A 72,089-nucleotide genomic window follows, 5' to 3' on the forward strand; every position below is an offset into this window, starting at 1 on the left:
GGGGATTCGATACCGCGCAACGCACGGGCACCCACGTGGCTCGCGATGGGCTGTTTTGGTTTTGGTGCATTGCTGACCGTTGATCACCGTTGATGAGATCAATGGTCACGATTCGATCGGGTATGATCAAGAGGCACAATTCAAAGTTAACAGTCACTAACTGTTGACTACTTCTTAAACAGTCACAACGTTTGGAATTGTGACTGTTCAAGGTGCATTTTCTAAACCAGCACCTAACTTTTCTTCATACATCTTCACAAATTATTTAAGCAGCATGAATTACACTCCAAAACACACAATTTCGAAATTCTCTCTCTCTCTCTCTCTCTCTCAGTCCGCTCTGCTACAGGCTCACAGAAGGTTTCTTTGGAGACTCTTCAACTTTGCTGGTTGCGGATTCTCGCCCAATGCTCTGTTGTATCCTAAGAACGAATTTGCATGTAACCCAATAGTAAACTCAGTAAAACTGAGTGGGGGCAAAAAACGTTCCAAAGACAATGTCTTCAGACACGCCTCAGAGCTTCTCCTCAAAAGTTATAATGACCCCATTTTCTCCAACAATTTTAGAACGTTATTCTGCAATGGAGGTGGAAGCAAGCATGACTTCGATCAAGATGATGAACCAAGATCTTGTTCAACTAGACCAGTTCGATGGAGCAAATTTCAGCCGATGGCAAGACAAGATGATCTTCTTTCTGACCACACTGAAGCTATACTATCTGCTAGACCCGAATTTGCAATCACTTCCTGAACCCACTGACAAAGACTCAAAAAACTAAAGAAGGAAAGAGCAAAATGAGAAAAGGACTCACTTTTATGCCAAGGACACATACCGAATGCCTTAAAAGACCGGCTCTACCACTTTTACAAGGAACTTACATCTCCAAAAGAAATCTAGAAGGCCCTGGAATTCAAATACAAGGTGCAAGAAGCAGGTACGAATAAGTATCTTATTCCAGAATACTTTGATTGGTCAATTACATGAGAAATTGCACCTGCACACTTGATTGAAAATTCGATTTTTCTCTTACAAAACCGAATTTTGAATTTGTCCCACATTGGAAAATTATAAGTTTTGTTTTCAGTATTTCAATAGGAGCTGATTTACACTCCTTAGAATTAGTAGAGGAGAGTATGGGGATTCGATACCGCGCAACGCACGGGCACCAACGTGGCTCGCGATGGGCTGTTTTGGTTTTGGTGCATTGCTGACCGTTGATCACCGTTGATGAGATCAATGGTCACGATTCGATCGGGTGTGATCAAGAGGCACAATTCAAAGTTAACAGTCACTAACTGTTGACTACTTCTTAAACAGTCACAAGGTTTGAAATTGTGACTGTTCAAGGTGCATTCTCTAAACCAGCACCTACCTTTTCTTCATACATCATCACAAATTATTTAAGGAGCATGAATTACACTCCTAAACACACAATTTCGAAATTCACTCTCTCTCTCTCTCTCTCAGTCCGGTCTGCTATAGGATCACAGAAGGTTTCTTTGGAGACTCTTCAACTTTGCTGGTTGCGGATTCTCGCCCAATGCATTGTTGTATCGTGAGAACGAATTTGCTTGTAACCCAATAGTAAACTCAGTAAAACTGAGTGGGGGCAAATAACGTTCCAAAGACAATGTCTTCAGACACGCCTCAGAGCTTCTCCTCAAAGTTATAATGACCCCATTTTCTCCAACAATTTGAGAACGTTATTCTGCTATCGAGGTGGAAGCAAGCATGACTTCGATCAAGATGATGAACCAAGATCTTGTTCAACTACACCAGTTCGATGGAGCAAATTTCAGCCGATGGCAAGACAAGATGATCTTCTTTCTGACCACACTGAAGCTATACTATCTGCTAGACCTGAATTTGGAAACACTTCTTGAACCCACTAACAAAGACTCAAAAAACTAAAGAAGGAAAGAGCAAAATGAGAAAATGACTCACTTTTTTGCCGAGGACACATACCGAATGCCTTATCAGACTGGCTCTACCACTTCTACAAGGAACTTACATCTCCAAAAGAAATCTATAAGGCCCTGGAATTCAAATACAAGGTGCAAGAAACAGGTACGAATAAGTATCTTATTCCAGAATACTTTGATTGGTCAATTACATGAGAAATTGCACCTGCACACTTGATTGAAAAATCGATTTTTCTCTTACAAAACCGAATTTTGAGCTTGTCCCACATTGGAAAATTATAAGTTTTGTTTTCAGTATTTCAATAGGAGCTGATTTACACTCCTTAGAATTAGTAGAGGAGAGTATGGGGATTCGATACCGCGCAACGCACGGGCACCCACGTGGCTCGCGATGGGCTATTTTGGTTTTGGTGCATTGCTGACCGTTGATCACCGTTGATGAGATCAATGGTCACGATTCGATCGGGTATGATCAAGAGGAACAATTCAAAGTTAACAGTCACTAACTGTTGACTACTTCTTAAACAGTCACAACGTTTGGAATTGTGACTGTTCAAGGTGCATTTTCTAAACCAGCACCTAACTTTTCTTCTTACATCTTCACAAATTATTTAAGGAGCATGAATTACACTCCAAAACACACAATTTCGAAATTCACTCTCTCTCTCTCTCTCTCAGTCCGGTCTGCTACAGGCTCACAGAAGGTTTCTTTGGAGACTCATCAACTTTGCTGGTTGCGGATTCTCGCCCAATGCTCTGTTGTATCCTGAGAACGAATTTGCATGTAACCCAATAGTAAACTCAGAAAAACTGAGTGGGGGCAAATAACGTTCCAAAGACAATGTCTTCAGACACGCCTCAGAGCTTCTCCTCAAAGTTATAATGACCCCATTTTCTCCAACAATTTGAGAACGTTATTCTGCTATGGAGGTGGAAGCAAGCATGACTTCGATCAAGATGATGAACCAAGATCTTGTTCAACTACACCAGTTCGATGGAGCAAATTTCAGCCGATGGCAAGACAAGATGATCTTCTTTCTGACCACACTGAAGCTATACTATCTGCTAGACCTGAATTTGGAAACACTTCTTGAACCCACTAACAAAGACTCAAAAAACTAAAGAAGGAAAGAGCAAAATGAGAAAATGACTCACTTTTTTGCCGAGGACACATACCGAATGCCTTATCAGACCGGCTCTACCACTTCTACAAGGAACTTACATCTCCAAAAGAAATCTAGAAGGCCCTGGAATTCAAATACAAGGTGCAAGAAACAGGTACGAATAAGTATCTTATTCCAGAATACTTTGATTGGTCAATTACATGAGAAATTGCACCAGCACACTTGATTGAAAATTCGATTTTTCTCTTACAAAACCGAATTTTGAGCTTGTCCCACATTGGAAAATTATAAGTTTTGTTTTCAGTATTTCAATAGGAGCTGATTTACACTCCTTAGAATTAGTAGAGGAGAGTATGGGGATTCGATACCGCGCAACGCACGGGCACCCACGTGGCTCGCGATGGGCTATTTTGGTTTCGGTGCATTGCTGACCGTTGATCACCGTTGATGAGATCAATGGTCACGATTCGATCGGGTATGATCAAGAGGCACAATTCAAAGTTAACAGTCACTAACTGTTGACTACTTCTTAAACAGTCACAACGTTTGGAATTGTGACTGTTCAAGGTGCATTTTCTAAACCAGCACCTAACTTTCCTTCATACATCTTCACAAATTATTTAAGGAGCATGAATTACACTCCAAAACACACAATTTCGAAATTCACTCTCTCTCTCTCTCTCTCAGTCCGGTCTGCTACAGGCTCACAGAAGGTTTCTTTGGAGACTCATCAACTTTGCTGGTTGCGGATTCTCGCCCAATGCTCTGTCGTATCCTGAGAACGAATTTGCATGTAACCCAATAGTAAACTCAGTAAAACTGAGTGGGGGCAAATAACGTTCCAAATATAATGTTTTCAGACACGCCTCAGAGCTTCTCCTCAAAAGTTATAATGACCCCATTTTCTCCAACAATTTTAGAACGTTATTCTGCAATGGAGGTGGAAGCAAGCATGACTTCGATCAAGATGATGAACCAAGATCTTGTCCAACTAGACCAGTTCGATGGAGAAAATTTCAGCCGATGGCAAGACAAGATGATCTTCTTTCTGACCACACTAAAGCTATACTATCTGCTAGACCCAAATTTGCACTCACTTCCTGAACCCACTGACAAAGACTCAAAAAACTAAAGAAGGAAAGAGCAAAATTAGAAAAGGACTCACTTTTGTGCCGAGGACACATACCGAATGCCTTATCAGACCGGCTCTACCACTTCTACAAGGAACTTACATCTCCAAAAGAAATCTAGAAGGCCTTGGAATTCAAATACAAGGTGCAAGAAGCAGGTACGAGTAAGTATCTTATTCAAGAATACTTTGATTGGTCAATTACATGAGAAATTGCACCTGCACACTTGATTGAAAATTCGATTTTTCTCTTACAAAACCGAATTTTGAACTTGTCCCACATTGGAAAATTATAAGTTTTGTTTTCAGTATTTCAATAGGAGCTGATTTACACTCCTTAGAATTAGTAGAGGAGAGTATGGGGATTCGATACCGCGCAACGCACGGGAATCAACGTGGCTCGCGATGGGCTGTTTTGGTTTTGGTGCATTGTTGACCGTTGATCACCGTTGATGAGATCAATGGTCACGATTCGATCGGGTGTGATCAAGAGACACAATTCAAATTTAACAGTCACTAACTGTTGACTACTTCTTAAACAGTCACAAGGTTTGAAATTGTGACTGTTCAAGGTGCATTCTCTAAACCAGCACCTACCTTTTCTTCATACATCTTCACAAATTATTTAAGGAGCATGAATTACACTCCAAAACACACAATTTCGAAATTCTCTCTCTCTCTCTCTCTCTCTCAGTCCGCTCTGCTACAGGCTCACAGAAGGTTTCTTTGGAGACTCTTCAACTTTGCTGGTTGTGGATTCTCGCCCAATGCTCTGTTGTATCCTAAGAACGAATTTGCATGTAACCCAATAGTAAACTCAGTAAAACTGAGTGGGGGCAAATAACGTTCCAAAGACAATGTCTTCAGACACGCCTCAGAGCTTCTCCTCAAAAGTTATAATGACTCCATTTTCTCCAACAATTTTAGAACGTTATTCTGTAATGGAGGTGGAAGCAAGCATGACTTTGATCAAGATGATGAACCAAGATCTTGTTCAACTAGACCAGTTCGATGGAGCAAATTTCAGCCGATGGCAAGACAAGATGAGCTTCTTTCTGACCACACTGAAGCTATACTATCTGCTAGACCCGAATTTGCAATCACTTCCTGAACCCACTGACAAAGACTCAAAAAACTAAAGAAGGAAAGAGCAAAATGAGAAACGGACTCACTTTTATGCCAAGGACACATACCGAATGCCTTATCAGACCGGCTCTACCACTTCTACAAGGAACTTACATCTCCAAAAAAAATCTAGAAGGCCCTGGAATTCAAATACAATGTGCAAGAAGCAGGTACGAATAAGTATCTTATTCCAGAATACTTTGATTGGTCAATTACTTGAGAAATTGCACCTGCACACTTGATTGAAAATTCGATTTTTCTCTTACAAAACCGAATTTTGAACTTGTCCCACATTGTAAAATTATAAGTTTTGTATTCAGTATTTCAATAGGAGCTGCTTTACACTCTTTAGAATTAGTAGAGGAGAGTATGGGGATTCGATACCGCGCAATGCACGGGCACCCACGTGGCTCGCGATGGGCTGTTTTGGTTTTGGTGCATTGCTGATCGTTGATCACCGTTGATGAGATCAATGGTCACGATTCGATCGGGTATGATCAAGAGGCACAATTCAAAGTTAACAGTCACTAACTGTTGACTACTTCTTAAACAGTCACAAGGTTTGAAATTGTGACTGTTCAAGGTGCATTTTCTAAACCAGCACCTAACTTTTCTTCATACATCTTCACAAATTATTTAAGGAGCATGAATTACACTCCAAAACACACAATTTCGAAATTCACTCTCTCTCTCTCTCTCTCAGTCCGGTCTGCTACAGGCTCACAGAAGGTTTCTTTGGAGACTCTTCAACTTTGCTGGTTGCGGATTCTCGCCCAATGCTCTGTTTTATCCTGAGAACGAATTTGCATGTAACCCAATAGTAAACTCAGTAGAACAGAGTGGGGGCAAATAATATTCCAATGACAATGTCTTCAGACATGCCTCAGAGCTTCTCCTCAAAAGTTATAATGACCCCATTTTCTCCAACAATTTTAGAACGTTATTCTGCAATGGAGGTGGAAGCAAGCATGACTTCGATCAAGATGATGAACCAAGATCTTGTTCAACTAGACCAGTTCGATGGAGAAAATTTCAGCCGATGACAAGACAAGATGATCTTCTTTCTGACCACACTGAAGCTATACTATCTGCTAGACCCGAATTTTGAAACACTTCCTGAACCCACTGACAAACACTCAAAAAACTAAAGAAGGAAAGAGCAAAATGAGAAAAGGACTCACTTTTGTGCCGAGGACACAAACCGAATGCCTTATCAGACCGGCTCTACCACTTCTACAAGGAACTTACATCTCCAAAAGAAATCTAGAAGGCCCTGGAATTCAAATACAAGGTGCAAGAAGCAGGTACGAATAAGTATCTTATTCCAGAATACTTTGATTGGTCAATTACATGAGAAATTGCACCTGCACACTTGATTGAAAATTCGATTTTTCTCTTACAAAACTGAATTTTGAACTTGTCCCACATTGTAAAATTAAATGTTGTGTTTTCAGTATTTCAATAGGAGCTGCTATACACTCTTTAGAATTAGTAGAGGAGAGTATGGGGATTCGATACTGCGCAATGCACGGGCACCCACGTGGCTCGCGATGGGCTGTTTTGGTTTTGGTGCATTGCTGATCGTTGATCACCGTTGATGAGATCAATGGTCACGATTCGATCGGGTATGATCAAGAGGCACAATTCAAAGTTAACAGTCACTAACTGTTGACTACTTCTTAAACAGTCACAAGGTTTGAAATTGTGACTGTTCAAGGTGCATTTTCTAAACCAGCACCTACCTTTTCTTCATACATCTTCACAAATTATTTAAGGAGCATGAATTACACTCCAAAACACACAATTTCGAAATTCACTCTCTCTCTCTCTCTCTCTCAGTCCGGTCTGCTACAGGCTCATAGAAGGTTTCTTTGGAGACTCTTCAACTTTGCTGGTTGCGGATTCACGCCCAATGCTCTGTTGTATCCTGAGAACGAATTTGCATGTAACCCAATAGTAAACTCAGTAAAACTGAGTGGGGGCAAATAACGTTCCAAAGACAATGTCTTCAGACACGCCTCAGAGCTTCTCCTCAAAAGTTATAATGACTCCATTTTCTACAACAATTTTAGAACGTTATTCTGTAATGGAGGTGGAAGCAAGCATGACTTTGATCAAGATGATGAACCAAGATCTTGTTCAACTAGACCTGTTCGATGGAGCAAATTTCAGCCGATGGCAAGACAAGATGAGCTTCTTTCTGACCACACTGAAGCTATACTATCTGCTAGACCCAAATTTGCAATCACTTCCTGAACCCACTGACAAAGACTCAAAAAACTAAAGAAGGAAAGAGCAAAATTAGAAAAGGACTCACTTTTGTGCCGAGTACACATACCGAATGCCTTATCAGACCGGCTCTACCACTTCTACAAGGAACTTACATCTCCAAAAGAAATCTAGAAGGCCTTGGAATTCAAATACAAGGTGCAAGAAACAGGTACAAATAAGTATCTTATTCCAGAATACTTTGATTGGTCAATTACATGAGAAATTGCACCTGCACACTTGATTGAAAATTCGATTTTTCTCTTACAAAACCGAATTTTGAACTTGTCCCACATTGGAAAATTATAAGTTTTGTTTTCAGTATTTCAATAGGAGCTGATTTACACTCCTTAGAATTAGTAGAGGAGAGTATGGGGATTCGATACCGCGCAACGCACGGGAATCAACGTGGCTCGCGATGGGCTGTTTTGGTTTTGGTGCATTGTTGACCGTTGATCACCGTTGATGAGATCAATGGTCACGATTCGATCGGGTGTGATCAAGAGACACAATTCAAATTTAACAGTCACTAACTGTTGACTACTTCTTAAACAGTCACAAGGTTTGAAATTGTGACTGTTCAAGGTGCATTCTCTAAACCAGCACCTACCTTTTCTTCATACATCTTCACAAATTATTTAAGGAGCATGAATTACACTCCAAAACACACAATTTCGAAATTCTCTCTCTCTCTCTCTCTCTCTCAGTCCGCTCTGCTACAGGCTCACAGAAGGTTTCTTTGGAGACTCTTCAACTTTGCTGGTTGTGGATTCTCGCCCAATGCTCTGTTGTATCCTAAGAACGAATTTGCATGTAACCCAATAGTAAACTCAGTAAAACTGAGTGGGGGCAAATAACGTTCCAAAGACAATGTCTTCAGACACGCCTCAGAGCTTCTCCTCAAAAGTTATAATGACTCCATTTTCTCCAACAATTTTAGAACGTTATTCTGTAATGGAGGTGGAAGCAAGCATGACTTCGATCAAGATGATGAACCAAGATCTTGTTCAACTAGACCAGTTCGATGGAGCAAATTTCAGCCGATGGCAAGACAAGATGATCTTCTTTCTGACCACACTGAAGCTATACTATCTGCTAGACCCAAATTTGCAATCACTTCCTGAACCCACTGACAAAGACTCAAAAAACTAAAGAAGGAAAGAGCAAAATTAGAAAAGGACTCACTTTTGTGCCGAGTACACATACCGAATGCCTTATCAGACCGGCTCTACCACTTCTACAAGGAACTTACATCTCCAAAAGAAATCTAGAAGGCCTTGGAATTCAAATACAAGGTGCAAGAAACAGGTACAAATAAGTATCTTATTCCAGAATACTTTGATTGGTCAATTACATGAGAAATTGCACCTGCACACTTGATTGAAAATTCGATTTTTCTCTTACAAAACCGAATTTTGAACTTGTCCCATATTGGAAAATTATAAGTTTTGTTTTCAGTATTTCAATAGGAGCTGATTTACACTCCTTAGAATTAGTAGAGGAGAGTATGTGGATTCGATACCGCGCAACGCACGGGCACCAACGTGGCTCGCGATGGGCTGTTTTGGTTTTGGTGCATTGCTGACCGATGATCACCATTGATGAGATCAATGGTCACGATTCGATCGGGTGTGATCAAGAGGCACAATTCAAAGTTAACAGTCACTAACTGTTGACTACTTCTTAAACAGTCACAAGGTTTGAAATTGTGACTGTTCAAGGTGCATTCTCTAAACCAGCACCTACCTTTTCTTCATACATCTTCACAAATTATTTAAGGAGCATGAATTACACTCCAAAACACACCATTTCGAAATTCACTCTCTCTCTCTCTCTCTCAGTCCGGTCTGGTATAGGCTCACAGAAGGTTTCTTTGGGGACTCTTCAACTTTGCTGGTTGCGGATTCTCGCCCAATGCTCTGTTTTATCCTGAGAACGAATTTGCATGTAACCCAATAGTAAACTCAGTAGAACAGAGTGGGGGCAAATAATATTCCAATGACAATGTCTTCAGACATGCCTCAGAGCTTCTCCTCAAAAGTTATAATGACCCCATTTTCTCCAACAATTTTAGAACGTTATTCTGCAATGGAGGTGGAAGCAAGCATGACTTCGATCAAGATGATGAACCAAGATCTTGTTCAACTAGACCAGTTCGATGGAGAAAATTTCAGCCGATGACAAGACAAGATGATCTTCTTTCTGACCACACTGAAGCTATACTATCTGCTAGACCCGAATTTTGAAACACTTCCTGAACCCACTGACAAACACTCAAAAAACTAAAGAAGGAAAGAGCAAAATGAGAAAAGGACTCACTTTTGTGCCGAGGACACAAACCGAATGCCTTATCAGACCGGCTCTACCACTTCTACAAGGAACTTACATCTCCAAAAGAAATCTAGAAGGCCCTGGAATTCAAATACAAGGTGCAAGAAGCAGGTACGAATAAGTATCTTATTCCAGAATACTTTGATTGGTCAATTACATGAGAAATTGCACCTGCACACTTGATTGAAAATTCGATTTTTCTCTTACAAAACTGAATTTTGAACTTGTCCCACATTGTAAAATTAAATGTTGTGTTTTCAGTATTTCAATAGGAGCTGCTATACACTCTTTAGAATTAGTAGAGGAGAGTATGGGGATTCGATACTGCGCAATGCACGGGCACCCACGTGGCTCGCGATGGGCTGTTTTGGTTTTGGTGCATTGCTGATCGTTGATCACCGTTGATGAGATCAATGGTCACGATTCGATCGGGTATGATCAAGAGGCACAATTCAAAGTTAACAGTCACTAACTGTTGACTACTTCTTAAACAGTCACAAGGTTTGAAATTGTGACTGTTCAAGGTGCATTTTCTAAACCAGCACCTACCTTTTCTTCATACATCTTCACAAATTATTTAAGGAGCATGAATTACACTCCAAAACACACAATTTCGAAATTCACTCTCTCTCTCTCTCTCTCTCAGTCCGGTCTGCTACAGGCTCATAGAAGGTTTCTTTGGAGACTCTTCAACTTTGCTGGTTGCGGATTCACGCCCAATGCTCTGTTGTATCCTGAGAACGAATTTGCATGTAACCCAATAGTAAACTCAGTAAAACTGAGTGGGGGCAAATAACGTTCCAAAGACAATGTCTTCAGACACGCCTCAGAGCTTCTCCTCAAAAGTTATAATGACCCCATTTTCTCCAACAATTTTAGAACGTTATTCTGCAATGGAGGTGGAAGCAAGCATGACTTCGATCAAGATGATGAACCAAGATCTTGTTCAACTAGACCAGTTCGATGGAGCAAATTTCAGCCGATGGCAAGACAAGATGATCTTCTTTCTGACCACACTGAAGCTATACTATCTGCTAGACCCGAATTTGGAAACGCTTCCTGAACCAACTGACAAAGACTCAAAAAACTAAAGAAGGAAAGAGCAAAATGACAAAATGAATCACTTTTGTGCCGAGGACACATACCGAATGCCTTATCAGACCGGCTCTACCACTTCTACAAGAAACTTACATCTCCAAAAGAAATCTAGAAGGCCCTGTAATTCAAATACAAGGTGCAAGAAGCAGGTACGAGTAAGTATCTTATTCAAGAATACTTTGATTGGTCAATTACATGAGAAATTGCACCTGCACACTTGATTGAAAATTCGATTTTTCTCTTACAAAACCGAATTTTGAACTTGTCCCACATTGGAAAATTATAAGTTTTGTTTTCAGTATTTCAATAGGAGCTGATTTACACTCCTTAGAATTAGTAGAGGAGAGTATGGGGATTCGATACCGCGCAACGCACGGGAACCAACGTGGCTCGCGATGGGCTGTTTTGGTTTTGGTGCATTGTTGACCGTTGATCACCGTTGATGAGATCAATGGTCACGATTCGATCGGGTGTGATCAAGAGACACAATTCAAATTTAACAGTCACTAACTGTTGACTACTTCTTAAACAGTCACAAGGTTTGAAATTGTGACTGTTCAAGGTGCATTCTCTAAACCAGCACCTACCTTTTCTTCATACATCTTCACAAATTATTTAAGGAGCATGAATTACACTCCAAAACACACAATTTCGAAATTCTCTCTCTCTCTCTCTCTCTCTCAGTCCGCTCTGCTACAGGCTCACAGAAGGTTTCTTTGGAGACTCTTCAACTTTGCTGGTTGTGGATTCTCGCCCAATGCTCTGTTGTATCCTAAGAACGAATTTGCATGTAACCCAATAGTAAACTCAGTAAAACTGAGTGGGGGCAAATAACGTTCCAAAGACAATGTCTTCAGACACGCCTCAGAGCTTCTCCTCAAAAGTTATAATGACTCCATTTTCTACAACAATTTTAGAACGTTATTCTGTAATGGAGGTGGAAGCAAGCATGACTTTGATCAAGATGATGAACCAAGATCTTGTTCAACTAGACCTGTTCGATGGAGCAAATTTCAGCCGATGGCAAGACAAGATGAGCTTCTTTCTGACCACACTGAAGCTATACTATCTGCTAGACCCGAATTTGCAATCACTTCCTGAACCCACTGACAAAGACTCAAAAAACTAAAGAAGGAAAGAGCAAAATGAGAAATGGACTCACTATTATGCCAAGGACACATACCGAATGCCTTATCAGACTGGCTCTACCACTTCTACAAGGAACTTACATCTCCAAAAAAAATCTAGAAGGCCCTGGAATTCAAATACAAGGTGCAAGAAGCAGGTACGAATAAGTATCTTATTCCAGAATACTTTGATTGGTCAATTACATGAGAAATTGCACCTGCACACTTGATTGAAAATTCGATTTTTCTCTTACAAAACCGAATTTTGAACTTGTCCCACATTGTAAAATTATAAGTTTTGTTTTCAGTATTTCAATAGGAGCTGCTTTACACTCTTTAGAATTAGTAGAGGAGAGTATGGGGATTCGATACCGCGCAATGCATGGGCACCCACGTGGCTCGCGATGGGCTGTTTTGGTTTTGGTGCATTGCTGATCGTTGATCACCGTTGATGAGATCAATGGTCACGATTCGATCAGGTATGATCAAGAGGCACAATTCAAAGTAAACAGTCACTAACTGTTGACTACTTCTTAAACAGTCACAAGGTTTGAAATTGTGACTGTTCAAGGTGCATTTTCTAAACCAGCACCTACCTTTTCTTCATACATCTTCACAAATTATTTAAGGAGCATGAATTACACTCCAAAACAAACAATTTCGAAATTCAATCTCTCTCTCTCTCTCTCAGTCCGGTCTGCTACAGGCTCATAGAAGGTTTCTTTGGAGACTCTTCAACTTTGCTGGTTGCGGATTCACGCCCAATGCTCTGTTGTATCCTAAGAACGAATTTGCATGTAACCCAATAGTAAACTCAGTAAAACTGAGTGGGGGCAAATAACGTTCCAAAGACAATGTCTTCAGACACGCCTCAGAGCTTCTCCTCAAAAGTTATAATGACCCCATTTTCTCCAACAATTTTAGAACGTTATTCTGCAATGGAGGTGGGAGCAAGCATGACTTCGATCAAGATGATGAACCAAGATCTTGTTCAACTAGACCAGTTCGATGGAGCAAATTTCAGCCGATGGCAAGACAAGATGATCTTCTTTCTGACCACACTGAAGCTATACTATCTGCTAGACCCGAATTTGGAAACGCTTCCTGAACCCACTGACAAAGACTCAAAAAACTAAAGAAGGAAAGAGCAAAATGACAAAATGAATCACTTTTCTGCCGAGGACACATACCGAATGCCTTATCAGACCGGCTCTACCACTTCTACAAGAAACTTACATCTCCAAAAGAAATCTAGAAGGCCCTGTAATTCAAATACAAGGTGCAAGAAGCAGGTACGAATAAGTATCTTATTCCAGAATACTTTGATTGGTCAATTACATGAGAAATTGCACCTGCACACTTGATTGAAAATTCGATTTTTCTCTTACAAAACCGAATTTTGAACTTGTCCCACATTGGAAAATTATAAGTTTTGTTTTCAGTATTTCAATAGGAGCTGATTTACACTCCTTAGAATTAGTAGGGGAGAGTATGGGGATTCGATACCGCGCAACGCACGGGCACCAACGTGGCTCGCGATGGGCTGTTTTGGTTTTGGTGCATTGCTGACCATTGATCACCGTTGATGAGATCAATGGTCACGATTCGATCGGGTGTGATCAAGAGGCACAATTCAAAGTTAACAGTCACTAACTGTTGACTACTTCTTAAACAGTCACAAGGTTTGAAATTGTGACTGTTCAAGGTGCATTCTCTAAACCAGCACCTACCTTTTCTTCATACATCTTTACAAATTATTTAAGGAGCATGAATTACACTCCAAAACACACAATTTCGAAATTCACTCTCTCTCTCTCTCTCAGTCCGGTCTGCTATAGGCTCACAGAAGGTTTCTTTGGAGACTCTTCAACTTTGCTGGTTGCGGATTCTCGCCCAATGCTCTGTTGTATCCTGAAAATGAATTTGCATGTAACCCAATAGTAAACTCAGTAAAACTGAGTGGGGGCAAATAACGTTCCAAAGACAATGTCTTCAGACACGCCTCAGAGATTCTCCTCAAAAGTTATAATGACCCCATTTTCTCCAACAATTTTAGAACGTTATTCTGCAATGGAGGTGGAAGCAAGCATGACTTCGATCAAGATGATGAACCAAGATCTTGTTCAACTAGACCAGTTCGATGGAGCAAATTTCAGCCAATGGCAAGACAAGATGATCTTCTTTCTGACCACACTGACGCTATACTATCGGCTAGACCTGAATTTGGAAACACTTCCTGAACCCACTGACAAAGTCTAAAAAAACTAAAGAAGGAAAGAGCAAAATGAGAAAAGGACTCACTTTTGTTCCGAGGACACATACCGAATGCCTTATCAGACCGGCACTACCACTACTACAAGGAACATACATCTCCAAAAGAAATCTAGAAGGCCCTGGAATTCAAATACAAGGTGCAAGAAGCAGGTACGAATAAGTATCTTATTCCAGAATACTTTGATTGGTCAATTACATCAGAAATTGCACCTGCACACTTGATTGAAAATTCGATTTTTCTCTTACAAAACCGAATTTTGAACTTGTCCCACATTGGAAAATTATAAGTTTTGTTTTCAGTATTTCAATAGGAGCTGATTTACACTCCTTAGAATTAGTAGAGGAGAGTATGGGGATTCGATACCGCGCAACGCACGGGCACCAACGTGGCTCGCGATGGGCTGTTTTGGTTTTGGTGCATTGCTGACCGTTGATCACCATTGATGAGATCAATGGTCACGATTCGATCGGGTGTGATCAAGAGGCACAATTCAAAGTTAACAGTCACTAACTGTTGACTACTTCTTAAATAGTCACAAGGTTTGAAATTGTGACTGTTCAAGGTGCATTCTCTAAACCAGCACCTACCTTTTCTTCATACATCTTCACAAATTATTTAAGGAGCATGAATTACACTCCAAAACACACAATTTCGAAATTCACTCTCTCTCTCTCTCTCAGTCCGGTCTGCTATAGGCTCACAGAAGGTTTCTTTGGAGACTCTTCAACTTTGCTGGTTGCGGATTCTCGCCCAATGCTCTGTTGTATCCTGAGAATGAATTTGCATGTAACCCAATAGTAAACTCAGTAAAACTGAGTGGGGGCAAATAACGTTCCAAAGACAATGTCTTCAGACACGCCTCAAAGATTCTCCTCAAAAGTTATAATGACCCCATTTTCTCCAACAATTTTAGAACTTTATTCTGCAATGGAGGTGGAAGCAAGCATGACTTCGATCAAGATGATGAACCAAGATCTTGTTCAACTAGACCAGTTCGATGGAGCAAATTTCAGCCAATGGCAAGACAAGATGATCTTCTTTCTGACCACACTGACGCTATACTATCTGCTAGACCTGAATTTGGAAACACTTCCTGAACCCACTGAGAAAGTCTAAAAAAACTAAAGAAGGAAAGAGCAAAATGAGAAAAGGACTCACTTTTGTTCCGAGGACACATACCGAATGCCTTATCAGACCGGCACTACCACTACTACAAGGAACATACATCTCCAAAAGAAATCTAGAAGGCCCTGGAATTCAAATACAAGGTGCAAGAAGCAGGTACGAATAAGTATCTTATTCCAGAATACTTTGAGTGGTCAATTACATGAGAAATTGCACCTGCACACTTGATTGAAAATTTGATTTTTCTCTTACAAAACCGAATTTTGAACTTGTCCCACATTGGAAAATTATAAGTTTTGTTTTCAGTATTTCAATAGGAGCTGATTTACACTCCTTAGAATTAGTAGAGGAGAGTATGGGGATTCGATACCGCGCAACGCACGGGCACCAACGTGGCTCGCGATGGGCTGTTTTGGTTTTGGTGCATTGCTGACCGTTGATCACCATTGATGAGATCAATGGTCACGATTCGATCGGGTGTGATCAAGAGGCACAATTCAAAGTTAACAGTCACTAACTGTTGACTACTTCTTAAACAGTCACAAGGTTTGAAATTGTGACTGTTCAAGGTGCATTCTCTAAACCAGCACCTACCTTTTCTTCATACATCTTCACAAATTATTTAAGGAGCATGAATTACACTCCAAAACACACAATTTCGAAATTCACCCTCCCTCTCTCTCTCAGTCCGGTCTGCTATAGGCTCACAGAAGGTTTCTTTGGAGACTCTTCAACTTTGCTGGTTGCGGATTCTCGCCCAATGCTCTGTTGTATCCTGAGAAGGAATTTGCATGTAACCCAATAGTAAACTCAGTAAAACTGAGTGGGGGCAAATAACGTTCCAAAGACAATGTCTTCAGACACGCCTCAGAGATTCTCCTCAAAAGTTATAATGACCCCATTTTCTCCAACAATTTTAGAACGTTATTCTGCAATGGAGGTGGAAGCAAGCATGACTTCGATCAAGATGATGAACCAAGATCTTGTTCAACTAGACCAGTTCGATGGAGCAAATTTCAGCCATTGGCAAGACAAGATGATCTTCTTTCTGACCACACTGACGCTATACTATCTGCTAGACCTGAATTTGGAAACACTTCCTGAACCCACTGACAAAGACTAAAAAAACTAAAGAAGGAAAGAGCAAAATGAGAAAAGGACTCACTTTTGTTCCGAGGACACATACCGAATGCCTTATCAGACCGGCACTACCACAACTACAAGGAACATACATCTCCAAAAGAAATCTAGAAGGCCCTGGAATTCAAATACAAGGTGCAAGAAGCAGGTACGAATAAGTATCTTATTCCAGAATACTTTGATTGGTCAATTACATGAGAAATTGCACCTGCACACTTGATTGAAAATTCGATTTTTCTCTTACAAAATCAAATTTTGAACTTGTCCCACATTGGAAAATTATAAGTTTTGTTTTCAGTATTTCAATAGGGGCAGATTTACACTCCTTAGAATTAGTAGAGGAGAGTATGGGGATTCGATACCGCACAACGCACGGGCACCCACGTGGCTCGCGATGGGCTATTTTGGTTTTGGTGCATTGCTGATCGTTGATCACCGTTGATGAGATCAATGGTCACGATTCGTTCGGGTATGATCAAGAGGAACAATTCAAAGTTAACAGTCACTAACTGTTGACTACTTCTTAAACAGTCACAAGGTTTGAAATTGTGACTGTTCAAGGTGCATTCTCTAAACCAGCACCTACCTTTTCTTCATACATCTTCACAAATTATTTAAGGAGCATGAATTACACTCCAAAACACACAATTTCGAAATTCACTCTCTCTCTCTCTCTCTCAGTCCGGTCTGCTACAGGCTCATAGAAGGTTTCTTTGGAGACTCTTCAACTTTGCTGGTTGCGGATTCACGCCCAATGCTCTGTTGTATCCTGAGAAAGAATTTGCATGTAACCCAATAGTAAACTCAGTAAAACTGAGTGGGGGCAAATAACGTTCCAAAGACAATGTCTTCAGACACGCCTCAGAGCTTCTCCTCAAAAGTTATAATGACCCCATTTTCTCCAACAATTTTAGAACGTTATTCTGCAATGGAGGTGGAAGCAAGCATGACTTCGATCAAGATGATGAACCAAGATCTTGTTCAACTAGACCAGTTCGATGGAGCAAATTTCAGCCGATGGCAAGACAAGATGATCTTCTTTCTGACCACATTGAAGCTATACTATCTGCTAGACCCGAATTTGGAAACACTTCCTGAACCCACTGACAATGACTCAAAAAACTAAAGAAGGAAAGAGCAAAATGAGAAAAGGACTCACTTTTGTGCCGAGGACACATACCGAATGCCTTATCAGACCGGCTCTAACACTTCTACAAGGACCTTACATCTCCAAAAGATATCTAGAAGGCCCTGGAATTCAAATAGAAGGTGCAAGAAGCAGGTACCAATAAGTATCTTATTCCAGAATACTTTGATTGGTCAATTACAAGAGAAATTGCACCTGCACACTTGATTGAAAATTCGATTTTTCTCTTACAAAACCGAATTTTGAACTTGTCCCACATTGGAAAATTATAAGTTTTGTTTTCAGTATTTCAATAGGAGCTGATTTACACTCCTTAGAATTAGTAGGGGAGAGTATGGGGATTCGATACCGCGCAACGCACGGGCACCAACGTGGCTCGCGATGGGCTGTTTTGGTTTTGGTGCATTGCTGACCGTTGATCACCGTTGATGAGATCAATGGTCACGATTCGATCGGGTGTGATCAAGAGGCACAATTCAAAGTTAACAGTCACTAACTGTTGACTACTTCTTAAACAATCACAAGGTTTGAAATTGTGACTGTTCAAGGTGCATTCTCTAAACCAGCACCTACCTTTTCTTCATACATCTTTACAAATTATTTAAGGAGCATGAATTACACTCCAAAACACACAATTTCGAAATTCACTCTCTCTCTCTCTCTCAATCCGGTCTACTATAGGCTCACAGAAGGTTTCTTTGGAGACTCTTCAACTTTGCTGGTTGCGGATTCTCGCCCAATTCTCTGTTGTATCCTGAGAATGAATTTGCATGTAACCCAATAGTAAACTCAGTAAAACTGAGTGGGGGCAAATAACGTTCCAAAGACAATGTCTTCAGACATGCCTCAGAGATTCTCCTCAAAAGTTATAATGACCCCATTTTCTCCAACAATTTTAGAACGTTATTCTGCAATGGAGGTGGAAGCAAGCATGACTTCGATCAAGATGATGAACCAAGATCTTGTTCAACTAGACCAGTTCGATGGAGCAAATTTCAGACAATGGCAAGACAAGATGATCTTCTTTCTGACCACACTGACGCTATACTATCTGCTAGACCTGAATTTGGAAACACTTCCTGAACCCACTGACAAAGACTAAAAAAACTAAAGAAGGAAAGAGCAAAATGAGAAAAGGACTCACTTTTGTTCCGAGGACACATACCGAATGCCTTATCAGACCGGCACTACCACTACTACAAGGAACATACATCTCCAAAAGAAATCTAGAAGGCCCTGGAATTCAAATACAAGGTGCAAGAAGCAGGTACGAATAAGTATCTTATTCCAGAATACTTTGATTGCTCAATTACATGAGAAATTGCACCTGCACACTTGATTGAAAATTCGATTTTTCTCTTACAAAACCGAATTTTGAACTTGTCCCACATTGGAAAATTATAAGTTTTGTTTTCAGTATTTCAATAGGAGCTGATTTACACTCCTTAGAATTAGTAGAGGAGAGTATGGGGATTCGATACCGCGCAACGCACGGGCACCAACGTGGCTCGCGATGGGCTGTTTTGGTTTTGGTGCATTGCTGACCGATGATCACCATTGATGAGATCAATGGTCACGATTCGATCGGGTGTGATCAAGAGGCACAATTCAAAGTTAACAGTCACTAACTGTTGACTACTTCTAAAACAGTCACAAGGTTTGAAATTGTGACTGTTCAAGGTGCATTCTCTAAACCAGCACCTACCTTTTCTTCATACATCTTCACAAATTATTTAAGGAGCATGAATTACACTCCAAAACACACAATTTGGAAATTCACTCTCTCTCTCTCTCTCTCAGTCCGGTCTGCTACAGGCTCATAGAAGGTTTCTTTGGAGACTCTTCAACTTTGCTGGTTGCGGATTCACGCCCAATGCTCTGTTGTATCCTGAGAACGAATTTGCATGTAACCCAATAGTAAACTCAGTAAAACTGAGTGGGGGCAAATAACGTTCCAAAGACAATGTCTTCAGACACGCCTCAGAGCTTCTCCTCAAAAGTTATAATGACCCCATTTTCTCCAACAATTTTAGAACGTTATTCTGCAATGGAGGTGGAAGCAAGCATGACTTCGATCAAGATGATGAACCAAGATCTTGTTCAACTAGACCAGTTCGATGGAGCAAATTTCAGCCGATGGCAAGACAAGATGATCTTCTTTCTGACCACATTGAAGCTATACTATCTGCTAGACCCGAATTTGGAAACACTTCCTGAACCCACTGACAATGACTCAAAAAACTAAAGAAGGAAAGAGCAAAATGAGAAAAGGACTCACTTTTGTGCCGAGGACACATACCGAATGCCTTATCAGACCGGCTCTACCACTTCTACAAGGACCTTACATCTCCAAAAGATATCTAGAAGGCCCTGGAATTCAAATAGAAGGTGCAATAAGCAGGTACCAATAAGTATCTTATTCCAGAATACTTTGATTGGTCAATTACAAGAGAAATTGCACCTGCACACTTGATTGAAAATTCGATTTTTCTCTTACAAAACCGAATTTTGAACTTGTCCCACATTGGAAAATTATAAGTTTTGTTTTCAGTATTTCAATAGGAGCTGATTTACACTCCCTAGAATTAGTAGAGGAGAGTATGGAGATTCGATAGCGCGCAACGCACGGGCACCCACGTGGCTCGCGATGGGCTGTTTTGGTTTTGGTGCATTGCTGACCGTTGATCACCGTTGATGAGATCAATGGTCACGATTCGATCGGGTGTGATCAAGAGACACAATTCAAAGTTAACAGTTACTAACTGTTGACTACTTCTTAAACAGTCACAAGGTTTGAAATTGTGACTGTTCAAGGTGCATTCTCTAAACCAGCACCTACCTTTTCTTCATACATCTTCACAAATTATTTAAGGAGCATGAATTAGACTCCAAATCACACAATTTCGAATTTCACTCTCTCTCTCTCTCTCTCAGTCCGGTCTGCTATAGGCTCACAGAAGGTTTCTTTGGAGACTCTTCAACTTTGCTGGTTGCGGATTCTCGCCCAATGCTCTGTTGTATCCTGAGAACGAATTTGCATGTAACCCAATAGTAAACTCAGTAAAACAGAGTGGGGGCAAATAACGTTCCAAAGACAATGTCTTCAGACACGCCTCAGAGCTTCTCCTCAAAAGTTATAATGACCCCATTTTCTCCAACAATTTTAGAACGTTATTCTGCAATGGAGGATGAAGCAAGCATGACTTCGATCAAGATTATGAACCAAGATCTTGTTCAACTAGACCAGTTCGATTGAGCAAATTTCAGCCGATGACAAGACAAGATGATCTTCTTTCTGACCACACTGAAGCTATACTATCTGCTAGACCCGAATTTGGAAACACTTCCTGAACCCACTGACAAAGACTCAAAAAACTAAAGAAGGAAAGAGCAAAATGACAAAATGAATCACTTTTGTTCCGAGGACACATACCGAATGCCTTATCAGACCGGCTCTACCACTTCTACAAGAAACTTACATCTCCAAAAGAAATCTAGAAGGCCCTGTAATTCAAATACAAGGTGCAAGAAACAGGTACGAGTAAGTATCTTATTCTAAAATACTTTGATTGGTCAATTACATGAGAAATTGCACCTGCACACTTGATTGAAAATTCGATTTTTCTCTTACAAAACCGAATTTTGAACTTGTCCCACATTGGAAAATTATAAGTTTTGTTTTTAGTATTTCAATAGAAGCTGATTTACACTCCTTAGAATTAGTAGAGGAGAGTATGGGGATTTGATACCGCGCAACGCACGGGAACCCACGTGGCTCGCGATGGGCTGTTTTGGTTTTGGTGCATTGCTGACCGTTGATCACCGTTGATGAGATCTATGGTCACGCTTCGATCGGGTGTGATCAAGAGGGACAATTCAAAGTTAACAGTCACTAACTGTTGACTACTTCTTAAACAGTCACAAGGTTTGAAATTATGACTGTTCAAGGTGCATTCTCTAAACCAGCACCTACCTTTTCTTCATACATCTTCACAAATTATTTAAGGAGCATGAACTACACTCCAAAACACACAATTTCGAAATTCACTCTCTCTCTCTCTCCCTCAGTCCGGTCTGCTACAGGGTCACAGAAGGTTTCTTTGGAGACTCTTCAACTTTGCTGGTTGCGGATTCTCGCCCAATGCTCTGTTGTATCGTGAGAACGAATTTGCTTGTAACCCAATAGTAAACTCAGTAAAACTGAGTGGGGGCAAATAACGTTCCAAAGACAATGTCTTCAGACACGCCTCAGAGCTTCTCCTCAAAAGTTATAATGACCCCATTTTCTCCAACAATTTTAGAACGTTATGCTGCAATGGAGGTGGAAGCAAGCATGACTTCGATCAAGATGATGAACCAAGATCTTGTTCAACTAGACCAGTTCGATGGAGCAAATTTCTGCCGATGGGAAGACAAGATGATCTTCTTTCTGACCACACTGAAGCTATACTATCTGCTAGACCCGAATTTGCAATCACTTCCTGAACCCACTGACAAAGACTCAAAAAACTAAAGAAGGAAAGAGCAAAATGAGAAAAGGACTCACTTTTGTGCCGAGGACACATACCGAATGCTTTATCAGACCGGCTCTACCACTTCTACAAGGAACTTACATCTCCAAAAGAAATCTAGAAGGCCCTGGAATTCAAATACAAGGTGCAAGAAGCAGGTACGAATAAGTATCTTATTCCAGAATACTTTGATTGGTTAATTACATGAGAAATTGCACCTGCACACTTGATTGAAAATTCGATTTTTCTCTTACAAAACCGAATTTTGAACTTGTCCCACATTGGAAAATTATAAGTTGTGTTTTCAGTATTTCAATAGGAGCTGATTTACACTCCTTAGAATTAGTAGAGGAGAGTATGGGGATTCGATACCGCGCAACGCACGGGCACCAACGTGGCTCGCAATGGGCTGTTTTGGTTTTGGTGCATTGCTGACCGTTGATCACCGTTGATTAGATCAATGGTCACGATTCGATCGGGTGTGATCAAGAGACACAATTCAAATTTAACAGTCACAAACTGTTGACTACTTCTTAAACAGTCACAAGATTTGAAATTGTGACTGTTCAAGGTGCATTCTCTAAACCAGCACCTACCTTTTCTTCATACATCTTCACAAATTATTTAAGGAGCATGAATTGCACTCCAAAACACACAATTTCGAAATTCACTCTCTCTCTCTCTCTCTCTGTCCGGTCTGCTACAGGCTCACAGAAGGTTTCTTTGGAGACTCTTCAACTTTGCTGGTTGCGGATTCTCGCCCAATGCTCTGTTGTATCCTGAGAACGAATTTGCATGTAACCCAATAGTAAACTCAGTAAAACTGAGTGGGCGCAAATAACGTCCAAAGACAATGTCTTCAGACACGCCTCAGAGCTTCTCCTCAAAAGTTATAATGACCCCATTTTCTCCAACAATTTTAGAACGTTATTCTGCAATGGAGGTGGAAGCAAGCATGACTTCGATCAAGATGATGAACCAAGATCTTGTTCAACTAGACCAGTTCGATGGAGCAAATTTCAGCCGATGGCAAGACAAGATGATCTTCTTTCTGACCACACTGAAGCTATACTATCTGCTAGACCCAAATTTGCAATCACTTCCTGAACCCACTGACAATGACTCAAAAAACTAAAGAAGGAAAGAGCAAAATTAGAAAAGGACTCACTTTTGTGCCGAGGACACATACCGAATGCCTTATCAGACCGGCACTACCACTTCTATAAGGAACTTACATCTCCAAAAGAAATCTAGAAGGCCCTGGATTTCAAATACAAGGTGCAAGAAACAGGTACAAATAAGTATCTTATTCCAGAATACTTTGATTGGTCAATTACATGAGAAATTGCACCTGCACACATGATTGAAAATTCGATTTTTCTCTTACAAAACCGAATTTTGAACTTGTCCCACATTGGAAAATTATAAGTTTTGTTTTCAGTATTTCAATAGGAGCTGATTTACACTCCTTAGAATTAGTAGAGGAGAGTATGGGGATTCGATACCATGCAACGCACGGGCACCAACGTGGCTCGCGATGGGATGTTTTGGTTTTGGTGCATTGCTGACCGTTGATCACCGTTGATGAGATCAACGGTCACGATTCGATCGGGTGTGATCAAGAGGCACAATTCAAAGTTAACAGTCACTAACTGTTGACTACTTCTTAAACAGTCACAAGGTTTGAAATTGTGACTGTTCAAGGTGCATTCTCTAAACCAGCACCTACCTTTTCTCCATACATCTTCACAAATTATTTAAGGAGCATGAATTACACTCCAAAACACACAATTTCGAAATTCACTCTCTCTCTCTCTCTCTCAGTCCGGTCTGCTACAGGCTCACAGAAGGTTTCTTTGGAGACTCTTCAACTTTGCTGGTTGCGGATTCTCGCCCAATGCTCTATTGTATGCTGAGAACGAATTTGCATGTAACCCAATAGTAAACTCAGTAAAACTGAGTGGGGGCAAATAACGTTCCAAAGACAATGTCTTCAGACACGCCTCAGAGCTTCTCCTCAAAAGTTATAATGACCCCATTTTCTCCAACAATTTTAGAATGTTATTCTGCAATGGAGGTGGAAGCAAGCATGACTTCGATCAAGATGATGAACCAAGATCTTGTTCAACTAGACCAGTTCGATGGAGCAAATTTCAGCCGATGGCAAGACAAGATGATCTTCTTTCTGACCACACTGAAGCTATACTATCTGATAGACCCGAATTTGCAATCTCTTCCTGAACCCACTGACAAAGACTCAAAAAACTAAAGAAGGAAAGAGCAAAATGAGAAAAGGACTCACTTTTGTGCCGAGGACACATACCGAATGCCTTATCAGACCGGCTCTACCACATCTACAAGGAACTTACATCTCCAAAAGAAATCTAGAAGGCCCTGGAATTCAAATACAAGGTGCAAGAAACAGGTACAAATAAGTATCTTATTCCAGAATACTTTGATTGGTCAATTACATGAGAAATTGCACCTGCACACTTGATTGAAAATTCGATTTTTCTCTTACAAAACCGAATTTTGAACTTGTCCCACATTGGAAAATTATAAGTTGTGTTTTCAGTATTTCAATTGGAGCTGATTTACACTCCTTAGAATTAGTAGAGGAGAGTATGGGGATTCGATACCGCACAACGCACGGGCACCAACGTGGCTCGCAATGGGCTGTTTTGGTTTTGGTGCATTGCTGACCGTTGATCACCGTTGATGAGATCAATGGTCACGATTCGATCGGGTGTGATCAAGAGACACAATTCAAATTTAACAGTCACTAACTGTTGACTAGTTCTTAAACAGTCACAAGTTTTGAAATTGTGACTGTTCAAGGTGCTTTCTCTAAACCAGCACCTACCTTTTCTTCATACATCTTCACAAATTATTTAAGGAGCATGAATTACACTCCAAAACACACAATTTCGAAATTCACTCTCTCTCTCTCTCTCTCTGTCCGGTCTGCTACAGGCTCACAGAAGGTTTCTTTGGAGACTCTTCAACTTTGCTGGTTGCGGATTCTCGCCCAATGCTCTGTTGTATCCTGAGAACAAATTTAAATGTAACCCAATAGTAAACTGAGTAAAACTGAGTGGGGGCAAATAACGTTCCAAAGACAATGTCTTCAGACACGCCTCAGAGCTTCTCCTCAAAAGTTATAATGACCCCATTTTCTCCAACAATTTTAGAACGTTATTCTGCAATGGAGGTGGAAGCAAGCATGACTTCGATCAAGATGATGAACCAAGATCTTGTTCAACTAGACCAGTTCGATGGAGCAAATTTCAGCCGATGGCAAGACAAGATGATCTTCTTTCTGACCACACTGAAGCTATACTATCTGCTAGACCCGAATTTGCAATCAGTTCCTGAACCCACTGACAAAGACTCAAAAAACTAAAGAAGGAAAGAGCAAAATAAGAAAAGGACTCACTTTTGTGCCGAGGACACATACCGAATGCTTTATCAGACCGGCTCTACCCCTTCTACAAGGAACTTACATCTCCAAAAGAAATCTAGAAGGCCCTGGAATTCAAATACAAGGTGCAAGAAGCAGGTACGAATAAGTATCTTATTCCAGAATACTTTGATTGGTTAATTACATGAGAAATTGCACCTGTACACTTGATTGAAAATTCGATTTTTCTCTTACAAAACCGAATTTTGAAATTGTCCCACATTGGAAAATTATAAGTTGTGTTTTCATTATTTCAATAGGAGCTGATTTACACTCCTTAGAATTAGTAGAGGAGAGTATGGGGATTCGATACCGTGCAACGCACGGGCACCAACGTGGCTCGTGATGGGCTGTTTTGGTTTTGGTGCATTGCTGACCGTTGATCACCGTTGATGAGATCAATGGTCAAGATTCGATCGGGTGTGATCAAGAGACACAATTCAAATTTAACAGTCACAAACTGTTGACTACTTCTTAAACAGTCACAAGATTTGAAATTGTGACTGTTCAAGGTGCATTCTCTAAACCAGCACCTACCTTTTCTTCATACATCTTCACAAATTATTTAAGGAGCATGAATTGCACTCCAAAACACACAATTTCAAAATTCACTCTCTCTCTCTCTCTCTCTGTCCGGTCTGCTACAGGCTCATAGAAGGTTTCTTTGGAGACTCTTCAACTTTGCTGGTTGCGGATTCTCGCCCAATGCTCTGTTGTATCCTGAGAACGAATTTGAATGTAACCCAATAGTAAACTCAGTAAAACTGAGTGGGGGCAAATAACGTTCCAATGACAATGTCTTCAGACACGCCTCAGAGCTTCTCCTCAAAAGTTATAATGACCCCATTTTCTCCAACAATTTTAGAACGTTATTCTACAATGGAGGTGGAAGAAAGCATGACTTCGATCGAGATGATGAACCAAGATCTTGTTCAACTAGACCAGTTCGATGGAGCAATTTCAGCCGATGGCAAGACAAGATGATCTTCTTTCTGACCACACTGAAGCTATACTATCTGCTAGACCCAAATTTGCAATCACTTCCTGAACCCACTGACAATGACTCAAAAAACTAAAGAAGGAAAGAGCAAAATTACAAAAGGACTCACTTTTGTGCCGAGGACACATACCGAATGCCTTATCAGACCGGCACTACCACTTATATAAGGAACTTACATCTCCAAAAGAAATCTAGATGGCCCTGGAATTCAAATACAAGGTGCAAGAAACAGGTACAAATAAGTATCTTATTCCAGAATACTTTGATTGGTCAATTACATGAGAAATTGCACCTGCACACTTGATTGAAAATTCGATTTTTCTCTTACAAAACCGAATTTTGAACTTGTCCCACATTGGAAAATTATAAGTTTTGTTTTCAGTATTTCAATAGGAGCTGATTTACACTCCTTAGAATTAGTAGAGGAGAGTATGGGGATTCGATACCGTGCAACGCACGGGCACCAACGTGGCTCGTGATGGGCTGTTTTGGTTTTGGTGCATTGCTGACCGTTGATCACCGTTGATGAGATCAACGGTCACGATTCGATCGGGTGTGATCAAGAGGCACAATTCAAAGTTAACAGTCACTAACTGTTGACTACTTCTTAAACAGTCACAAGGTTTGAAATTGTGACTGTTCAAGGTGCATTCTCTAAACCAGCACCTACCTTTTCTTCATACATCTTCACAAATTATTTAAGGAGCATGAATTACACTCCAAAACACACAATTTCGAAATTCACTCTCTCTCTCTCTCTCTCAGTCCGGTCTGCTACAGGCTCACAGAAGGTTTCTTTGGAGACTCTTCAACTTTGCTGGTTGCGGATTCTCACCCAATGCTCTATTGTATCCTGAGAACGAATTTGCATGTAACCCAATAGTAAACTCAGTAAAACTGAGTGGGGGCAAATAACGTTCCAAAGACAATGTCTTCAGACACGCCTCAGAGCTTCTCCTCAAAAGTTATAATGACCCCATTTTCTCCAACAATTTTAGAATGTTATTCTGCAATGGAGGTGGAAGCAAGCATGACTTCGATCAAGATGATGAACCAAGATCTTGTTCAACTAGACCAGTTCGATGGAGCAAATTTCAGCCGATGGCAAGACAAGATGATCTTCTTTCTGACCACACTGAAGCTATACTATCTGCTAGACCCGAATTTGCAATCACTTCCTGAACCCACTGACAAAGACTCAAAAAACTAAAGAAGGAAAGAGCAAAATGAGAAAAGGACTCACTTTTGTGCCGAGGACACATACCGAATGCCTTATCAGACCGGCTCTACCACATCTACAAGGAACTTACATCTCCAAAAGAAATCTAGAAGGCCCTGGAATTCAAATACAAGGTGCAAGAAACAGGTACAAATAAGTATCTTATTCCAGAATACTTTGATTGGTCAATTACATGAGAAATTGCACCTGCACACTTGATTGAAAATTCGATTTTTCTCTTACAAAACCGAATTTTGAACTTGTCCCACATTGGAAAATTATAAGTTGTGTTTTCAGTATTTCAATTGGAGCTGATTTACACTCCTTAGAATTAGTAGAGGAGAGTATGGGGATTCGATACCGCACAACGCACGGGCACCAACGTGGCTCGCAATGGGCTGTTTTGGTTTTGGTGCATTGCTGACCGTTGATCACCGTTGATGAGATCAATGGTCACGATTCGATCGGGTGTGATCAAGAGACACAATTCAAATTTAACAGTCACTAACTGTTGACTAGTTCTTAAACAGTCACAAGTTTTGAAATTGTGACTGTTCAAGGTGCATTCTCTAAACCAGCACCTACCATTTCTTCATACATCTTCACAAATTATTTAAGGAGCATGAATTACACTCCAAAACACACAATTTCGAAATTCACTCTCTCTCTCTCTCTCTCTGTCCGGTCTGCTACAGGCTCACAGAAGGTTTCTTTGGAGACTCTTCAGCTTTGCTGGTTGCGGATTCTCGCCCAATGCTCTGTTGTATCCTGAGAACAAATTTAAATGTAACCCAATAGTAAACTGAGTAAAACTGAGTGGGGGCAAATAACGTTCCAAAGACAATGTCTTCAGACACGCCTCAGAGCTTCTCCTCAAAAGTTATAATGACCCCATTTTCTCCAACAATTTTAGAACGTTATTCTGCAATGGAGGTGGAAGCAAGCATGACTTCGATCAAGATGATGAACCAAGATCTTGTTCAACTAGACCAGTTCGATGGAGCAAATTTCAACCGATGGCAAGACAAGATGATCTTCTTTCTGACCACACTGAAGCTATACTATCTGCTAGACCCGAATTTGCAATCACTTCCTGAACCCACTGACAAAGACTCAAAAAACTAAAGAAGGAAAGAGCAAAATGAGAAAAGGACTCACTTTTGTGCCGAGGACACATACCGAATGCTTTATCAGACCGGCTCTACCACTTCTACAAGGAACTTACATCTCCAAAAGAAATCTAGAAGGCCCTGGAATTCAAATACAAGGTGCAAGAAGCAGGTACGAATAAGTATCTTATTCCAGAATACTTTGATTGGTTAATTACATGAGAAATTGCACCTGCACACTTGATTGAAAATTCGATTTTTCTCTTACAAAACCGAATTTTGAACTTGTCCCACATTGGAAAATTATAAGTTTTGTTTTCAGTATTTCAATAGGAGCTAATTTACACTCCTTAGAATTAGTAGAGGAGAGTATGGGGATTCGATACCGCGCAACGCACGGGCACCAACGTGGCTCGCGATGGGCTGTTTTGGTTTTGGTGCATTGCTGACCGTTGATCACCGTTGATGAGATCAATGGTCACGATTCGATCGGGTGTGATCAAGAAGCACAATTCAAAGTTAACAGTTAGTAACTGTTGACTACTTCTTAAACAGTCACAAGGTTTGAAATTGTGACTGTTCAAGGTGCATTCTCTAAACCAGCCCCTACCTTTTCTTCATACGTCTTCACAAATTATTTAAGGAGCATGAATTACACTCCAAAACACACAATGTCAAAATTCACTCTCTCTCTCTTTGTCTCAGTCCGCTCTGCTACAGGCTCACAGAAGGTTTCTTTGGAGACTCTTCAACTTTGCTGGTTGCGGATTCTCGCCCAATGTTCTGTTTTATCCTGAGAACGAATTTGCATGTAACCCAATAGTAAACTCAGTAAAACTGAGTGGGGGCAAATAACGTTCCAAAGACAATGTCTTCAGACACGCCTCAGAGCTTCTCCTCAAAAGTTATAATGACCCCATTTTCTCCAACAATTTTAGAACGTTATTCTGCAATGGAGGTGGAAGCAAGCATGACTTCGATCAAGATGATGAACCAAGATCTTGTTCTACTAGACCAGTTCGATGGAGCAAATTTCAGCCGATGGCAAGACAAGATGATCTTCTTTCTGGCCACACTGAAGCTATACTATCTGCTAGACCCGAATTTGCAATCACTTCCTGAACCCACTGACAAAGACTCAAAAAACTAAAGAAGGAAAGAGCAAAATGAGAAAAGGACTCACTTTTGTGCCGAGGACACATACCGAATGCTTTATCAGACCGGCTCTACCACTTCTACAGGGAACTTACATCTCCAAAAGAAATCTAGAAGGCCCTGGAATTCAAATACAAGGTGCAAGAAGCAGGTACGAATAAGTATCTTATTCCAGAATACTTTGATTGGTTAATTACATGAGAAATTGCACCTGCACACTTGATTGAATATTCGATTTTTCTCTTACAAAACCGAATTTTGAACTTGTCCCACATTGGAAAATTATAAGTTTTGTTTTCAGTATTTCAATAGGAGCTGATTTACACTCCTTAGAATTAGAAGAGGAGAGTATGGGGATTCGATACCGCGCAACGCACGGGCACCAACGTGGCTTGCGATGGCCTGTTTTGGTTTTGGTGCATTGCTGACCGTTGATCACCGTTGATGAGATCAATGGTCACGATTCGATCGGGTGTGATCAAGAAGCACAATTCAAAGTTAACAGTTAGTAACTGTTGACTACTTCTTAAACAGTCACAAGGTTTGAAATTGTGACTGTTCAAGGTGCATTCTCTAAACCAGCCCCTACCTTTTCTTCATACGTCTTCACAAATTATTTAAGGAGCATGAATTACACTCCAAAACACACAATGTCAAAATTCACTCTCTCTCTCTTTGTCTCAGTCCGCTCTGCTACAGGCTCACAGAAGGTTTCTTTGGAGACTCTTCAACTTTGCTGGTTGCGGATTCTCGCCCAATGTTCTGTTTTATCCTGAGAACGAATTTGCATGTAACCCAATAGTAAACTCAGTAAAACTGAGTGGGGGCAAATAACGTTCCAAAGACAATGTCTTCAGACACGCCTCAGAGCTTCTCCTCAAAAGTTATAATGACCCCATTTTCTCCAACAATTTTAGAACGTTATTCTGCAATGGAGGTGGAAGCAAGCATGACTTCGATCAAGATGATGAACCAAGATCTTGTTCTACTAGACCAGTTCGATGGAGCAAATTTCAGCCGATGGCAAGACAAGATGATCTTCTTTCTGACCACACTGAAGCTATACTATCTGCTAGACCCGAATTTGCAATCACTTCCTGAACCCACTGACAAAGACTCAAAAAACTAAAGAAGGAAAGAGCAAAATGAGAAAAGGACTCACTTTTGTGCCGAGGACACATACCGAATGCTTTATCAGACCGGCTCTACCACTTCTACAAGGAACTTACATCTCCAAAAGAAATCTAGAAGGCCCTGGAATTCAAATACAAGGTGCAAGAAGCAGGTACGAATAAGTATCTTATTCCAGAATACTTTGATTGGTTAATTACATGAGAAATTGCACCTGCACACTTGATTGAAAATTCGATTTTTCTCTTACAAAACCGAATTTTGAACTTGTCCCACATTGGAAAATTATAAGTTTTGTTTTTAGTATTTCAATAGGAGCTGATTTACACTCCTTAGAATTAGTAGAGGAGAGTATGGGGATTCGATACCGCGCAACGCACGGGCACCAACGTGGCTCGCGATGGGCTGTTTTGGTTTTGGTGCATTGCTGACCGTTGATCACCGTTGATGAGATCAATGGTCACGATTCGATCGGGTGTGATCAAGAGGCACAATTCAAAGTTAACAGTCACTAACTGTTGACTACTTCTTAAACAGTCACAAGGTTTGAAATTGTGACTGTTCAAGGTGCATTCTCTAAACCAGACCCTACCTTTTCTTCATACGTCTTCACAAATTATTTAAGGAGCATGAATTACACTCTAAAACACACAATGTCAAAATTCACTCTCTCTCTCTTTCTCTCAGTCCGCTCTGCTACAGGCTCACAGAAGGTTTCTTTGGAGACTCTTCAACTTTGCTGGTTGCGGATTCTCGCCCAATGCTCTGTTTTATCCTGATAACGGATTTGCATGTAACCCAATAGTAAACTCAGTAAAACTGAGTGGGGGCAAATAACGTTCCAAAGACAATGTCTTCAGACACGCCTCAGAGCTTCTCCTCAAGAGTTATAATCACCCCATTTTCTCCAACAATTTTAGAACGTTATTCTGCAATGGAGGTGGAAGCAAGCATGACTTCGATCAAGATGATGAACCAAGATCTTGTTCAACTAGACCAGTTCGATGGAGCAAATTTCAGCCGATGGCAAGACAAGATGATCTTCTTTCTGACCACACTGAAGCTATACTATCTGCTAGACCCGAATTTGCAATCACTTCCTGAACCCACTGACAAAGACTCAAAAAACTAAAGAAGGAAAGAGCACAATGAGAAAAGGACTCACTTTTGTGCCAAGGACACATACCGAATGCCTTATCAGACCGGCTCTACCACTTCTACAAGGAACTTACATCTCCCAAAGAAATCTAGAAGGCCCTGGAATTCAAATACAAGGTGCAAGAAGCAGGTACAAATAAGTATCTTATTCCAGAATACTTTGATTGGTCAATTACATGAGAAATTGCACCTGCACACTTGATTGAAAATTCGATTTTTCTTTTACAAAACCGAATTTTGAACTTGTCCCACATTGGAAAATTATAAGTTTTGTTTTCAGTATTTCAATAGGAGCTGATTTACACTCCTTAGAATTAGTAGAGGAGAGTATGGGGATTCGATACCGCGCAACGCACGGGTACCAATGTGGCTCGCGATGGGCTGTTTTGGTTTTGGTGCATTGCGGACCGTTGATCACCGTTGATGAGATCAATGGTCACGATTCGATCGGGTGTGATCAAGAGACACAATTCAAATTTAACAGTCACTAACTGTTGACTACTTCTTAAACAGTCACAAGTTTTGAAATTGTGACTGTTCAAGGTGCTTTCTCTAAACCAGCACCTACCTTTTCTTCATACATCTTCACAAATTATTTAAGGAGCATGAATTACACTCCAAAACACACAATTTCGAAATTCACTCTCTCTCTCTCTCTCTCAGTCCGGTCTGCAACAGGCTCACAGAAGGTTTCTTTGGAGACTCTTCAACTTTGCTGGTTGCGGATTCTCGCCCAATGTTCTGTTGTATCCTGAAAACGAATTTGCATGTAACCCAATAGTAAACTCAGTAAAACTGAGTGGGGGCAAATAACGTTCCAAAGACAATGTCTTCAGACACGCCTCAGAGCTTCTCCTCAAAAGTTATAATGACCCCATTTTCTCCAACAATCTAAAAACGTTATTCTGCAATGGAGGTGGAAGCAAGCATGACTTCGATCAAGATGATGAACCAAGATCTTGTTCAACTAGACCATTCGATGGAGCAAATTTCAGCCGATGGCAAGACAAGATGATCTTCTTTCTGAACACACTGAAGCTATACTATCTGCTAGACCCGAATTTGCAATCACTTCCTGAACCCAGTGACAAAGTTTCAAAAAACTAAAGAAGGAAAAAGCAAAATGAGAAAAGGACTCACTTTTGTGCCGAGGACACATACTGAATGCTTTATCAGACCGGCTCTACCACTTCTACAAGGAACTTACATCTCCAAAAGAAATCTAGGAGGCCCTGGAATTCAAATACAAGGTGCAAGAAACAGGTACGAATAAGTATCTTATTCCAGAATACTTTGATTGGTCAATTACATGAGAAATTGCACCTGCACACTTGATTGAAAATTCGATTTTTCTCTTACAAAACCGAATTTTGAACTTGTCCCACATTGGAATTTATAAGTTTTGTTTTCAGTATTTCAATAGGATCTGATTTACACTCCTTAGAATTAGTAGAGGAGAGTATGGGGATTCGATACCACGCAACGCACGGGCACGCACGTGGCTCACGTTGGGCTGTTTTGGTTTTGGTGCATTGCTGACCGTTGATCACCGTTGATGAGATCAATGCTCACGATTCGATCGGGTGTGATCAAGAGACACAATTCAAATTTAACAGTCACTAACTGTTGACTACTTCTTAAACAGTCACAAGTTTTGAAATTGTGACTGTTCAAGGTGCATTCCATAAACCAGCACCTACCTTTTCTTCATACATCTTCACAAATTATTTAAGGAGCATGAATTACACTCCAAAACACACAATTTTGAAATTCACTCTCTCTCTCTCTCTCTCTGTCCGGTCTGCTGCAGGCTCACAGAAGGTTTCTTTGGAGACTCTTCAACTTTGCTGGTTGCGGATTCTCGCCCAATGCTCTGTTGTATCCTCAGAACGAATTTGCATGTAACCCAATAGTAAACTCAGTAAAACTGAGTGGGGGCAAATAACGTTCCAAAGACAATGTCTTCAGACACGCCTCAGAGCTTCTCCTCAAAAGTTATAATGACCCCATTTTCTCCAACAATTTTAGAACGTTATTCTGCAATGGAGGTGGAAGCAAGCATGACTTCGATCAAGATGATGAACCAAGATCTTGTTCAACTAGACCAGTTCGATGGAGCAAATTTCAGCCGATGGCAAGACAAGATGATCTTCTTTCTGACCACACTGAAACTATACTATCTGCTAAACCCGAATTTACAATCACTTCCTGAACCCACTGACAAAGACTCAAAAAACTAAAGAAGGAAAGAGCAAAATGAGAAAAGGACTCACTTTTGTGCCGGGGACACATACCGAATGCTTTATCAGACCGGCTCTACCACTTCTACAAGGAACTTACATCTCCAAAAGAAATATAGAAGGCCCTGGAATTCAAATACAAGGTGCAAGGAGCAGGTACGAATAAGTATCTTATTCCAGAATACTTTGAATGGTCATTTACATGAGAAATTGCACCTGCACACTTGATTGAAAATTCGATTTTTCTCTTACAAAACCGAATTTTGAACTTGTCCCACATTGGAAAATTATAAGTTTTGTTTTCAGTATTTCAATAGGAGCTGATTTACACTCCATAAAATTAGTAGAGGAGAGTATGGGGATTCGATACCGCGCAACGCACGGGCACCAACGTGGCTCGCGATGGGCTGTTTTGGTTTTGGTGCATTGCTGACCGTTGATCACCGTTGATGAGATCAATGGTCACGATTCGATCGGGTGTGATCAAGAGGCACAATTCAAAGTTAACAGTCACTAACTGTTGACTACTTCTTAAACAGTCACAAGGTTTGAAATTGTGACTGTTCAAGGTGCATTCTCTAAACCAGCACCTACCTTTTCTTCATACGTCTTCACAAATTATTTAAGGAGCATGAATTACACTCCAAAACACACAATGTCAAAATTCACTCTCTCTCTCTTTCTCTCAGTCCGCTCTGCTACAGGCTCACAGAATGTTTCTTTGGAGACTCTTCAACTTTGCTGGTTGCGGATTCTCGCCCAATGCTCTGTTGTATCCTGAGAACGAATTTGCATGTAACCCAATAGTAAACTCAGTAAAACTAAGTGGGGGCAAATAACGTTCCAAAGACAATGTCTTCAGACACGCCTCAGAGCCTCTCCTCAAAAGTTATAATGACCCCATTTTCTCCAACAATTTTAGAACGTTATTCTGCAATGGAGGTGGAAGCAAGCATGACTTCGATCAAGATGATGAACCAAGATCTTGTTCAACTAGACCAGTTCGATGGAGCAAATTTCAGCCGATGCCAAGACAAGATGATCTTCTTTCTGACCACACTGAAGCTATACTATCTGCTAGACCCGAATTTGCAATCACTTTCTGAACCCACTGACAAAGACTCAAAAAACTAAAAAAGGAAAGAGCAAAATGAGAAAAGGACTCACTTTTGTGCCAAGGACACATACCGAATGCCTTATCAGACTGGCTCTACCACTTCTACAAGCAACATACATCTCCAAAAGAAATCTAGAAGGCCCTGAAATTCAAATACAAGGTGCAAGAGTAGGTACGAATAAGTATCTTATTCCAGAATACTTTGATTGGTCAATTACATGAGAAATTGCACCTGCACACTTGATTGAAAATTCGATTTTTCTCTTACAAAACCAAATTTTGAACTTGTCCCACATTGGAAAATTATAAGTTTTGTTTTCAGTATTTCAATAGGAGCTGATTTACACTCCTTAGAATTAGTAGAGGAGAGTATGGGGATTCGATACCGCGCAACGCACGGGCACCCACGTGGCTCGCGATGGGCTGTTTTGGTTTTGGTGCATTGCTGACCGTTGATCACCGTTGATGAGATCAATGGTCACGATTCGATCGGGTGTGATCAAGAGGCATAATTCAAAGTTAACAGTCACTTACTGTTGACTACTTCTTAAACAGTCACAAGGTTTGAAATTGTGACTGTTCAAGGTGCATTCTCTAAACCAGCACCTACCTTTTCTTCATACGTCTTCACAAATTATTTAAGGAGCATGGATTACACTCCAAAACACACAATGTCAAAATTCACTCTCTCTCTCTTTCTCTCAGTCCGCTCTGCTACAGGCTCATAGAAGGTTTCTTTGGAGACTCTTCAACTTTGCTGGTTGCGGATTCTCGCCCAATGCTCTGTTTTATCCTGAGAACGAATTTGCATGTAACCCAATAGTAAACTCAGTAAAACTGAGTGGGGGCAAATAACGTTCCAAAGACAATGTCTTCAGACACGCCTCAGAGCTTCTCCTCAAGAGTTATAATGACCCCATTTTCTCCAACAATTTTAGAACGTTATTCTGCAATGGAGGTGGAAGCAAGCATGACTTCGATCAAGATGATGAACCAAGATCTTGTTCAACTAGACCAGTTCGATGGAGCAAGATTCAGCCGATGGCAAGACAAGACGATCTTCTTTCTGACCACACTGAAGCTATACTATCTGCTAGACCCGAATTTGCAATCACTTCCTGAACCCACTGACAAAGACTCAAAAAACTAAAGAAAGAAAGAGCACAATGAGAAAAGGACACACTTTTGTGCCGAGGACACATACCGAATGCCTTATCAGACCGGCTCTACAACTTCTACAAGGAACTTAATTCTCCCAAAGAAATCTAGAAGGCCCTGGAATTCAAATACAAGGTGCAAGAAACAGGTACAAATAAGTATCTTATTCCAGAATACTTTGATTGGTCAATTACATGAGAAATTGCACCAGCACACTTGATTGAAAATTCGATTTTTCTTTTACAAAACCGAATTTTGAACTTGTCCCACATTGGAAAATTATAAGTTTTGTTTTCAGTATTTCAATAGGAGCTGATTTACACTCCTTAGAATTAGTAGAGGAGAGTATGGGGATTCGATACCGCGCAACACACGGGCACCAATGTGGCTCGCTATGGGCTGTTTTGGTTTTGGTGCATTGCTGACCGTTGATCACCGTTGATGAGATCAATGGTCACGATTCGGTCGGGTGTGATCAAGAGACACAATTCAAATTTAACAGTCACTAACTGTTGACTACTTCTTAAACAGTCACAAGTTTTGAAATTGTGACTGTTCAAGGTGCTTTCTCTAAACCAGCACCTACCTTTTCTTCATACATCTTCACTAATTATTTAAGGAGCATGAATTACACTCCAAAACACACAATTTTGAAATTCACTCTCTCTCTCTCTCTCTCTGTCCGGTCTGCTACAGGCTCACAGAAGGTTTCTTTGGAGACTCTTCAACTTTGCTGGTTGCGGATTCTCGCCCAATGCTCTGTTGTATCCTCAGAACGAATTTGCATGTAACCCAATAGTAAACTCAGTAAAACTGAGTGGGGGCAAATAACGTTCCAAAGACAATGTCTTCAGACACGCCTCAGAGCCTCTCCTCAAAAGTTATAATGACCCCATTTTCTCCAACAATTTTAGAACGTTATTCTGCAATGGAGGTGGAAGCAAGCATGACTTCGATCAAGATGATGAACCAAGATCTTGTTCAACTAGACCAGTTCGATGGAGCAAATTTCAGCCGATGCCAAGACAAGATGATCTTCTTTCTGGCCACACTGAAGCTATACTATCTGCTAGACCCGAATTTGCAATCACTTCCTGAACCCACTGACAAAGACTCAAAAAACTAAAAAAGGAAAGAGCAAAATGTGAAAAGGACTCACTTTTGTAACGAGGACACATACCGAATGCCTTATCAGACTAGCTCTACCACTTCTACAAGGAACATACATCTCCAAAAGAAATCTAGAAGGCCCTGAAATTCAAATACAAGGTGCAAGAGTAGGTACGAATAAGTATCTTATTCCAGAATACTTTGATTGGTCAATTACATGAGAAATTGCACCTGCACACTTGATTGAAAATTCGATTTTTCTCTTACAAAACCGAATTTTGAACTTGTCCCACATTGGAAAATTATAAGTTTTGTTTTCAGTATTTCAATAGGATCTGATTTACACTCCTTAGAATTAGTAGAGGAGAGTATGGGGATTCGATACAACACAACGCACGGGCACGCACGTGGCTCGCGTTGGGCTGTTTTAGTTTTGGTGCATTGCTGACCGTTGATCACCGTTGATGAGATCAATGGTCACGATTCGATCGGGTGTGATCAAGATACACAATTCAAATTTAACAGTCACAAACTGTTGACTACTTCTTAAACAGTCACATGTTTTGAAATTGTGACTGTTCAAGGTGCATTCTATAAACCAGCACCTACCTTTTTCTTCATACATCTTCACAAATTATTTAAGGAGCATGAATTACACTCCAAAACACACAATTTTGAAATTCACTCTCTCTCTCTCTCTCTCTGTCCGGTCTGCTACAGGCTCACAGAAGGTTTCTTTGGAGACTCTTCAACTTTGCTGGTTGCGGATTCTCGCCCAATGCTCTGTTGTATCCTAAGAACGAATTTGCATGTAACCCAATAGTAAACTCAGTAAAACTGAGTGGGGGCAAATAACGTTCCAAAGACAATGTCTTCAGACACGCCTCAGAGCTTCTCCTCAAAAGTTATAATGACCCCATTTTCTCTAACAATTTTAGAACGTTATTCTGCAATGGAGGTGGAAGCAAGCATGACTTCGATCAAGATGATGAACCAAGATCTTGTTCAACTAGACTAGTTCGATGGAGCAAATTTCAGCCGATGGCAAGACAAGATGATCTTCTTTCTGACCACACTGAAGCTATACTATCTGCTAGACCCGAATTTGCAATCACTTCCTGAACCCACTGACAAAGACTCAAAAAACTAAAGAAGGAAAGAGCACAATGAGAAAAGGACTCACTTTTGTGCCAAGGACACATACCGAATGCCTTATCAGACCGGCTCTACCACTTCTACAAGGAACTTACATCTCCAAAAGAAATCTAGAAGGCCCTAAAATTCAAATACAAGGTGCAAGAGTCGGTACGAATAAGTATCTTATTCCAGAATACTTTGATTGGTCAATTACATGAGAAATTGCACCTGCACACTTGATTGAAAATTCGATTTTTCTCTTACAAAACCGAATTTTGAACTTGTCCCACATTGGAAAATTATAAGTTTTGTTTTCAGTATTTCAATAGGAGCTGATTTACACTCCTTATAATTAGTAGAGGAGAGTATGGGGATTCGATACCGCGCAACGCACGGGCACAAGCGTGGCTCGCGATGGGCTGTTTTGGTTTTGGTGCATTGCTGACCGTTGATCACCGTTGATGAGATCAATGGTCACGATTCGATCGGGTGTGATCAAGAGGCACAATTCAAAGTTAACAGTCACTTACTGTTGACTACTACTTAAACAGTCACAAGGTTTGAAATTGTGACTGTTCAAGGTGCATTCTCTAAACCAGCACCTACCTTTTCTTCATACGTCTTCACAAATTATTTAAGGAGCATGAATTACACTCCAAAACACACAATGTCAAAATTCACTCTCTCTCTCTTTCTCTCAGTCCGCTCTGCTACAGGCTCATAGAAGGTTTCTTTGGAGACTCTTCAACTTTGCTGGTTGCGGATTCTCGCCCAATGCTCTGTTGTATCCTAAGAACGAATTTGCATGTAACCCAATAGTAAACTCAGTAAAACTGAGTGGGGGCAAATAACGTTCCAAAGACAATGTCTTTAGACACGCCTCAGAGCTTCTCCTCAAAAGTTATAATGACCCCATTTTCTCCAACAATTTTAGAACGTTATTCTGCAATGGAGGTGGAAGCAAGCATGACTTCGATCAAGATGATGAACCAAGATCTTGTTCAACTAGACCAGTTCGATGGAGCAAATTTCAGCCGATGGCAAGACAAGATGATCTTCTTTCTGACCACACTGAAGCTATACTATCTGCTAGTCCCGAATTTGAAATCACTTCCTGAACCCACTGACAAAGACTCAAAAAACTAAAGAATGAAAGAGCACAATGAGAAAAGGACTCACTTTTGTGCCGAGGACACATACCGAATGCCTTATCAGACCGGCTCTACCACTTCTACAAGGAACTTACATCTCCCAAAGAAATCTAGAAGGCCCTGGAATTCAAATACAAGGTGCAAGAAGAAGGTACAAATAAGTATCTTATTCCAGAATACTTTGATTGGTCAATTACATGAGAAATTGCACCAGCACACTTGATTGAAAATTCGATTTTTCTTTTACAAAACCGAATTTTGAACTGGTCCCACATTGGAAAATTATAAGTTTAGTTTTCAGTATTTCAATAGGAGCTGATTTACACTCCTTAGAATTAGTAGAGGAGAGTATGGGGATTCGATACCGCGCAACGCACGGGCACCAACGTGGCTCGCGATGGGCTGTTTTGGTTTTGGTGCATTGCTGACCGTTGATCACCGTTGATGAGATCAATGGTCACGATTCGATCGGGTGTGATCAAGAGGCACAATTCAAAGTTAACAGTCACTTACTGTTGACTACTACTTAAACAGTCACAAGGTTTGAAATTGTGACTGTTCAAGGTGCATTCTCTAAACCAGCACCTACCTTTTCTTCATACGTCTTCACAAATTATTTAAGGAGCATGAATTACACTCCAAAACCCACAATGTCAAAATTCACTCTCTCTCTCTTTCTCTCAGTCCGCTCTGCTACAGGCTCATAGAAGGTTTCTTTAGAGACTCTTCAACTTTGCTGGTTGCGGATTCTCGCCCAATGCTCTGTTGTATCCTAAGAACGAATTTGCATGTAACCCAATAGTAAACTCAGTAAAACTGAGTGGGGGCAAATAACGTTCCAAAGACAATGTCTTTAGACACGCCTCAGAGCTTCTCCTCAAAAGTTATAATGACCCCATTTTCTCCAACAATTTTAGAACGTTATTCTGCAATGGAGGTGGAAGCAAGCATGACTTCGATCAAGATGATGAACCAAGATCTTGTTCAACTAGACCAGTTCGATGGAGCAAATTTCAGCCGATGGCAAGACAAGATGATCTTCTTTCTGACCACACTGAAGCTATACTATCTGCTAGACCCGAATTTGAAATCACTTCCTGAACCCACTGACAAAGACTCAAAAAACTAAAGAATGAAAGAGCACAATGAGAAAAGGACTCACTTTTGTGCCGAGGACACATACCGAATGCCTTATCAGACCGGCTCTACCACTTCTACAAGGAACTTACATCTCCCAAAGAAATCTAGAAGGCCCTGGAATTCAAATACAAGGTGCAAGAAGAAGGTACAAATAAGTATCTTATTCCAGAATACTTTGATTGGTCAATTACATGAGAAATTGCACCAGCACACTTGATTGAAAATTCGATTTTTCTTTTACAAAACCGAATTTTGAACTTGTCCCACATTGGAAAATTATAAGTTTAGTTTTCAGTATTTCAATAGGAGCTGATTTACACTCCTTAGAATTAGTAGAGGAGAGTATGGGGATTCGATACCGCGCAACGCACGGGCACCAATGTGGCTCGCTATGGGCTGTTTTGGTTTTGGTGCATTGCTGACCGTTGATCACCGTTGATGAGATCAATGGTCACGATTCGATCGGGTGTGATCAAGAGACACAATTCAAATTTAACAGTCACTAACTGTTGACTACTTCTTAAACAGTCACAAGTTTTGAAATTGTGACTGTTCAAGGTGCTTTCTCTAAACCAGCACCTACCTTTTCTTCATACATCTTCACAAATTATTTAAGGAGCATGAATTACACTCCAAAACACACAATTTTGAAATTCACTCTCTCTCTCTCTCTCTCTGTCCGGTCTGCTACAGGCTCACAGAAGGTTTCTTTGGAGACTCTTCAACTTTGCTGGTTGCGGATTCTCGCCCAATGCTCTGTTGTATCCTCAGAACGAATTTGCATGTAACCCAATAGTAAACTCAGTAAAACTGAGTGGGGGCAAATAACGTTCCAAAGACAATGTCTTCAGACACGCCTCAGAGCCTCTCCTCAAAAGTTATAATGACCCCATTTTCTCCAACAATTTTAGAACGTTATTCTGCAATGGAGGTGGAAGCAAGCATGACTTCGATCAAGATGATGAACCAAGATCTTGTTCAACTAGACCAGTTCGATGGAGCAAATTTCAGCCGATGGCAAGACAAAATGATCTTCTTTCTGACCACACTGAAGCTATACTATCTGCTAGACCCGAATTTGCAATCACTTCCTGAACCCACTGACAAAGACTCAAAAAACTAAAAAAGGAAAGAGCAAAATGAGAAAAGGACTCACTTTTGTAACGAGGACACATACCGAATGCCTTATCAGACTGGCTCTACCACTTGTACAAGGAACATACATCTCCAAAAGAAATCTAGAAGGCCCTGAAATTCAAATACAAGGCGCAAGAGTAGGTACGAATAAGTATCTTATTCCAGAATACTTTGATTGGTCAATTACATGAGAAATTGAACCTGCACACTTGATTGAAAATTCGATTTTTCTCTTACAAAACCGAATTTTGAACTTGTCCCACATTGGAAAATTATAAGTTTTGTTTTCAGTATTTCAATAGGATCTGATTTACACTCCTTAGAATTAGTAGAGGAGAGTATGGGGATTTGATACCACACAACGCACGGGCACGCACGTGGCTCGCGTTGGGCTGTTTTAGTTTTGGTGCATTGCTGACCGTTGATCACCGTTGATGAGATCAATGGTCACGATTCGATCGGGTGTGATCAAGAGACACAATTCAAATTTAACAGTCACTAACTGTTGACTACTTCTTAAACAGTCACATGTTTTGAAATTGTGACTGTTCAAGGTGCATTCTATAAACCAGCACCTACCTTTTCTTCATACATCTTCACAAATTATTTAAGGAGCATGAATTACACTCCAAAACACACAATTTTGAAATTCACTCTCTCTCTCTCTCTCTCTGTCCGGTCTGCTACAGGCTCACAGAAGATTTCTTTGGAGACTCTTCAACTTTGCTGGTTGCGGATTCTCGCCCAATGCTCTGTTGTATCCTAAGAACGAATTTGCATGTAACCCAATAGTAAACTCAGTAAAACTGAGTGGGGGCAAATAACGTTCCAAAGACAATGTCTTCAGACACGCCTCAGAGCTTCTCCTCAAAAGTTATAATGACCCTATTTTCTCCAACAATTTTAGAACGTTATTCTGCAATGGAGGTGGAAGCAAGCATGACTTCGATCAAGATGATGAACCAAGATCTTGTTCAACTAGACCAGTTCGATGGAGCAAATTTCAGCCGATGGCAAGACAAGATGATCTTCTTTCTGACCACACTGAAGCTATACTATCTGCTAGACCCGAATTTGAAATCACTTCCTGAACCCACTGACAAAGACTCAAAAAACTAAACAAGGAAAGAGCACAATGAGAAAAGGACTCACTTTTGTGCCGAGGACACATACCGAATGCCTTATCAGACCGGCTCTACCACTTCTACAAGGAACTTACATCTCCAAAAGAAATCTAGAAGGCCCTGGAATTCAAATACAAGGTGCAAGAAGCAGGTACAAATAAGTATCTTATTCCATAATACTTTGATTGGTCAATTACATGAGAAATTGCACCTGCACACCTGATTGAAAATTCGATTTTTCTCTTACAAAACCGAATTTTGAACTTGTCCCACATTGGAAAATTATAAGTTTTGTTTTCAATATTTCAATAGGAGCTGATTTACACACCTTAGAATTAGTAGAGGAGAGTATGGGGATTCGATACCGCGCAACGCACGGGCACCAACGTGGCTCGCGATGGGCTGTTTTGGTTTTGGTGCATTGCTGACCGTTGATCACCGTTGATGAGATCAATGGTCAAGATTCGATCGGGTGTGATCAAAAGACACAATTCAAATTTAACACTCACTAACTGTAGACTACTTCTTAAACAGTCACAAGGTCTGAAATTGTGACTGTTCAAGGTGCATTCTCTAAACCAGCACCTACCTTTTTTTCATACATCTTCACAAATTATTTAAGGAGCATGAATTACACTCCAAAACACACAATTTCGAAATTCACTCTCTCTCTCTCTCTCTCAGTCCAGTCTGCTACAGGCTCACAGAAGGTTTCTTTGGAGACTCTTCAACTTTGCTGGTTGCGGATTCTTCCCCAATGCTCTGTGGTATCCTGAGAACGAATTTGCATGTAACCCAATAGTAAACTCAGTAAAACTGAGTGGGGGCAAATAACGTTCCAAAGACAATGTCTTCAGACACGCCTCAGAGCTTCTCCTCAAAAGTTATAATGACCCCATTTTCTCCAACAATTTTAGAACGTTATTCTGCTATGGAGGTGGAAGCAAGCATGACTTCGATCAAGATGATGAACCAAGATCTTGTTCAACTAGACCAGTTCGATGGAGCAAACTTCAGCCGATGGCAAGACAAGATGATCTTCTTTCTGACCACACTGAAGCTATACTATCTGCTAGACCCGAATTTGAAATCACTTCCTGAACCCACTGACAAAGACTCAAAAAACTAAAGAAGGAAAGAGCAAAATGAGAAAAGGACTCACTTTTGTTCCGAGGACACATACCGAATGCCTTATCAGACTGGCTCTACCACTTCTACAAGGAACATACATCTCCAAAAGAAATTTAGAATGCCCTGAAATTCAAATACAAGGTGCAAGAGCAGGTACGAATAAGTATCTTATTCCAGAATACTTTGATTGCTCAATTACATGAGAAATTGCACCTGCACACTTGATTGAAAATTCGATTTTTCTCTTACAAAACCGAATTTTGAACTTGTCCCACATTGGAAAATTATAAGTTTTGTTTTCAATATTTCAATAGGAGCTGATTTACACTCCTTAGAATTAGTAGAGGAGAGTATGGGGATTCGATATCACGCAACGCACGGGCACCAACGTGGCTCGCGATGGGCTGTTTTGGTTTTGGTGCATTGCTGACCGTTGATCACCGTTGATGAGATCAATGGTCAAGATTCGATCGGGTGTGATCAAGAGACACAATTCAAATTTAACAGTCACTAACTGTTGACTACTTCCTAAACAGTCACAAGGTCTGAAATTGTGACTATTCAAGGTGCATTCTCTAAACCAGCACCTACCTTTTCTTCATACATCTTCACAAATTATTTAAGGAGCATGAATTAAACTCCTAAACACACAATTTCGAAATTAACTCTCTCTCTCTCTCTCTCTGTCCGGTCTGCTACAGGCTCACAGAAGGTTTCTTTGGAGACTCTTCAACTTTGCTGGTTGTGGATTCTCGCCCAATGCTCTGTTGTATCCTGAGAACGAATTTGCTTGTAACCCAATAGTAAACTGAGTAAAACTGAGTGGGGGCAAATAACGTTCCAAAGACAATGTCTTCAGACACGCCTCAGAGCTTCTCCTCAAAAGTTATAATGACCCCATTTTCTCCAACAATTTTAGAACGTTATTCTGCAATGGAGGTGGAAGCAAGCATGACTTTGACCAAGATGATGAACCAAGATCTTGTTCAACTAGACCAGTTCGATGGAGCAAATTTCAGCCGATGGCAAAACAAGATGATCTTCTTTCTGACCACACTAAAGCTATTCTATCTGCTAGACCCGAATTTGGAAACACTTCCTGAACCAACTGACAAAGACTCAAAAATCTAAAGAAGGAAAGAGCAAAATGAGAAAAGGACTAACTTTTGTGCCGAGGACACATAACGAATGCCTTATCAGACCGGCTCTACCACATCTACAAGGAAATTACATCTCCAAAAGAAATCTAGAAGGCCCTGGAATTCAAATACAAGGTGCAAGAAGCAGGTACGAATAAGTATCTTATTCCAGAATACTTTGATTGCTCAATTACATGAGAAATTGCACCTGCACACTTGATTGAAAATTCGATTTTTCTCTTACAAAACCGAATTTTGAACTTGTCCCACATTGGAAAATTATAAGTTTTGTTTTCAATATTTCAATAGGAGCTGATTTACACTCCTTAGAATTAGTAGAGGAGAGTATGCGGATTCGATACCGCGCAACGCACGGGCACCAACGTGGCTCGCGATGGGCTGTTTTGGTTTTGGTGCATTGCTGACCGTTGATCACCGTTGATGAGATCAATGGTCACGATTCGATCGGGTGTGATCAAGAGACACAATTCAAATTTAACAGTCACTAACTGTTGACTACTTCTTAAACAGTCACAAGTTTTGAAATTGTGACTGTTCAAGGTGCATTCTCTAAACCAGCACCTACCTTTTCTTCATACATCATCACAAATTATTTAAGGAGCATGAATTACACTCCAAAACACACAATTTCGAAATTCACTCTCTCTCTCTCTCTCTCAGTCCGGTCTGCTACAGGCTCACAGAAGGTTTCTTTGGAGACTCTTCAACTTCGCTGGTTGCGGATTCTCCCCCAATGCTCTGTTGTATCCTGAGAACGAATTTGCATGTAACCCAATAGTAAACTCAGTAAAACTGAGTGGGGGCAAATAACGTTCCAAAGACAATGTCTTCAGACACGCCTCAGAGCTTCTCCTCAAAAGTTATAATGACCCCATTTTCTCCAACAATTTTAGAACGTTATTCTGCAATGGAGGTGGAAGCAAGCATGACTTCGATCAAGATGATGAACCAAGATCTTGTTCAACTAGACCAGTTCGATGGAGCAAGTTTCAGCCGATGGCAAGACAAGATGATCTTCTTTCTGACCACACTGAAGCTATACTATCTGCTAGACCCGAATTTGAAATCACTTCCTGAACCCACTGACAAAGACTCAAAAAACTAAAGAAGGAAAGCGCAAAATGAGAAAAGGACTCACTTTTGTGCCGAGGACACATACCGAATGCCTTATCAGACTGGATCTACCACTTCTACAAGGAACATACATCTCCAAAAGAAATTTAGGAGGCCCTGAAATTCAAATACAAGGAGCAAGAGCAGGTACGAATAAGTATCTTATTCCAGAATACTTTGATTGGTCAATTACATGAGAAATTGCACCTGCACACTTGATTGAAAATTTGATTTTTCTCTTATAAAACCGAATTTTGAACTTGTCCCACATTGGAAAATTATAAGTTTTGTTTTCAGTATTTCAATAGGATCTGATTTACACTCCTTAGAATTAGTAGAGGAGAGTATGGGGATTCGATACCACGCAACGCACGGGCACGCACGTTGCTCGCGATGGGCTGTTTTGGTTTAGGTGCATTGCTGACCGTTGATCACCGTTGATGAGATCAATGGTCAAGATTCGATCGGGTGTGATCAAGAGACACAAGGTCTGAAATTGTGACTATTCAAGGTGCATTCTCTAAACCAGCACCTACCTTTTCTTCATACATCTTCACAAATTATTTAAGGAGCATGAATTAAACTCCTAAGCACACAATTTCGAAATTAACTCTCTCTCTCTCTCTCTCTGTCCGGTCTGCTATAGGCTCACAGAAGGTTTCTTTGGAGACTCTTCAACTTTGCTGGTTGCGGATTCTCGCCCAATGCTCTGTTGTATCCTGAGAACGAATTTGCATGTAACCCAATAGTAAACTGAGTAAAACTGAGTGGGGGCAAATAACGTTCCAAAGACAATGTCTTCAGACACGCCTCAGAGCTTCTCCTCAAAAGTTATAATGACCCCATTTTCTCCAACAATTTTAGACCGTTATTCTGCAATGGAGGTGGAAGCAAGCATGACTTCGACCAAGATGATGAACCAAGATCTTGTTCAAATAGACCAGTTCGATGCAGAAAATTTCAGCCGATGGCAAAACAAGATGATGTTCTTTATGACCACACTGAAGCTATTCTATCTGCTAGACCCGATTTTGGAAACACTTCCTGAACCCACTGACAAAGACTCAAAAAACTAAAGAGGAAAGAGCAAAATGAGAAAAGGACTCACTTTTGTGCCGAGGACACATACCGAATGCCTTATCAGACCGGCTCTACCACTTCTACAAGGAACTTACATCTCCAAAAGAAATCTAGAAGGCCCTAGAATTCAAATACAAGGTGCTAGAATCAGGTACGAATAAGTATCTTATTCCAGAATACTTTGATTGCTCAATTACATGAGAAATTGCACCTGCACATTTGATTGAAAATTCGATTTTTCTCTTACAAAAACGAATTTTGAACTTGTCCCACATTGGAAAATTATAAGTTTTGTTTTCAGTATTTCAATAGGAGCTGATTTACACTCCTTAGAATTAGTAGAGGAGAGTATGGGGATTCGATACCGCGCAACGCACGGGCACCAACGTGGCTCGCGATGGCCTGTTTTGGTTTTGGTGCATTGCTGACCGTTGATCACCGTTGATGAGATCAATGGTCACGATTCGATCGGGTGTGATCAAGAGACACAATTCAAATTTAACAGTCACTAACTGTTGACTACTTTTTAAACAGTCACATGTTTTGAAATTGTGACTGTTCAAGGTGCATTCTCTAAACCAGCACCTACCTTTTCTTCATACATCTTCACAAATTATTTAAGGAGCATGAATTACACTCCAAAACACACAATTTTGAAATTCACTCTCTCTCTCTCTCTCTCTGTCCGGTCTGCTACAGGCTCACAGAAGGTTTCTTTGGAGACTCTTCAACTTTGCTGGTTGCGGATTCTCGCCCAATGCTCTGTTGTATCCTAAGAACGAATTTGCATGTAACCCAATAGTAAACTCAGTAAAACTGAGTGGGGGCAAATAAAGTTCCAAAGACAATGTCTTCAGACACGCCTCAGAGCTTCTCCTCAAAAGTTATAATGACCCCATTTTCTCCAACAATTTTAGAACGTTATTCTGCAATGGAGGTGGAAGCAAGCATGACTTCGATCAAGATGATGAACCAAGATCTTGTTCAACTAGACCAGTTCGATGGAGCAAATTTCAGCCGATGGCAAGACAAGATGATCTTCTTTCTGACCACACTGAAACTATACTATCTGCTAGACCCGAATTTGCAATCACTTCCTGAACCCACTGACAAAGACTCAAAAAACTAAAGAAGGAAATGGCAAAATGAGAAAAGGACTCACTTTTGTGCCGAGGACACATACCGAATGCCTTATCAGACTGGCTCTACCACTTCTACAAGGAACTTACATCTGCAAAAGAAAGCTAGAAGGCCCTGGAATTCAAATACAAGGTGCAAGAAGCAGGTACGAATAAGTATCTTATTCCAGAATACTTTGATTGGTCAATTAGATGAGAAATTGCACCTGCACACTTGATTGAAAATTTGATTTTTCTCTTACAAAACCGAATTTTGAACTTCTCCCACATTAGAAAATTATAAGTTTTGTTTTCAGTATTTTAATAGGAGCTGATTTACACTCCTTAGAATTAGTAGAGGAGAGTATGGGGATTCGATACCGCGCAACGCACGGGCACCAACGTGGCTCGCGATGGGCTGTTTTGGTTTTGGTGCCTTGCTGACCGTTGATCACCGTTGATGAGATCAATGGTCACGATTCGATCGGGTGTGATCAAGAGTTACAATTCAAAGTTAATTGTCACTAACTGTTGACTATTTCTTAAACAGTCACAAGGTTTGAAATTGTGACTGTTCAAGGTGCATTTTCTAAACCAGCACCTACCTTTTCTTCATACATCTTCACAAATTATTTAAGGAGCATGAATTACACTCCAAAACACACAATGTCAAAATTCACTCTCTCTCTCTCTCTCAGTCCGGTTTGCTACAGGCTCACAGAAGGTTTCTTTGGAGACTCTTCAACTTTGCTGGTTGCGGATTCTCGCCCAATGCTCTGTTGTATCCTGAGAACGAATTTGCATGTAACCCAATAGTAAACTCAGTAAAACTGAGTGGGGGCAAATAACGTTCCAAAGACAATGTCTTCAGACACGCCTCAGAGCTTCTCCTCAAAAGTTATAATGACCCCATTTTATCCAACAATTTTAGAATGTTATTCTGCAATGGAGGTGGAAGCAAGCATGACTTCGATCAAGATGATGAACCAAGATCTTGTTCAACTAGACCAGTTCGATGGAGCAAATTTCAGCCGATGGCAAGACAAGATGATCTTCTTTCTGACCACACTGAAACTATACTATCTGCTAGACCCGAATTTGCAATCACTTCCTGAACCCACTGACAAAGACTCAAAAAACTAAAGAAGGAAAGAGCAAAATGAGAAAAGGACTCACTTTTGTTCCGAGGACACATACCGAATGCCTTATCAGACCGGCTCTACCACTTCTACAAGGAACTTACATCTGCAAAAGAAATCTAGAATGCCCTGGAATTCAAATACAAGGTGCAAGAAGCAGGTACGAATAAGTATCTTATTCCAGAATACTTTGATTGGTCAATTACATGAGAAATTGCACCTGCACACTTGATTGAAAATTCGATTTTTCTCTTACAAAACCGAATTTTGAACTTGTCCCACATTAGAAAATTATATGTTTTGTTTTCAGTATTTCAATAGGAGCTGATTTACACTCCTTAGAATTAGTAGAGGAGAGTATGGGGATTCGATACCGCGCAACGCACGGGCACCAACGTGGCTCGCGATGGGCTGTTTTAGTTTTAGTGCATTGCTGACCGTTGATCACCGTTGATGAGATCAATGGTCACGTTTCGATCGGGTGTGATCAAGAGGCACAATTCAAAGTTAACAGTCACTAACTGTTGTCTACTTCTTAAACAGTCACAGAGTTTGAAATTGTGACTATTCAAGGTGCATTCTCTAAACCAGCACCTACCTTTTCTTCATACATCTTCACAAATTATTTAAGGAGCAAGAATTACACTCCAAAACACACAATGTCAAAATTCACTCTCTCTCTCTCTCTCTCAGTCCGGTCTGCTACAGGCTCACAGAAGGTTTCTTTGGAGACTCTTCAACTTTGCTGGTTGCGGATTCTCGCCCAATGCTCTGTTGTATCCTGAGAACGAATTTGCATGTAACCCAATAGTAAACTCAGTAAAACTGAGTGGGGGCAAATAACGTTCCAAAGACAATGTTTTCAGACACGCCTCAGAGCTTCTCCTCAAAAGTTATAATGACCCCATTTTCTCCAACAATTTTAGAACGTTATTCTGCAATGGAGGTGGAAGCAAGCATGACTTCGGTCAAGATGATGAACCGAGATCTTGTTCAACTATATCAGTTCGATGGAGCAAATTTCAGCCGATGGCAAGACAAGATGATCTTCTTTCTGACCACACTGAAGCTATACTATCTGCTAGATCCGAATTTGCAATCACTTCCTGAACCCACTGACAAAGACTCAAAAAACTAAAGAAGGAAAGAGCAAAATGAGAAAAGGACTCACTTTTGTGCCGAGGACACATACCGAATGCCTTATCAGACCGGCTCTACCACTTCTACAAGGAACTTACATCTCCAAAAGAAATCTAGAAGGCCCTGGAATTCTAATACAAGGTGCAAGAAGCAGGTACGAATAAGTATCTTATTCCAGAATACTTTGATTGGTCAATTACATGAGAAATTGCACCTGCACACTTGATTGAAAATTTGATTTTTCTCTTACAAAACCGAATTTTGAACTTGTCCCACATTGGAAAATTATAAGTTTTGTTTTCAGTATTTCAATAGGAGCTGATTTACACTCCTTAGAATTAGTAGGGGAGAGTATGGGGATTCGATACCGCGCAACGCACGGGCACCAACGTGACTCGCGATGGCCTGTTTTGCTTTTGGTGCATTGCTGACCGTTGATCACCGTTGATGAGATCAATGGTCACGATTCGATCGGGTGTAATCAAGAGGCACAATTCAAAGTTAACAGTCACTAACTATTGACTACTTCTTAAACAGTCACAAGGTTTGAAATTGTGACTGTTCAAGGTGCAAATTCTAAACCAGCACCTACCTTTTCTTCATACATCTTCACAAATTATTTAAGGAGCATGAATTACACTCGAAAACACACAATGTCAAAATTCACTCTCTCTCTCTCTCTCTCAGTCCGGTCTGCTACAGGCTCACAGAAGGTTTCTTTGGAGACTCTTCAACTTTGCTGGTTGCGGATTCTCGCCCAATGCTCTGTTGTATCCTGAGAACGAATTTGCATGTAACCCAATAGTAAACTCAGTAAAACTGAGTGGGGGCAAATAACGTTCCAAAGACAATGTCTTCAGACACGCCTCAGAGCTTCTCCTCAAAAGTTATAATGACCCCATTTTCTCTAACAATTTTAGAACTTTATTCTACATTGGAGGTGGAAGCAACCTTGACTTCGATCAAAATGATGAACCAAGATCTTGTTCAACTAGACCAGTTCGATGGAGAAAATTTCAGCCGATGGCAAGACAGGATGATCTTCTTTCTGACCACACTGAAGCTATACTATCAGTTAGACCCGAATTTGCAATCACTTCCTGAACCCACTGATAAAGACTCAAAAAACTAAATAATGAAAGAGCAAAATGAGAAAAGGACTCACTTTTGTGCCGAGGACACATACCGAATGCCTTATCAGACCGGCTCTACCACTTCTACAAGGAACTTACATCTCCAAAAGAAATCTAGAAGGCCCTGGAATTCAAATACAAGGTGCAAGAAACAGGTACAAATAAGTATCTTATTCCAGAATACTTTGATTGGTCAATTACATGAGAAATTGCACCTGCACACTTGATTGAAAATTCGATTTTTCTCTTACAAAACCGAATTTTGAACTTGTCCCACATTGGAAAATTATAAGTTTTGTTTTCAGTATTTCAATAGGAGCTGATTTACACTCCTTAGAATTAGTAGAGGAGAGTATGGGGATTCGATACCGCGCAACGCACGGGCACCAACGTGGCTCGCGATGGGCTGTTTTGGTTTTGGTGCATTGCTGACCGTTGATCACCGTTGATGAGATCAATGGTCACGATTCGATCGGGTGTGATCAAGAGACACAATTCAAATTTAACACTCACTAACTGTAGACTACTTCTTAAACAGTCACAAGTTTTGAAATTGTGACTGTTCAAGGTGCATTCTCTAAACCAGCACCTACCTTTTTTTCCTACATCTTCACAAATTATTTAAGGAGCATGAATTACACTCCAAAACACACAATTTCGAAATTCACTCTCTCTCTCTCTCTCTCAGTCCAGTCTGCTACAGGCTCACAGATGGTTTCTTTGGAGACTCTTCAACTTTGCTGGTTGCGGATTCTCCCCCAATGCTCTGTTGTATCCTAAGAACGAATTTGCATGTAACCCAATAGTAAACTCAGTAAAACTGAGTGGGGGCAAATAATGTTCCAAAGACAATGTCTTCAGACACGCCTCAGAGCTTCTCCTCAAAAGTTATAATCACCCCATTTTCTCCAACAATTTTAGAACGTTATTCTGCAATGGAGGTGGAAGCAAGCATGACTTCGATCAAGATGATGAACCAAGATCTTGTTCAACTAGACCAGTTCGATGGAGCAAATTTCAGCCGATGGCAAGACAAGATGATCTTCTTTCTGACCACACTGAAGTTATACTATCTGCTAGACCCGAATTTGAAATCACTTCCTGAACCCACTGACAAAAACTCAAAAAACTAAAGAAGGAAAGAGCAAAATGAGGAAAGGACTCACTTTTGTTCCGAGGACACATACCGAATGCCTTATCAGACTGGCTCTACCACTTCTACAAGGAACATACATCTCCAAAAGAAATTTAGAATGCCCTGAAATTCAAATACAAGGTGCAAGAGCAGGTACGAATAAGTATCTTATTCCAGAATACTTTGATTGGTCAATTACATGAGAAATTGCACCTGCACACTTGATTGAAAATTCGATTTTTCTCTTACAAAACCGAATTTTGAACTTGTCCCACATTGGAAAATTATAAGTTTTGTTTTCAATATTTCAATAGGAGCTGATTTACACTCCTTAGAATTAGTAGAGGAGAGTATGGGGATTCGATACCGCGCAACGCACGGGCACCAACGTGGCTCGCGATGGGCTGTTTTGGTTTTGGTGCATTGCTGACCGTTGATCACCGTTGATGAGATCAATGGTCACGATTCGATCGGGTGTGATCAAGAGACACAATTCAAATTTAACACTCACTAACTGTAGACTACTTCTTAAACAGTCACAAGTTTTGAAATTGTGACTGTTCAAGGTGCATTCTCTAAACCAGCACCTACCTTTTTTTCCTACATCTTCACAAATTATTTAAGGAGCATGAATTACACTCCAAAACACACAATTTCGAAATTCACTCTCTCTCTCTCTCTCTCAGTCCAGTCTGCTACAGGCTCACAGATGGTTTCTTTGGAGACTCTTCAACTTTGCTGGTTGCGGATTCTCCCCCAATGCTCTGTTGTATCCTAAGAACGAATTTGCATGTAACCCAATAGTAAACTCAGTAAAACTGAGTGGGGGCAAATAATGTTCCAAAGACAATGTCTTCAGACACGCCTCAGAGCTTCTCCTCAAAAGTTATAATCACCCCATTTTCTCCAACAATTTTAGAACGTTATTCTGCAATGGAGGTGGAAGCAAGCATGACTTCGATCAAGATGATGAACCAAGATCTTGTTCAACTAGACCAGTTCGATGGAGCAAATTTCAGCCGATGGCAAGACAAGATGATCTTCTTTCTGACCACACTGAAGTTATACTATCTGCTAGACCCGAATTTGAAATCACTTCCTGAACCCACTGACAAAAACTCAAAAAACTAAAGAAGGAAAGAGCAAAATGAGGAAAGGACTCACTTTTGTTCCGAGGACACATACCGAATGCCTTATCAGACTGGCTCTACCACTTCTACAAGGAACATACATCTCCAAAAGAAATTTAGAATGCCCTGAAATTCAAATACAAGGTGCAAGAGCAGGTACGAATAAGTATCTTATTCCAGAATACTTTGATTGGTCAATTACATGAGAAATTGCACCTGCACACTTGATTGAAAATTCGATTTTTCTCTTACAAAACCGAATTTTGAACTTGTCCCACATTGGAAAATTATAAGTTTTGTTTTCAATATTTCAATAGGAGCTGATTTACACTCCTTAGAATTAGTAGAGGAGAGTATGGGGATTCGATACCGCGCAACGCACGGGCACCAACGTGGCTCGCGATGGGCTGTTTTGGTTTTGGTGCATTGCTGACCGTTGATCACCGTTGATGAGATCAATGGTCAAGATTCGATCGGGTGTGATCAAGAGACACAATTCAAATTTAACAGTCACTAACTGTTGACTACTTCCTAAACAGTCACAAGGTCTGAAATTGTGACTATTCAAGGTGCATTCTCTAAACCAGCACCTACCTTTTCTTCATACATCTTCACAAATTATTTAAGGAGCATGAATTAAACTCCTAAACACACAATTTCGAAATTAACTCTCTCTCTCTCTCTCTCTGTCCGGTCTGCTACAGGCTCACAGAAGGTTTCTTTGGAGACTCTTCAACTTTGCTGGTTGTGGATTCTCGCCCAATGCTCTGTTGTATCCTGAGAACGAATTTGCTTGTAACCCAATAGTAAACTGAGTAAAACTGAGTGGGGGCAAATAACGTTCCAAAGACAATGTCTTCAGACACGCCTCAGAGCTTCTCCTCAAAAGTTATAATGACCCCATTTTCTCCAACAATTTTAGAACGTTATTCTGCAATGGAGGTGGAAGCAAGCATGACTTTGACCAAGATGATGAACCAAGATCTTGTTCAACTAGACCAGTTCGATGGAGCAAATTTCAGCCGATGGCAAAACAAGATGATCTTCTTTCTGACCACACTAAAGCTATTCTATCTGCTAGACCCGAATTTGGAAACACTTCCTGAACCAACTGACAAAGACTCAAAAATCTAAAGAAGGAAAGAGCAAAATGAGAAAAGGACTAACTTTTGTGCCGAGGACACATACCGAATGCCTTATCAGACCGGCTCTACCACATCTACAAGGAAATTACATCTCCAAAAGAAATCTAGAAGGCCCTGGAATTCAAATACAAGGTGCAAGAAGCAGGTACGAATAAGTATCTTATTCCAGAATACTTTGATTGCTCAATTACATGAGAAATTGCACCTGCACACTTGATTGAAAATTCGATTTTTCTCTTACAAAACCGAATTTTGAACTTGTCCCACATTGGAAAATTATAAGTTTTGTTTTCAATATTTCAATAGGAGCTGATTTACACTCCTTAGAATTAGTAGAGGAGAGTATGGGGATTCGATACCGCGCAACGCACGGGCACCAACGTGGCTCGCGATGGGCTGTTTTGGTTTTGGTGCATTGCTGACCGTTGATCACCGTTGATGAGATCAATGGTCACGATTCGATCGGGTGTGATCAAGAGACACAATTCAAATTTAACAGTCACTAACTGTTGACTACTTCTTAAACAGTCACAAGTTTTGAAATTGTGACTGTTCAAGGTGCATTCTCTAAACCAGCACCTACCTTTTCTTCATACATCATCACAAATTATTTAAGGAGCATGAATTACACTCCAAAACACACAATTTCGAAATTCACTCTCTCTCTCTCTCTCTCAGTCCGGTCTGCTACAGGCTCACAGAAGGTTTCTTTGGAGACTCTTCAACTTTGCTGGTTGCGGATTCTCCCCCAATGCTCTGTTGTATCCTTTGAACGAATTTGCATGTAACCAAATAGTAAACTCAGTAAAACTGAGTGGGGGCAAATAACGTTCCAAAGACAATGTCTTCAGACACGCCTCAGAGCTTCTCCTCAAAAGTTATAATGACCCCATTTTCTCCAACAATTTTAGAACGTTATTCTGCAATGGAGGTGGAAGCAAGCATGACTTCGATCAAGATGATGAACCAAGATCTTGTTCAACTAGACCAGTTCGATGGAGCAAATTTCAGCCGATGGCAAGACAAGATGATCTTCTTTCTGACCACACTGAAGCTATACTATCTGCTAGACCCGAATTTGAAATCATTTCCTGAACCCACTGACAAAGACTCAAAAAACTAAAGAAGGAAAGCGCAAAATGAGAAAAGGACTCACTTTTGTGCCGAGGACACATACCGAATGCCTTATCAGACTGGATCTACCACTTCTACAAGGAACATACATCTCCAAAAGAAATTTAGGAGGCCCTGAAATTCAAATACAAGGAGCAAGAGCAGGTACGAATAAGTATCTTATTCCAGAATACTTTGATTGGTCAATTACATGAGAAATTGCACCTGCACACTTGATTGAAAATTTGATTTTTCTCTTATAAAACCGAATTTTGAACTTGTCCCACATTGGAAAATTATAAGTTTTGTTTTCAGTATTTCAATAGGATCTGATTTACACTCCTTAGAATTAGTAGAGGAGAGTATGGGGATTCGATACCACGCAACGCACGGGCACGCACGTTGCTCGCGATGGGCTGTTTTGGTTTAGGTGCATTGCTGACCGTTGATCACCGTTGATGAGATCAATGGTCAAGATTCGATCGGGTGTGATCAAGAGACACAATTCAAATTTAACAGTCACTAACTGTTGACTACTTCCTAAACAGTCACAAGGTCTGAAATTGTGACTATTCAAGGTGCATTCTCTAAACCAGCACCTACCTTTTCTTCATACATCTTCACAAATTATTTAAGGAGCATGAATTAAACTCCTAAGCACACAATTTCGAAATTAACTCTCTCTCTCTCTCTCTCTGTCCGGTCTGCTATAGGCTCACAGATGGTTTCTTTGGAGACTCTTCAACTTTGCTGGTTGCGGATTCTCGCCCAATGCTCTGTTGTATCCTGAGAACGAATTTGCATGTAACCCAATAGTAAACTGAGTAAAACTGAGTGGGGGCAAATAACGTTCCAAAGACAATGTCTTCAGACACGCCTCAGAGCTTCTCCTCAAAAGTTATAATGACCCCATTTTCTCCAACAATTTTAGACCGTTATTCTGCAATGGAGGTGGAAGCAAGCATGACTTCGACCAAGATGATGAACCAAGATCTTGTTCAAATAGACCAGTTCGATGCAGCAAATTTCAGCCGATGGCAAAACAAGATGATGTTCTTTATGACCACACTGAAGCTATTCTATCTGCTAGACCCGATTTTGGAAACACTTCCTGAACCCACTGACAAAGACTCAAAAAACTAAAGAGGAAAGAGCAAAATGAGAAAAGGACTCACTTTTGTGCCGAGGACACATACCGAATGCCTTATCAGACCGGCTCTACCACTTCTACAAGGAACTTACATCTCCAAAAGAAATCTAGAAGGCCCTGGAATTCAAATACAAGGTGCTAGAATCAGGTACGAATAAGTATCTTATTCCAGAATACTTTGATTGCTCAATTACATGAGAAATTGCACCTGCACATTTGATTGAAAATTCGATTTTTCTCTTACAAAAACGAATTTTGAACTTGTCCCACATTGGAAAATTATAAGTTTTGTTTTCAGTATTTCAATAGGAGCTGATTTACACTCCTTAGAATTAGTAGAGGAGAGTATGGGGATTCGATACCGCGCAACGCACGGGCACCGACGTGGCTCGCGATGGCCTGTTTTGGTTTTGGTGCATTGCTGACCGTTGATCACCGTTGATGAGATCAATGGTCACGATTCGATCGGGTGTGATCAAGATACACAATTCAAATTTAACAGTCACTAACTATTGACTACTTCTTAAACAGTCACATGTTTTGAAATTGTGACTGTTCAAGGTGCATTCTATAAACCAGCACCTACCTTTTCTTCATACATCTTCACAAATTATTTAAGGAGCATGAATTACACTCCAAAACACACAATTTTGAAATTCACTCTCTCTCTCTCTCTCTCTGTCCGGTCTGCTACAGGCTCACAGAAGGTTTCTTTGGACACTCTTCAACTTTGCTGGTTGCGGATTCTCGCCCAATGCTCTGTTGTATCCTAAGAACGAATTTGCATGTAACCCAATAGTAAACTCAGTAAAACTGAGTGGGGGCAAATAACGTTCCAAAGACAATGTCTTCAGACACGCCTCAGAGCTTCTCCTCAAAAGTTATAATGACCCCATTTTCTCCAACAATTTTAGAACGTTATTCTGCAATGGAGGTGGAAGCAAGCATGACTTCGATCAAGATGATGAACCAAGATCTTGTTCAACTAGACCAGTTCGATGGAGCAAATTTCAGCCGATGGCAAGACAAGATGATCTTCTTTCTGACCACACTGAAACTATACCATCTGCTAGACCCGAATTTGCAATCACTTCCTGAACCCACTGACAAAGACTCAAAAAACTAAAGAAGGAAAGAGCAAAATGAGAAAAGGACTCACTTTTGTGCCGAGGACACATACCGAATGCCTTATCAGACTGGCTCTACCACTTCTACAAGGAACTTACATCTGCAAAAGAAAGCTAGAAGGCCCTGGAATTCAAATACAAGGTGCAAGAAGCAGGTACGAATAAGTATCTTATTCCAGAATACTTTGATTGGTCAATTAGATGAGAAATTGCACCTGCACACTTGATTGAAAATTTGATTTTTCTCTTACAAAACCGAATTTTGAACTTGTCCCACATTGGAAAATTATAAGTTTTGTTTTCAGTATTTTAATAGGAGCTGATTTACACTCCTTAGAATTAGTAGAGGAGAGTATGGGGATTCGATACCGCGCAACGCACGGGCACCAACGTGGCTCGCGATGGGCTGTTTTGGTTTTGGTGCCTTGCTGACCGTTGATCACCGTTGATGAGATCAATGGTCACGATTCGATCGGGTGTGATCAAGAGTTACAATTCAAAGTTAATTGTCACTAACTGTTGACTATTTCTTAAACAGTCACAAGGTTTGAAATTGTGACTGTTCAAGGTGCATTTTCTAAACCAGCACCTACCTTTTCTTCATACATCTTCACAAATTATTTAAGGAGCATGAATTACACTCCAAAACACACAATGTCAAAATTCACTCTCTCTCTCTCTCTCTCAGCCCGGTTTGCTACAGGCTCACAGAAGGTTTCTTTGGAGACTCTTCAACTTTGCTGGTTGCGGATTCTCGCCCAATGCTCTGTTGTATCCTGAGAACGAATTTGCATGTAACCCAATAGTAAACTCAGTAAAACTGAGTGGGGGCAAATAACGTTCCAAAGACAATGTCTTCAGACACGCCTCAGAGCTTCTCCTCAAAAGTTATAATGACCCCATTTTATCCAACAATTTTAGAATGTTATTCTGCAATGGAGGTGGAAGCAAGCATGACTTCGATCAAGATGATGAACCAAGATCTTGTTCAACTAGACCAGTTCGATGGAGCAAATTTCAGCCGATGGCAAGACAAGATGATCTTCTTTCTGACCACACTGAAACTATACTATCTGCTAGACCCGAATTTGCAATCACTTCCTGAACCCACTGACAAAGACTCAAAAAACTAAAGAAGGAAAGAGCAAAATGAGAAAAGGACTCACTTTTGTGACGAGGACACATACCGAATGCCTTATCAGACCGGCTCTACCACTTCTACAAGGAACTTACATCTGCAAAAGAAATCTAGAAGGCCCTGGAATTCAAATACAAGGTGCAAGAAGCAGGTACGAATAAGTATCTTATTCCAGAATACTTTGATTGGTCAATTACATGAGAAATTGCACCTGCACACTTGATTGAAAATTCGATTTTTCTCTTACAAAACCGAATTTTGAACTTGTCCCACATTAGAAAATTATATGTTTTGTTTTCAGTATTTCAATAGGAGCTGATTTACACTCCTTAGAATTAGTAGAGGAGAGTATGGGGACTCGATACCGCGCAACGCACGGGCACCAACGTGACTCGCGATGGCCTGTTTTGGTTTTGGTGCATTGCTGACCGTTGATCACCGTTGATGAGATCAATGGTCACGATTCGATCGGGTGTGATCAAGAGGCACAATTCAAAGTTAACAGTCACTAACTGTTGACTACTTCTTAAACAGTCACAAGGTTTGAAATTGTGACTGTTCAAGGTGCATTTTCTAAACCAGCACCTACCTTTTCTTCATACATCTTCACAAATTATTTAAGGAGCATGAATTACACTACAAAACACACAATTTCGATGGAGCAAATTTCAGCCGATGGCAAGACAAGATGATCTTCTTTCTGACCACACTGAAACTATACTATCTGCTAGACCCGAATTTGCAATCACTTCCTGAACCCACTGACAAAGACTCAAAAAACTAAAGAAGGAAAGAGGAAAATGAGAAAAGGACTCACTTTTCTGCCGAGGACACATACCGAATGCCTTATCAGACCGGCTCTACCACTTCTACAAGGAACTTACATCTCCAAAAGAAATCTAGAAGGCCTTGGAATTCAAATACAAGGTGCAAGAAACAGGTACAAATAAGTATCTTATTCCAGAATACTTTGATTGGTCAATTACATGAGAAATTGTACCTGCACACTTGATTGAAAATTCGATTTTTCTCTTACAAAACCGAATTTTTAACTTGTCCCACATTGGAAAATTATAAGTTTTGTTTTCAGTATTTCAATAGGAGCTGATTAACACTCCTTAGAATTAGTAGAGGAGAGTATGGGGATTCGATACCGCGCAACGCACGGGCACCAACGTGGCTCGCGATGGGCTGTTTTGGTTTTGGTGCATTGCTGACCGTTGATCACCGTTGATGAGATCAATGGTCACGATTCGATAGGGTGTGATCAAGAGGCACAATTCAAAGTTAACAGTCACTAACTGTTGACTACTTCTTAAACAGTCACAAGGTTTGAAATTGTGACTGTTCAAGGTGCATTTTCTAAACCAGCACCTACCTTTTCTTCATACATCTTCACAAATTATTTAAGGAGCATGAATTACACTCCAAAACACACAATTTCGAAATTCACTCTCTCTCTCTCTCTCAGTCCGGTCTGCTACAGGCTCACAGATGGTTTCTTTGGAGACTCTTCAACTTTGCTGGTTGCGGATTCTCGCCCAATGCTCTGTTGTATCCTGAGAACGAATTTGCATGTAACCCAATAGTAAACTCAATAAAACTAAGTGGGGGCAAATAACGTTCCAAAGACAATGTCTTCAGACACGCCTCAGAGCTTCCCGTCAAAAGTTATAATGACCCCATTTTCTCCAACAATTTGAGAACGTTATTCTGCAATGGAGGTGGAAGCAAGCATGACTTCGATCAAGATGATGAACCAAGATCTTGTTCAACTAGACCAGTACGATGGAGCAAATTTCAGCCGTTGGCAAGACAAGATGATCTTCTTTCTGACCACACTGAAGCCATACTATCTGCTAGACCCGTATTTGGAAACACTTCCTGAACCCACTGACAAAGACTCAAAAAACTAAAGAAGGAAAAAGCAAAATGAGAAAAGGACTCACTTTTGTGCCGAAGACACATACTGAATGCCTTATCAGACCGGCTCTACCACTTCTACAAGGAACTTACATCTCCAAAAGAAATCTAGAAGGCCCTGGAATTCAAATACAAGATGCAAGAAGCAGGTACGAATAAGTATCTTATTCCAGAATACTTTCATTGGTCAATTACATGAGAAATTGCACCTGCACACTTGATTGAAAATTCGATTTTTCTCTTACAAAACCGAATTTTGAACTTGTCCCTCGTTGGAAAATTATAAGTTTTGTTTTCAGTATTTCAATAGGAGCTGATTTACACTCCTTAGAATTAGTAGAGGAGAGTATGGGGATTCGATACCGCGCAACGCACGGGCACCCACGTGGCTCGCGATGGGCTGTTTTGGTTTTGGTGCATTGATGACCGTTGATCACCGTTGATGAGATCAATGGTCACGATTCGATCGGGTGTGATCAAGAGACACAATTCATATTTAACAGTCACTAACTGTTGACTACTTCTTAAACAATCACAAGGTCTGAAATTGTGACTGTTCAAGGTGCATTCTCTAAACCAGCACCTACCTTTTCTTCATACATCTTCATAAATTATTTAAGGAGCATGAATTACACTCCAAAACACACAATTTCGAAATTCACTCTCTCTCTCTCTCTCTCAGTCCGGTCTGCTACAGGCTCACAGAAGGTTTCTTTGGAGACTCTTCAACTTTGCTGGTTGCGGATTCTCTTCCAATGCTCTGTTGTATCCTGAGAACGAATTTGCATGTAACCCAATAGTAAAGTCAGTAAAACTGAGTGGGGGCAAATAACGTTCCAAAGACAATGTCTTCAGACACGCCACAAGTCTTCTCATCAAAAGTTATAATGACCCCATTTTCTCCAACAGTTTTAGAACGTTATTCTGCAATGGAGGTGGAAGCAAGCATGACTTCGATCAAGATGATGAACCAAGATTTTGTTCAACTAGACCAGTTCGATGGAGCAAATTTCAGCCGATGGCAAGACAAGATGATCTTCTTTCTGACCACACTGAAACTATACTATCTGCTAGACCCGAATTTGCAATCACTTCCTGAACCCACTGACAAAGACTCAAAAAACTAAAGAAGGAAAGAGCAAAATGAGAAAAGGACTCACTTTTGTGCCGAGGACACATACCGAATGTCTTATCAGACCGGCTCTACCACTTCTACAAGGAACTTACATCTCCAAAAGAAATCTAGAAGGCCCTGAAATTCAAATACAAGGTGCAAAAGCAGGTACAAATAAGTATCTTATTCCAGAATACTTTGATTGGTCAATTACATGAGAAATTGCACCTGCACACTTGATTGAAAATTCTATTTTTCTCTTACAAAACCGAATTTTGAACTTCTCCCTCGTTGGAAAATTATAAGTTTTGTTTTCAGTATTTCAATAGGAGCTGATTTACACTCCTTAGAATTAGTAGAGGAGAGTATGGGGATTCGATACCACGCAACGTACGGGCACCAACGTGGCTCGCGATGGGCTGTTTTGGTTTTGGTGCATTGATGACCGTTGATCACCGTTGATGAGATCAATGGTCAAGATTCGATCGGGTGTGATCAAGAGACACAATTCAAATTTAACAGTCACTAAATGTTGACTACTTCTTAAACAGTCACAAGGTCTGAAATTGTGACTGTTCAATGTGCATTCTCTAAACCAGCACCTACCTTTTCTTCATACATCTTCACAAATTATTTAAGGAGCATGAATTACACTCCAAAACACACAATTTCGAAATTCACTCTCTCTCTCTCTCTCAGTCCGGTCTGCTACAGGCTCACAGAAGGTTTCTTTGGAGACTCTTCAACATTGCTGGTTGCGGATTCTCGCCCAATGCTCTGTTGTATCTTGAGAACGAATTTGCATGTAACCGAATAGTAAACTCAGTAAAACTGAGTGGGGGCAAATAACGTTTCAAAGACAATGTCTTCAGACACGCCTCAGAGCTTCTCCTCAAAAGTTATAATGACCCCAATTTCTCCAACAATTTTAGAACGTTATTCTGCAATGGAGGTGGAAGCAAGCATGACTTCGATCAAGATGATGAACCAAGATCTTGTTCAACTAGACCAGTTCGATGGAGCAAATTTCAGCCGATGGCAAGACAAGATGATCTTCTTTCTGACCACACTGAAGCTATACTATCTGCTAGACCCGAATTTGCAATCACTTCCGGAACCCAGTGACAAAGACTCAAAAAACTAAAGAAGGAAAAAGCAAAATGAGAAAAGGACTCAATTTTGTGCCGAGGACACATACTAAATGCTTTATCAGACCGGCTCTACCACTTCTACAAGGAACTTACATCTCCAAAAGAAATCTAGAAGGCCCTGGAATTCAAATACAAGGTGCAAGAAGCAGGTACGAATAAGTATCTTATTCCAGAATACTTTGATTGGTCAATTACATGAGAAATTGCACCTGCACACTTGATTGAAAATTCGATTTTTCTCTTACAAAACCGAATTTTGAACTTGTCCCTCGTTGGAAAATTATAAGTTTTGTTTTCAGTATTTCAATAGGAGCTGATTTACACTCCTAAGAATTAGTAGAGGAGAGTATGGGGATTCGATACCGCGCAACGCACGGGCACCCACGTGGCTCGCGATGGGCTGTTTTGGTTTTGGTGCATTGCTGACCATTGATCACCGTTGAAGAGATCAATGGTCACGATTCGATCGTGTGTGATCAAGAGACACAATTCAAATTTAACAGTCACTAACTGTTGACTACTTCTTAAACAATCACAAGGTCTGAAATTGTGACTGTTCAAGGTGCATTCTCTAAACCAGCACCTACCTTTTCTTCATACATCTTCACAAATTATTTAAGGAGCATGAATTACACTCCTAAACATACAATTTCGAAATTCACTCTCTCTCTCTCTCTCTCAGTCCGGTCTGCTATAGGCTCACAGAAGGTTGCTTTGGAGACTCTTCAACTTTGCTGGTTGCGGATTCTCGCCCAATGCTCTGTTGTATCCTGAGAACGAATTTGCATGTAACCCAATAGTAAACTCAGTAAAACTGAGTGGGGGAAAATAACGTTCCAAAGACAATGTCTTCAGACACGCCTCAGAACTTCTCCTCAAAAGTTATAATGACCCCATTTCCTCCAACAATTTTAGAACGTTATTCTGCATTGGAGGTGGAAACAAGCATGACTTCGATCAAGATGATGATCCAAGATCTTGTTCAACTAGACCAGTTCGATGGAGCAAATTTCAGCCGATGGCAAGACAAGATAATCTTCTTTCTGACCACACTGAAGCTATACTATCTGCTAGACCCGAATTTGCAATCACTTCCTGAACCCACTGACAAAGACTCAAAAAACTAAAGAAGGAAAAAGCAAAATGAGAAAAGGACTCACTTTTGTGCCGAGGACACATACTGAATGCCTTATCAGACCGGCTCTACCACTTGTACAAGGAACTTACATCTCCAAAAGAAATCTAGAAGGCCCTGGAATTCAAATACAAGGTGCAAGAAGCAGGTACGAATAAGTATCTTATTCCAGAATACTTTGATTGGTCAATTACATGAGAAATTGCACCTGCACACTTGATTGAAAATTCGATTTTTCTCTTACAAAACCGAATTTTGAACTTGTCCCTCGTTGGAAAATTATATGTTTTGTTTTCAGTATTTCAATAGGAGCTGATTTACACTCCTTAGAATTAGTAGAGGATAGTATGGGGATTCGATACCGCGCAACGCACGGACACCCACGTGGCTCACGATGGGCGGTTTTGGTTTTGGTGCATTGATGACCTTTGATCACCGTTGATGAGATCAATGGTCACGATTCGATCGGGTGTGATCAAGAGACACAATTCAAATTTAACAGTCACTAACTGTTAACTACTTCTTAAACAATCACAAGGTCTGAAATTGTGACTGTTCAAGGTGCATTCTCTAAACCAGCACCTACCTTTTCTTCATACATCTTCATAAATTATTTAAGGAGCATGAATTACACTCCAAAACACACAATTTCGAAATTCACTCTCTCCCTCTCTCTCTCAGTCCGGTCTGCTACAGGCTCACAGAAGGTTTCTTTGGAGACTCTTCAACTTTGCTGGTTGCGGATTCTCGCCCAATGCTCTGTTGTATCCTGAGAACGAATTTGCATGTAAACCAATAGTAAACTCAGAAAAACTGAGTGGGGGCAAATAACGTTCCAAAGACAATGTCTTCAGACACACCTCAGAGCTTCTCCTCAAAAGTTATAATGACCCCATTTTCTCCAACAGTTTTAGAACGTTATTCTGCAATGGAGGTGGAAGCAAGCATGACTTCGATCAAAATCATGAACCAAGATCTTGTTCAACTAGACCAGTTTGATGGAGTAAATTTCAGCCGATGGCAAGACAAGATGATCTTCTTTGTGACCACACTGAAGCTATACTATCTGCTAGACCCGAATTTGCAATCACTTCCTGAACCCACTGACAAAGTCTCAAAAAACTAAAGAAGGAAAGAGCAAAATGAGAAAAGGACTCACTTTTGTGCCGAGGACACATACCAAATGCCTTATCAGACCGGCTCTACCACTTCTACAAGGAACTTACATCTCCAAAAGAAATCTAGAAGGCCCTGAAATTCAAATACAAGGTGCAAGAGCAGGTACGAATAAGTATCTTATTCCAGAATACTTTGATTGGTCAATTACATGAGAAATTGCACCTGCACACTTGATTGAAAATTCGATTTTTCTCTTACAAAACCGAATTTTGAACTTGTCCCACATTGGAAAATTATAAGTTTTGTTTTCAGTATTTCAATAGGAGCTGATTTACACTACTTAGAATTAGTAGAGGAGAGTATGGGGATTCGATACCACGCAACGCACGGGCACCCACGTGGCTCGCGATGGGCTGTTTTGGTTTTGGTGCATTGATGACCGTTGATGACCGTTGATGAGATCAATGGTCAAGATTCGATCGGGTGTGATCAAGAGACACAATTCAAATTTAACAGTCACTAACTGTTGACTACTTCTTAAACAGTCACAAGGTCTGAAATTGTGACTGTTCAAGGTGCATTCTCTAAACCAGCACCTACCTTTTCTTCATACATCTTCACAAATTATTTAAGGAGCATGAATTACACTCCAAAACACACAATTTCGAAATTCACTCTCTCTCTCTTTCTCAGTCCGGTCTGCTATAGGCTCACAGAAGGTTTCTTTGGAGACTCTTCAACTTTGCTGGTTGCGGATTCTCGCCCAATGCTCTGTTGTATCCTGAGAACGAATTTGCCTGTAACCCAATAGTAAACTCAGTAAAACTGTGTGGGGGCAAATAACGTTCCAAAGACAATGTCTTCAGACACGCCTCAGAGCTTCTCCTCAAAAGTTATAATGACCCCATTTTCTCCAACAATTTTAAAACGTTATTCTGCAATGGAGGTGGAAGCAAGCATGACTTCGATCAAGATGATGAACCAAGATCTTGTTCAACTAGACCATTCGATGGAGCAAATTTCAGCCGATGGCAAGACAAGATGATCTTCTTTCTGACCACACTGAAGCTATACTATCTGCTACACCCGAATTTGCAATCACTTCCTGAACCCACTGACAAAGACTCAAAAAACTAAAGAAGGAAAGAGCAAAATGAGAAAAGGACTCACTTTTGTGCCGAGGACACATACCGAATGCCTTATCAGACCGGCTCTACCACATCTACAAGGAACTTACATCTCCAAAAGAAATCTAGAAGGCCTTGGAATTCAAATACAAGGTGCAAGAAGCAGGTACGAATAAGTATCTTATTCCAGAATACTTTGATTGGTCAATTACATGAGAAATTGCACCTGCACACTTGATTGAAAATTCGATTTTTCTCTTACAAAACCGAATTTTGAACTTGTCCCTCATTGGAAAATTATAAGTTTTGTTTTCAGTATTTCAATAGGAGCTGATTTACACTCCTTAGAATTTGTAGAGGAGAGTATGGGGATTCGATACCGCGCAACGCACGGGCACCCACGTGGCTCGCGATGGGCTGTTTTGGTTTTGGTGCATTGCTGACCGTTGATCACCGTTGATGAGATCAATGGTCACGATTCGATCGGGTGTGGTCAAGAGACACAATTCAAATTTAACAGTCACTAACTGTTGACTACTTCTTAAACAGTCACAAGTTTTGAAATTGTGACTGTTCAAGGTTTATTCTCTAAACTAGCACCTACCTTTTCTTCATACATCTTCACAAATTATTTAAGGAGCATGAATTACACTCCAAAACACACAATTTCGAAATTCACTCTCTCTCTCTCTCTCAGTCCGGTCTGCTACAGGCTCACAGAAAGTTTCTTTGGAGACTCTTCAACATTGCTGGTTGCGGATTCTCGCCCAATGCTCTGTTGTATCCTGAGAACGAATTTGCATGTAACCCAATAGTAAACTCAGTAAAACTGAGTGGGGGAAAATAACGTTCCAAAGACAATGTCTTCAGACACGCCTCAGAGCTTCTCCTCAAAAGTTATAATGACCCCATTTTCTCCAACAATTTTAGAACGTTATTCTGCAATGGAGGTGGAAGGAAGCATGACTTCGATCAAGATGATGAACCAAGATCTTGTTCAACTAGACCAGTTCGATGGAGCAAATTTCAGCCGATGGCAAGACAAGATGATCTTCTTTCTGACCACACTGAAACTATACTATCTGCTAGACCCGAATTTGCAATCACTTCCTGAACCCACTGACAAAGACTCAAAAAACTAAAGAAGGAAAAAGCAAAATGAGAAAAGGACTCACTTTTGTGCCGAGGACACATACTGAATGCTTTATCAGACCGGCTCTACCACTTCTACAAGGAACTTACATCTCCAAAAGAAATCTAGAAGGCCCTGGAATTCAAATACAAGGTGCAAGAAGCAGGTACGAATAAGTATCTTATTCCAGAATACTTTGATTGGTCAATTACATGAGAAATTGCACCTGCACACTTGATTGAAAATTCGATTTTTCTCTTACAAAACCGAATTTTGAACTTGTCCCTTGTTGGAAAATTATAAGTTTTGTTTTCAGTATTTCAATAGGAGCTGATTTACACTCCTTAGAATTAGTAGAGGAGAGTATGGGGATTCGATACCGCGCAACGCACGGGCACCCACGTGGCTCGCGATGGGCTGTTTTGGTTTTGGTGCATTGCTGACCATTGATCACCGTTGAAGAGATCAATGGTCACGATTCGATCGGGTGTGATCAAGAGACACAATTCAAATTTAACATTGACTAACTGTTGACTACTTCTTAAACAATCACAAGGTTTGAAATTGTGACTGTTCAAGGTGCATTCTCTAAACCAGCACCTACCTTTTCTTCATACATCTTCACAAATTATTTATGGAGCATGAATTACACTCCTAAACACACAATTTCGAAATTCACTCTCTCTCTCTCTCTCATAGTCCGGTCTGCTACAGGCTCACAGAAGGTTTCTTTGGAGACTCTTCAACTTTGCTGGTTGCGGATTCTCGCCCAATGCTCTGTTGTATCATGAGAACGAATTTGCTTGTAACCCAATAGTAAACTCAGTAAAACTGAGTGGGGGCAAATAACGTTCCAAAGACAATGTCTTCAGACACGCCTCAGAGCTTCTCCTCAAAAGTTATAATGACCCCATTTCCTCCAACAATTTGAGAATGTTATTCTGCATTGGAGGTGGAAACAAGCATGACTTCGATCAAGATGATGAACCAAGATCTTGTTCAACTAGACCAGTTCGATGGAGCAAATTTCAGCCGATGGCAAGACAAGATGATCTTCTTTCTGACCACACTGAAGCTATACTATCTGCTAGACCCGAATTTGCAATCACTTCCTGAACCCACTGACAAAGACTCAAAAAACTAAAGAAGGAAAAAGCAAAATGAGAAAAGGACTCACTTTTGTGCCGAGGACACATACTGAATGCCTTATCAGACCGGCTCTACCACTTGTACAAGGAACTTACATCTCCAAAAGAAATCTAGAAGGCCCTGGAATTCAAATACAAGGTGCAAGAAGCAGGTACGAATAAGTATCTTATTCCAGAATACTTTGATTGGTCAATTACATGAGAAATTGCACCTGCACACTTGATTGAAAATTCGATTTTTCTCTTACAAAACCGAATTTTGAACTTGTCCCTCGTTGGAAAATTATAAGTTTTGTTTTCAGTATTTCAATAGGAGCTGATTTACACTCCTTAGAATTAGTAGAGGAGAGTATGGGGATTCGATACCGCGCAGCGCAGGGGCACCCACGTTGCTCGCGATGGGCTGTTTTGGTTTTGGTACATTGCTGACCATTGATCACCGTTGAAGAGATCAATGGTCACGATTCGATCGGGTGTGATCAAGAGACACAATTCAAATTTAACTGTCACTAACTGTTGACTACTTCTTAAACAATCACAAGGTCTGAAATTGTGAATGTTCAAGGTGCATTCTCTAAACCAGCACCTACCTTTTCTTCATACATCTTCACAAATTATTTAAGGAGCAAGAATTACACTCCTAAACACACAATTTCGAAATTCACTCTCTCTCTCTCTCTCTCTCAGTCCGGTCTGCTACATGCTCACAGAAGGTTTCTTTGGAGACTCTTCAACTTTGCTGGTTGCGGATTCTCGCCCAATGCTCTGTTGTATCCTGAGAACGAATTTGCTTGTAAGCCAATAGTAAACTCAGTAAAACTGAGTGGGGGCAAATAACGTTCCAAAGACAATGTCTTCAGAAACGCCTCAGAGCTTCTCCTCAAAAGTTAAAATGACCCCATTTTCTCCAACAATTTGAGAACGTTATTCTGCTATGGAGGTGGAAGCAAGCATGACTTCGATCAAGATGATGAACCAAGATCTTGTTCAACTAGACCATTTCGATGGAGCAAATTTCAGCCGATGGCAAGACAAGATGATCTTCTTTCTGACCACACTGAAGCTATACTATCTGCTAGACCCGAATTTGGAAACACTTCCTGAACCCACTGACAAAGACTCAAAAAACTAAAGAAGGAAAGAGCAAAATGAGAAAATGACTCACTTTTGTGCCGAGGACACATACCGAATGCCTTATCAGACCGGCTCTACCACTTCTACAAGGAACTTACATCTCCAAAAGAAATCTAGAAAGCCCTGGAATTCAAATACAAGGTGCAAGAAACAGGTACAAATAAGTATCTTATTCCAGAATACTTTGATTGGTCAATTACATGAGAAATTGCACCTGCACACTTGATTGAAAATTCGATTTTTCTCTTACAAAACCGAATTTTGAACTTGTCCCACATTGGAAAA

The sequence above is a fragment of the Nelumbo lutea genome, chromosome 3 (genome assembly GCF_056320005.1).
Source record: "Nelumbo lutea isolate HS-2025 chromosome 3, American lotus-T2T, whole genome shotgun sequence".
Taxonomy (NCBI): Eukaryota; Viridiplantae; Streptophyta; class Magnoliopsida; order Proteales; family Nelumbonaceae; genus Nelumbo; species Nelumbo lutea.